Here is a 69,926-nt window from a genome sequence, read left to right on the forward strand (position 1 = left end):
AAAAAAATCTATAATATCAGTTTCATATAGCCGGACCGTGTCAAAGTGTCAAACCAGTTAGTGACTGGATCTGTCACTAATCACAAGAGATAGCGAGTGGAAGAGACAATTAAAGGAGATTGCCTTTTGAAGAGCGCCAATTAGTATTGAGAAATTAATTTGGGGCTTAATTTTTCTTTTAAGCTCGATTGGATTACGATGAAGCCACGTTGATGCATGTCAATTATGTTAATATTAAATCTGGATACACGTTTGTGCACCTAATTCAATAGCTTTGACTCTCATTAATTATACTACACCTTTCAGATATATTCCTTAATTTGGTTGAGGCTTTATCTAATTTGGTAGTTGAATTCAAGGTCGGTCGTCACTCTTGGTAGGAAAGGGATTGATGGTTCACCTAAGAAAAAAACGAGAGTGCGGGATAGAAAGATATCTAGGGTTTAAGAATTGACGCACTGTGACATTAGGTTTTAATATTTAGCCAAAATTTTGGATCCTGCTGGCTGCAGGTGCACAAGACCAGTGTACAAACTGTTTAACTAAGCTAAAAAAAAAAAATTTAAAGGAAGCAAATATTCAACGATTTTCTTCTTGTTCCACGCCTTTTCCAATATCTAAATAGACCCTACATGAAGCTGCATTGAAAATTCAGAGCAAATTAAAGTACTACAGGCTCCTTAAAAGAGTAGATTACTCTAAGTCGGAGAGTTGACGAACTTACATTTTATTATTCGCATCTTTTGGATATGTTGAATTTTATAGACACATTGTTGAACGATCTCTTTCAGTTTTTCTCTGTTTCTTCTTCCAGAAGGTAAAGACGCTTAGTCACCGACAGCACAGCTTAGGAATTGATCTTCCTCCGATGGTGCTGCTGCATGAGCGTGCGTACGTGTTTTGACTGTTTGAAGTCTTCATCATCGATCACCAGTCTCACCACGTTTTGGGATCTTATAATTTTCAGAGTCCGGCCGAGGGTTAGAGACACATTCATTCAAATCAAAACAAATATTGATCGAAAGAGAGGATTGGACGTTTTAACTGCCTAGTTACCTAACCCTATCCCATTGTTTTTTTTCCAATGGAAACCTAACCCTATCCCATTGCGGTTGAAGATTTTGTACGTCCTTTCTGTAGGCAAAACCATGTGGGTGGATAGGACTACCCTTGTGTAACTGTCTGTTGTTTCTTTTCTCTATGACATAGTCTCTTTATCAGTCGCGACTCTGCTGCTACTTTGTTACCCTTTTCCAGAAAAGATTCAAGCACAATAGAAGTTGGAAATCAAACTACACAAAAAGAAGGTCTATGCTCTTAAAGTCTTAAAGCTCATGGGAAAGAGGATTAAATGTAAATCTTTTTTGTTAAGTTCGAGTTCTTGAACTACTACCTACTTGATATAAAGGGAATTCTTGGGAAGACATTGGCAAAAGAACGAAACAGACTTAAAGCATGTTCTCTTACCTAGGGTTATTAAGAGCTTTTTGTCCACAATATGCATCGTCAATCACCCCGTGTCGGAAGAATTATTTGTAAATTATGTCATTTCTTTTTAAGAGTTGTTAACTGGTTGAGCTATTCAGTACTTGTTTTGTTTATTAACTAGAACGGTAGAAGACTTAGAGCAAGTTCACCCGTTGGGTCAATAGGTCAGGGTCACTGGGTTAAGACACTTTTCACTGCCACTGGATATGTGTTTCTACTTGTTATGTTACTTGAGCGGTTAATTACTGTTCATTGATTTTTTTTATTGTAAAATTGAAATATATTTGATGTAAATAGATCATTTGCATACTCTTTGTGAGTCCCGGAATTCATCGAGCTTAATTGAGATTGTTCGATAAATTATTTATTTATTTACGATCTCTGTAATTCTAAAAGATGCTCGAGAATATTTTCAGAAATTTTCACAAGTGAAATCCGCGATTTAAGAGTTGGATAATAAAGTACATGACACAATGAGTTCGTAAGAATTTTCGAGGAATTTTTCGGATACCCCAACTATTTATAATGATTTTTCAAAATGATGGGATTTTAGAAATTATTAAAGGAAAAAGGAGAAATTTTTGCTGTGCGATCTGGGCCATTGAAATACCCACCAACTTCATCGTAGCCGTCCAAATGCAATTATTGGAGATGCTATATATTGGATCAGATCGGGTCAAACTTTGGTAGGCCACGATAGAAGCTTCTGAACTTCTGACCCGTGAGCGCAACTCGGAAACCCAGAAAGAGAATCTGACCAGCGCTCCACCGTCTGGCCATTTCCGGCGGCGGACCACCTGCGTTTAATCCCTCTCCTTAATGCTGACGTCCTCCTAGCGGTGGATTATCCAATCGGTGACGGACGGCGGCAATACGAGGCTCGAGAAGTTTGAAGTTTTTCTGACAGTTTCGCGGCAATTTTCGGCGGTTCTGGCGGCCAATTTAACTGCATGAGGTAGGAAAGTTAATCCTCTCAACACGTTCTACATACTAATATTCTCAGTTTTTGAAATTGATCAAGTTTTGATGATTTGGTTTCTGGGTTGTCCTCGGCTCTTCGGCACCGGCGACATCTCTGGCACTCTTGGCTTAGTTTCCGTCGCGGCCTTGCTGACGTCAAACACGATATGGAGTTTTGCCGAGCTGGCAACCGGCTTGCTTGGGTCAGATTTTGGTCAAGACGTTGGCCTGCTTCTTGACCTGGGTAAGCAAATGTCAGATTCATGCTGGTCAAGAAACAACCGGTGGAAACCATTTTTCTGAAAATTGGGGTCACCACTTCAGCCAGCCTAGGTGGAGGCCGGTGAAGAGACCACTGGTGAACTTGCTCTTTTTTTTTTTTTTTTTTTACTCGTTTTTAAAAGGGAAAATCGTCCAAATAGTGTCTGAACTTTTCCAGACTATTAATTTTCATACCTATACTTTAAAAAACCTCATAATGGTACCTGAAGTTTTGGCCCCGACCCAATTTCCGTACCTAGCAACAGTAAAATCGTTAACAGGGTTAACTTTTGAAGGATATTTTTGTCATTTTACTGTTCATTTTCTCTGAAATGACCACCGACGCTCGTCTCCATCCTCTTCTTCTCCTCCACCGAAACCATCACCAAGACCAAACAACAAAATTCCAATTTTTTTTTAACATGAATTCAAAAGATGAATGTTCATCCTCACTTCCTCCTTGCTTATCAGTTCTTCTTTCTTACTTCTTCATTTCAATCATCCTTGAGAACCAGCAGTAACAACAAGGATTGAACCTCTCTATCTTGCCCCACTTCATCAAATTTCAAACCTCATCTTTCTGGGTTTCTTTCCACCTTTGCTTTTCTGGGTTTTCTTCCCCAATTTGATTCCAATCTCGTCCCACCTAGTTGACTTGAAACTGAAGAAAAATCAAACCCATTTCCTTCTTTCTGAAAACCCCATAATGCTTCTGTGCTAAAACCCCCATTTCTTGACCTTTCTTCCTCTCTTTCTTGGAAAAAAAAAAACAGACCCACGAGAGAGGGAGCCATTTTTGTTTGCTGGGTGTGTTTTATTTCAAAGAGGCTCGAGAACAACGACGACTCACGAAGCCTTGCCGGTCTCCGCCGGGGCTTTGTCGGTGAACAAGCGAAGATGGTCCAAGCTTATGCCTTTCATCGTGGCCCTTGTGGTCATTGCAGAGATGTCGTTCTTGGGTAGGATTGATTTGGCCAATAAAGCTGCTTTTGTCGATTCTTGGACAGAATTGTTCTCACCGACTTCGATGGTGGGTCGTGATGATTTTGACCGGATTCTCTCGCTCGGTTTGGCGCTCGGGTCGGTCGGATCTACCGCCACAACTCTTTCCGGTTTGCCGTCGTGGATGAACCTGCCTTCTCCTTCAGTGAGTGCACCGACACACCGACATCGTTGTGAAACAGAGACTGAGAAGAGAGTGGTGAACATAGATGGAGAGAGAGAGAGAGAGAGAGAGAGAGAGAGCGTCGGTGGTGAACATACACGGAGGAGAGAGAGAGCATCATGGTCAACAGAGATGGAGAAGAGAGAGAGAGAAAGGATTAAATAAAGACAGAAGTGAAAAACAAAAGATGATTTAACAAAGCAACTGATTCCATTGGAATGTACAGACAAAGTAAATTGGTGAGTGAGAGAGGAGAAAGTTTGAGTTCTTATAGAACCCAGATTTATGCAAGAACTGAGGACCCAATTTTATGAACCCAGATTTCAACATAAACCCAGATTTTATAGAAGGATTCCGGTGTTAATTGGTTGATTTGGGCTGGTGATCTTCGGCGGGTTATTCGTAGAGAGTAGAGACTGAATTCCGGCGTTAATTGGTATCGGGGTTCGATCCGGGTTGCAAGGTTGATTTTGGGTTGGTGGTCATTTCAGAGAAGATGAACAGTAAAATGACGAAAATATCATTCAAAAGTTAACTCTGTTAGCGATTTTACTATTGCTAGGTACGGAAATTGGGTCGGGGCCAAAACTTCAAGTACCATTATGAGGTTTTTTAAAGTATAGGTATGAAAATTAATAGTCTGGAAAAGTTCAGACACTGTTTGGACGATTTTCCCTTTTTAAAAAGAGGATCAAATGATTTCACTCCTACTCCCATGGTGACTCGAACCCATGACTTCGTCAGTAGGTAGTGGGTGCTCTAACCACTGAGCTAACACCACTTGCTCTTAATTCTTAACAGAACTCACATGAGGTGGTTTCTTCTCTCATTAGTATACATAAGTAGTTTAAGTGATCCCATGGCAAACAGCTTGTTTCATTAGAGTTTCCTTCTGGTAAATTTTGTCACATTGAAAACGTTCATGAGCGAAAGGAAAGTTTTCTGGATCAGTTTATGCCGGAAGAAAGATTCTTGCACCACCATATATGTATGTAGTGTATATATAAGAAAAAAAGTTACATAGCTAATAAATCTCTTTTCAAATATCTGTCGTACTTTAAGGGATGGTCCGTAATGCTCCAGTGCTTCCCTTCTTGGCGATAGTCAGGATGAACCGCTTATACTTCTTAGAATTGATTAACGACCAAAATTAGAAGAGCACCGATGCTCTAAAGTACTAAAAAACTTTTTGTAATCTACAACCAAACCGAGTAGTTGGGGAATCCTCAAATGGATTGTGATTTTGGAACCGAAATAAAGGATAAGATTCTTGTAACAAGATGGAGGAACACCTGACATGAGAGACGTCTGAGGCTGCGGTACGTAGAACTGTTCTAAAAGGCATGTAGGTGAGAATCGATGGTGAAGGACTGAAGGAGATTAGTAGTCATGTAACTCCCTCTGAAGGGCCATGTGATTGTCATATTTTGCTGCCTAGTCTCATTCAAAATATGCCGACAACGTACGTGGCAATGATTCACCATTGTCATGTTTTAATAATGCTAGTCCTCTCATTCGTAACATGTAATGATGCTCTATATATATATATATATAAATATAATTTTTTTTTTTTTTGAAACGTGCTCTATATTTTTTCTTTTGGTAACATAGTATAGTTAACCAAACTTTTGCACAATTAATGTGATGAAATGAATTTTATATAACAGTTTAGTATTTTAAAAAAAGAATTAATTAGTATGATATTAAGAGGATGAGTTTAAAAACACTATGGTGCATGCTTATTTTTTTTTTTTTGAAGTGGGGCTGGTGCGGCTGCTCTCAAGTCTTGATTAATGAAATTGCATAATATAAGGGGGGAGGGACATAGAGCCTGAATCCCAAATTACAATAAGCATAGAGAGAACATCCTAGAATAATACCGGGATTCTCCACAAAATCTATGTATTCTATGGTGCATGCTTATTATGAGAAGGAAATTTGTTTACCCTATGAATAGTACAAACATTAGGGTTTAAGCTGTGAAACTAAAAAAAAAAAAAACAAAAAAAAAAAACAAAAAAAGGAAAAAAAAAGTGAGGTTGTTTAACATGTTAGTGATCTACTATTCAAATAAAAAAACATGTTAGTGATCTCTAACCATTTCCCAACTGGATAAAATACTTAATTAATTATCTAAAAGTACGTTGTTGGAGATTAGATTGGTCTAGGATATAGAATTGCAACAACACGGGTTAGAATAAAATGCGAGTTTTGGACTTTTAACCCTAAAACCTACTTGATATACATCCACTTACTTGTAAGAAAAATCACCATCGAAGATTATTAATATTTGAATACGTAATTCATCCAATAAATTGTTTTAAGTAATAAACAAATCAAAGGGCATAGATTAGGTAAAACAGTAAAACAGAAGAAGCACCGAACCGATTGTGACTTTCCGAAAATAAAATGCAAATACTAGATTTGGTGCATCAGCGGGACCTGTCCTCCATTCTACATCTGAGATTTTCCAACATATTGAATCATTGAAGGAGTCAAATCACGACCTGGAAAACAGGGCAGGTGCATGTGCTGAGTGATGGGAAAGTTTACTGGGGTGGTTATGGAAGTTAATAAAGGACCAGAACCTGCCATGATAAAAGCAATACTCAAAGCATTCCCGCCAACTGAAAACCAATACCTCAACTTCGTTGTAATTATTGGCCACCAAAAAAAGAAGCAGATCCCAAGATTTGATAATTGATATGTTTTAAGTGCGACCACAAGTGTGAATGACTGTTAGATATAGTATAAGACTTGCACAGAAGAGAACTATGATATTGTTTCTTCGGTCCATTATCCTTAATAAAAGTAGTTCGAACTTAAAGTTGGAATACTTAGAACCGATTAATCAAGCTTGGGGAGGTCTAATCTATATTAACTATTAAGAGATCGTAGGTGATCTTTATCACGATGTTTCTTGGACCACATACTGCGCGCAAAGCAATTTTTTTTTACCAAACAGGCCCTCCTTGGGTTCCGTCAATCATTACGAAATTAAAGAAGACAGATTAATTAGGGTAGTTGATCATAACCATAAAGTTGGCAGTTAAGATTAGGTGATCTTTTCAATGTATATAGTTATGAGGTCAGATTCTGCAATAGAAGGGAGATGAAGAACCCTATCGCATCAGCAGAAACTTCTTCACATGTAGAGAGGGACAGAGAAACAGAAGAGTACGTCCGATTCAGCAACAGAATGAGGAAACCTTATCCAGAAAGAAAGAAACTTCATGAAGTTGACAGAGACCTATCCCTAGATCACAGTACGCACAGGAGGTCGTTGTTTTAGACCATTCCAAGAGAGCAAAGGTTGTTTATACATACGGAGAAGAAAGCGAGAATTCCTCCAATAGGGTTAGACCACGCAGCAACCGTTAAGCCAGGTGTTGGTTTTTGTTTGGGTTTGGTTAACTAATATTACTTTCTTCATTTTTATTCTGTTGCTTTTACAATGTGGTGGTTTCTGCGATGTGTCCTCCAACCCAGACTATTGGCCTGCTGAGTTCATGGATTATGACCTTATGGGTATTTTGACTAGAAATCTTTCCCAAGTTTGAGGTTGGTAACAACAAACATTATAGTCTGAGAGGACCAAACAACCCTCTAAACCTTTTTATGGATATTTTAAGCGTGAATTTGAAAATCTGGCAAAACCCTTTTTGTATCTTTCGAAAGTTATATTCCACTCCCACACATATACAGTATGTTTTTCCCCAATTTCCCACCACCTTCCTGCTTACGCATTGATTTGAGAGACTGAGTAAAAATCCAATGCCTGTAATTTTTTTTATGTTGTTGAGAAAATCCAATACCTACGTTGGGAATGGGAGATTGGGAGCTACAAGAGCCGTGCGACATTAGTTTTGGGCCATTTTTTTGTTTTCATTTCATGGGTGACAGGCCTACTATATTAGTTTTGTTGTTTTTTGCTGAATACCCCAGATGAAATGTGATCATCTTGAATGTTCTATTTGCTAGTAATAATCACATGGGTGTCAGACCCAAAAAAAAAAAAAATCATATGGGTGAGGCTCAGCCTCCCCCTTGATTCAGTTTTGAACTTCAATTTCAGCAAAAATATGTAACCAATACTTTGTGAGGGATATTCTCAAAAAAAAGAAAAAAAAAAAAAAACTTTGTGAGGGAGGTAGTGAAGGAAAATATGAAGCAATTTTCAGCGTTAGAGTTAAAAGGACTCACCAATACTCCAAATTTTGCCAAATCTGGGCGAAAGCACAAACAAGAACTTTAGTGGTCTAAATACTAAAAAGTTTATTACACGTACACGTAACTGATATAAAACATCAAATATCTATCACACTTAAATATTCAACTAAATTTTCTCAATCAAAATTTTGTTCAGTGATACTCACAACTCATCAATTTCAGACCAATGAAAAAGCTAAGCTCATTTCAGAAATGGCCCAATCCAGCTAAATCCTAATCGCACAAGTGACCGACCCTATCCAAAAGACCAAAACCATGCTTAAAATAAATTTAGGGCTCAGTCCAGAAAAGTAGAAAATAAACTTGGGCTTCTTGTGGCCAGAGTCCGGGATGTAAGGTTCTTAATTCTTCAACTTTGACTCAATTCTGTTCACTTTTCTGGGATCAAAAATTAGAATAGTTTTAACAAGCTTTGATATTGCATACAAAGAATTGAAGGTAAGCCAGTAGAACCAGGTTCAACCTCCGTGTAATCTGTTTTCTAGACTACATATTTTATGGAACAGACTACAAAAGCAAGGTTGCACTTGGGCACAACTATAGTTTTTGGAAGTGTTACCAAGGCTAGCCAATGGTTTGATGCCCCTCACTATTCATCTGGCAGGGCTCGGCTTCAATAATATTGCATTATTTCTCAGTTTTGAAGCTCAGCTGCAATAACAGTGCTTTCTATACATAATGTAATCTAGTAGAAGCTGATGAAGAAGAAAAGTGTTGTACTTTGTATACCAATAATGCCCATAACAGCCATGCCGTCAGCTGCCTCTTCCAGAGCTCTTGAACTCTCTAATGAGGGTGTTTTGAGTAACCGAGGGTAACTATTATATGTAAGATAAAAAAAAAAGTGAGAAATGGGGAACATGACATGCATGTTCATAAGAAGGTGACCGTTGTGCTGTGTATTGATTGTAATCAGTAATTAACACATATGACCAAACAAAATCACAGTTCGAGATAACTATAACCTTTCTGATTTATAGTAAGCAAAGTAACAAGTGAAAGTTGTGCATCCACATTGAATAAAACAACAATTGAAATGGTTCATACTATACAGTTTATAGCAATCAATCCCTGGAGTGAAATGCTGGTAATAGTAAAGGATACAAAAAATAAGACACAAATGAACAGGAAAACCAGTACCAATCAAGAAAACCATAATAGAACCAGGATAAGTTGATGCTTAAATAACATTAAAGGCTGAAGTGCATTCTAAATCCCTAAAGAATGCAATAAGAGGAAATGCCACCTAAAGAGTCGAAATCAAAGTGACTGATATATTGAAAATGTGTATTTACAATTATGCATATCAGATGCACTTGATCAAAATTCCAAACCCAATGCAGTATACATAAGAGACACCTTGAAACAATCTAAATATTAGTTTCTGATCATGAGTCTCAGATTAAAGAACATAGACTGTCCCTAAATAGGTACATTAATTACAGTGTTGATCTTTTAAGCTTTTAAAACAGATAAGCACCAAATTACTGACTCGTGCACTTACTAATAGAATTCAGTATCTCTATCAAAATTTACAGCCCAGATGAAATAATACAATGCATCTCTGGATGGATTATGAGTTATAGTAGAGTATCATCTTGCAGCTCGTGTGTCATATAAACCAATATATGATATAGAATGATCAATGTAATCCTAATATCAAAATTATATAAAAAAGCTTCAAGTAATTTGCTACCTTTGGCCTACAAACCATATAAAACAATCCTCAAAAAGGCCAGGATGGAAATGAGTGTGCCCCCAAAAAGACAAACTTGAACAACTTTCCTTCTTTTCCTTGGGGACAGCAACGTGAAGTGTAGAAGACTCGCCTCTAGAATTGATTCACCATCCAGTAAGTATACCTAATACATATCATTTCAACAAGGAAAGAAACACTTATGAGTATTGTAAAAAGCATGACTTTAATCATTGTTTATCTGCTGAAAATTGAGAATGCAAATGTTCTTGAAAAGACTCTAAATCACTACCAAGTTGCATAAACTTAGAGGGACCTAAATAGAGGATTAACTAAAGCATCACAGACCCTCTCACAGAAGAAGGAGAACTAATATTTAGTCGGCGATGCACTCATTAGGCCAAAGGTTCAAAATTGAAATCATCCCAACAAATAGTGCATGAGCTTGGCAAGCTCCGATCAATAGGGTGTGAAGATGAGTAAGTTACAAAGAAGAACATATTTTCACATCATATTATGTCAACACTATTGGGATAATAGCAGAACTTTAGTCACCAACTTACTAGCTAAGCTTTAGTTGGAATACAATGTACATCTAAAAAGATAAACAATATACACCTATCCTACATAGGATCAGGCTTAAATCAAGTTGAGCTAGGGTTGCTTAGTACAATCTAACCCTGGATGGATTTTGTCCTCATATGACCAAACTCAGTCGGTATATTCTGCTAGTAAACTAAATTCAGGATATCTTAGGTCGCATAGAAACACAAGGAGAATATAAAAATAAGATAAGGCCGGAATGGGAACACTTTGTCGCTCTTGAGGAAATCCTTTGGCTTGAAAATCTAGAATGCTTACTGATCACATAAGGCCGAAAAGTCTTAGATATTAACTCTTTATCAAGACACTTACCGGCAAACTGTTGAGAAGAGCTAGTGTTAGAGAGACCTGGAATGTGCATCTCAAAATCCTTTCAAGTACATTTGGAAGATATGTACCCAAAGGAAATGCCCAACGAGGTCGATATGCAGTTAACTGGACTGAGCGTGCCATGGAGATAACGTTACCAACAAAAACAAAAGTCCCGCCACAGTTAGATTCCATTGAATCAGAATTTCTTGAGTCCGCAAAAGATTTTCTTCTAACTCGCAAGCATTCCAGAGAATAGGGCCTTGAATAAGTGACCTCAACCCATATTAAGCCGGGAATTTGAATTGGACTTACGCAGGACTCGTCCTATAAAAATAAGAGAATTATATTTATTTGCACAGAAACACAAAAGTAATAGTATTCCTCAAACTGCCTCTGCCTCCATCATAAACATCCAGATACTAACCTGCGAACATATGCAGTTGCTGCCATTGGTTATGGTCGGCGGCCATCCATCACCACATTTATTAAGCTTGACTACATCCTTAGCATTCAAGCAGTAGGTTTTCTCAATATTGATGTTTATATAAGCACAGGGAACAGTTGTAAATGACGTAAGACCATCAGGACATGAAGACTGATTATCTACTATAAGCATCTGTTTGCTTTCTTCCATCGTAGGATTAGGAACGCAGTACCCCTTTCTGTTACTGACTGTCCCAACGCTTTGGACATCCATGTTGTGGTTTCCATCATTAAGTGACAATTCATTCAAGAAAGCCGCCATATCCATCCACTCTTGCGCATTACGGATGGGTACACCATCCACCGATACAATCACATCACCACGGGACAAGTAACCAGACAAAGGCGACGTAGAAGGTACACCCAACACCTACACCACACAATCATAACATAACAAAATAAAAAGGTCAAACTCGCATCCATTTCAGACCATATCGGTAACATAACAAATCAAATGCTCGCGGTGAGTGAACTACCATGGGGCTTTCACCGTGTATGTAAAACGGAAACAACAACACCGGCAGGAGTAGCAATGCCAACCCGCAAACCGCACAGCACTGCAGGTAAAATTCAAATCCAATCAACACTGGTTGCACCAACCACATTAACCTCACCACTAAACAACTCAAAACCACAGCAATCTCACCACTGCATTGTGCCAAATCCCAGCACAATACACTCGAAGCGCGGTAAAACAAGGCAATGCTTGCATTACATCATCATTAAAAGCCACCAGAGCCCCAGGAAAGATACACGCAACAAACACAGCCACATACTCCATACGTATCCCCTCACTGCCTAAATTTTCGCTTCAACATAATCAAAACCCAAATAAAAAAGCATCAACATTTACCACTAGAACAACCAGCTAAAGAAATACAAATCACCTGGCAGCAGCGAGGGCGTGCCCGAACTCGTGCACCGAAACCGAAACGAGGGTCGCGACCACTACATAGACGGCGTCGTTCAATGGGTTGGCGAAGCATGAGGAGATAGATGAGAGGAAGGTATCCAAGAAGAGGTGGTTAGGGAAGAGAGTGAGAGCACGGCCCAGTTCAAAGATGAGGAGGAGGGAGACGGCGAGGAGGGCGCTGAGGCCGAAGCCGACGCCGACGGAGAACCATGCTTTGAGAGGGAGGGAGTGGTTTCGGCCCAAATGGAAAAGAGGGTCGTTGAAGGCCCAGAATTTGTAGTCGCAGTAGCAGCAGGATATGGTGGAGGCGGAGGCGGAGGGAGTGTGGGAGTGAGTAGGGAGGAGATTGGGAGAGTGGGTTTGTGGGTTTCGTCTTGGCATCCCGAACCTTCTGAATCGTCTTCCTTCCATTGTAGTATGGTCTCTGCTATTTGCTGGTCAAATTTTCTGTTCTCTTGGCTTGGGTACTTGTAGTTTGGATTTCTGGACTGAATTTTTATAATTCAAGCACAAAGTTTTGCTGATATTGCAATTGTGGCACAAATTGATAGAACTTTTTGGGTTGAGGAGTGGCACGTATGTGGGCAAGCAGTCCTGGTATCCTGGCCTAGCTGCTTAGGTCGGCCATCGGCTCATGTCTTTAGGGAAGTGGATTGATGTGGGTCATTCAATATTTCAACTGTGAGTAACTTTCAGTGCAAGAATCGAAAGTGTTACTTCAATATGTTTAGATCAAAGAAGTGGTATATGAAGTCTAAATATTGCTTACAACAATATGCTTTGAATTATATCAAGTAATTTCCTCTAAAAAAAAAGTAGCACATTGTTTACAATATATGCTTTGAAGTTTGAAGATCTAAGATTTTTATTCTTATAATGACAATGAACTTCATTAGCTTTGGATAGTGGCGAACAAAGCCAGGAACTAATTGTGAAGTTTACGACTTCATACAACGATTACAAATGCCTTTCATTGTATTTAATAGCCAGTGATACGTATCTATATATCAATCCTTAAAATTGCAAAGGTAATACATGAAATCAAAGGAGTTAGCCATTTTACGATCATTTTTATGAAAGCCAACTTGTTGCAAATTCTGAGCTACGTGATGATATGTTTTTTCTGCTCTGTACATATAATTCTTAGGTTTTAGCCCTAGGTCCTACTCCTACATGAAACCATGAAGCAAAGTTAGATCAGGTCCCTAACTGATTGTTTATTATGTCATTGGATCCAAATTCAATGATGAAGAATGATAGTAATACTTTTATCTTTATTTTTGATTTTATTTCATCAAGTTTTACTTGAGCAATAAGCCAATAATTATGAACCAAATTCCATTTTTGTTCAAGAAAAGGAAACCTAGGGGTTTCTAACTGTTATTAAATTGGAACTCAAGGAGCAAACAGCAACAAACCAATAAAACAAGGCAGCAGGTATAAATACCAAAAGCCAAATGATGGTCTGGCCCTTCTTTTGTCTGAACTCTTGGAGTGACACGGCACCTCTTATTCTTCTCCACTGTAGATCCCAGCCATCTGCGACTTTCTCAGCTCTCTCTCTCCGACGCAGATAGCCACTGACACCAAAAACCCAGAAACCCAAAACAATACCAAACCCCCCACAGCCCATTTCAATTCTCAATGATACTTCTACAATCCCATTCAAGATTCCTCCTTGACACCTTGTTAAATCGCCTCCAAAAGTTCGTTCCTTTCCTCCCCAATTCAATCAAATTCTCCCTCTTTCTCACTCCCCCATTGTTTCTGACCACTTTCTTGTCTTCTGATTCTGCAGCATTGAAAAAGCGGTGGAGCTGGACTACCATTGGGCCGAGTTCGATGACGTCCGGTACCACATTCAGGTGACTGATTGGTTTTCTCCCAAAAACCCAATTAGGGATTTTGACTAGTTCCAATGGGTCATTGACCGTTGATGGTTTTGCAGGTGACGATGAAAAATCCACACATTGTGCTGCTTTCGGTTTCGCTGCCGACCCCACCTCCGGAAACTGTGTTCTTGAGTGGGCTTCCTGCTGGGGCTATAGAGGCTATAAAGGCTGCGTATGGATCAGTAGTGCAGATTCTTGACCCACCTAGAGATGGGTTTAATCTTACATTGAAGCTCAATCTCTCTAAACTTCCTACAGATGAAGGTTCAACGAGTTCCTTTTCTAAGGTCATTATATTGCCATGAATATGCTCTAACATTTTAGGACAGTGTCAAAGTCAGTGAATGCAATTCACATTTCTCGCTTGTTATGTATATGAGCATATTAGGTAGAATGATGAATCTTTCGGAGAGGTTTTCTTGAACTGTTTTTGGTAGTGTTCTTGAGTTTTTTGGATTGCTTGCTTCTCATATAAAACCCACCTAGTTCTTTGGTCGTTATTTGGATTGGTTTAGATGATCTTTTAGTGGATTATAGTCTTTTAGGCGTCCCCTTGTTATCCATGTTCCAGATTATGTATTTTTCGTTTGATTTTGTATTTTGGCTGAGTTTCTAAAATTTTGTCTTGTCATGTTGTTGTTTGATGTTGATGATGTGTAGAGTACAAACATGCTCTTTTGGTAAAGATTGCATCCGTAAGGGAAGTGGTGCTAGGAGCTCCATTGAGAGTAATTCTGAAGCAGCTTACTTCGAGGACTGTTGCTTCCGATATTGATCCACTTGTTGCTCTTGTGCACCGGCCAAAGGAATCCTTTTTCCTTATTCCTCAGGTAAAGTTAAATATTATGATGATTCCAGTCTGTTTTCTATATTTTCTAGTTTAGCTACTTAGGAGGACAATACTTGAAAAATTTGCTGGTAAAGTTTTATAATTATTGTGACAGGCAGAAAAGGTGACCGTGGTATTTCCTATGAGATTCAAGGACTCTATTGACATTGTTCTTGCAACTTCCTTCCTGCAGGTATACTGAGTATACTCTTAAATTAGTTGAACTACAGAAATGACTTGCAAATATAAATTTCTTACCTGGAAGAGATAAAAGTCAGTCATAACTAAGTATGTTGATGAGGCTAATAAGAGTTATCTCACTTATCTGATATCGTACATAGTGCAAGCTTGTCCAATCTTGAAATAGTACCCCTCAAGCTATGAGGTTTTGTATACTTCTGAGTTCTTATTGTTAACTCTGAAGGTTTGCTTTGTTATCATTTAGGAATTTGTGGATGCAAGACGTACGGCTGGACTTAATAATGCTCCTTATTGTATGTGGTCTCCGACCCCTCCTTTAGAACTAAAGGGAGCTCCTGATGAAGCTCTATCTGTCAATGCGGGATTTGTCACTTTTGGTAATGTCATGGAAATGGGCTGCTTGTTATTAATTTTCTTTCTCGCTGTAATAATCTGTACCGTGTACCAATGCAGTTGTTTTACCTCGTCATGTGGAAGGCAAGAAACTGGATCGGACAGTTTGGAGTTTATCAACTTTCCATGCATATGTTAGTTATCATGTTAAGGTGTGACTTTTTCATATGCACCTATTATTTCCGTCTTTTGTTCTCTTTTTCTACCTCCTGATTTGCTAGTTTGGTACTGTAGCTGACTTCCAATATTTAGGAGAAAATGGTGCAGAACCTTCTAAAGTTTAGCTAGTGTGATCTAGCCGAGTACGATCTAGTTAGATTTTCGACTGCTAGATGTAGAATATTATTGTCTGAATATTTTCCTTTCCTTTTAAAAAGCATGGAAGCCATATTTGATGGTATCAAGCCGAGTACGATCTAGTGATCTAGCCGAGTATGATCTAGTTAGCTTTTCGACTGCTAGATGTAGAATATTATTGTCTGAATATTTTCCTTTACTTTTAAAAAGCATGGAAGCCATATTTGACGGTATCAATTTAGAATATTCTGTTAAGCTGGGCATGGTAAGATATATGCATTGTTGAAAGTTGGGTTCTTATGTGGGAAGTAAAGATCTTTTTGATGGTTTTTCCTTGTGTGATTCACTCTTATTTACAGCTTATCATTGAAGCTTTAATTTATTTTTCACTTCATGTACAACAAATGTTGGCACAATTCTCCATGCTCCTTGATATTTGGCTGACACAATCATTTGGTTGCCTTTCTACTCCTTCTGAGTGAGACTGCTGCATGGCAGCATGCTTCTTTACTGATTCATAATGTGATTTTATTCTTCTTTTGATTTGCTTGATCTAAATCTCTTTTGTGCATATTCTTCCAGTGTTCAGAGGGATTCATGCATACAAGGATGCGACGTCGTGTAGAATCTTTGATTGAGGTAGTCTTTTCCTTTTTTTCAACTCTTTCTCCAGCTTGATCTTTTCTTAGTTTCTGAGTGGTTGTATTCAAATCCCCTTAATGCTTGAATGCGTGGTTATGCCCCCACCTATATATACAGCCTGAACTCAACTACATGCTGTTACATACTAAATTAGATGCTTGTTGAGCTGAGCTCCTTTGTCTGGCTTAATGCCAACATATAGCATATATGGTATAATGAGGTTTTTATGAAGCTACGCTGTATAAAGTTCATCTGGTGCTGTCTTGGGTTTCCCCATTAGTCTTATTTCGACATGTGGGATTGGAATGAATTCAGAGATTTCTTGTGCTGATTGTGGAGGAACCATGGGAGTGATAAGTATAGAATTACTAACAGCTGGTTGCATCACCTGTTTCCAACATTTCTTTGTTCAGTTGTTCAATCCTCCATCTTTAGGGTTTAGACTGTTATAGTTTATGACGAGGTGGCACACTTCCATTTATTGGGGGTTGATAGATGCAGCATCTTTGTTCAGGGGTCTGTTTGTTGAGTTTATTTGGGTTCTATTTCAGTTTTATAGCTTTTTACTTCACTATATATCTTCCAAAACCAATTTAGTGATGGCTTTCTCTGGACTGCATCATCTGATATATATTACAAAAGTTATATATTTTATTTTATTGTTTCCTTAGGCTCTTGATCGTGCTAAGCCTGGAATGGAGAATGCAAGGAATAATGCAGCACAGAATAGATCCTTTAAACGGCTGGTTTGTCATCAATCTCAAAGCTTTTTGCACTTCAATTGCATAGTGATGAAATTGGTGTACTCTTGCTGAAACATATTCTCTTTTCCTTAAATCTATTTAAATACTGGATTGCAGAGCCTCAAGGAAGCTAGGAACCATTCTTTTAATTAATAAAGGTGCGGTTGCCAGATAGTGAGAAGGACGTACACCTTGGATGCAATGAAATATTGTCATCAAAAGAACTGCTCGAGGATATGCAGGAATTGTGTCTGCTGCAAATGCAAGTGAGTGCAAGTGCTTGTATTTTATCCCTCTAGTAGAAAAAGAGAATACATTTAGTTATTAATGGGTTAGTAGTTGGTCCTATGTGAACCAGTAAATGTTATTTTGTTCAAGGCAATATTGAGTTGATAGGTTAAAATGACATGCTAAAATGGGTGGGGATGGGTTCTAGGGTTTAGCTGCTATATATGTGATTTTGTATTAGGTGATTTTGATAATCAGAACTCGTTGGTTGATGTGAGTTTGCCCCTATCTACTTCATCGCCACTGTTTATTTTTAAAATTTTCAATTTCTAGTAAATTAGAAATTCTCCCTAGCAGCACAACTGTTAGCCGATAGTGCTGTGGCAAAATAATGAAATACAAGATGGAGTTCAAGGTACTTGGCCGAAAGATCAATGTTCATGATTTCTTCATGTAGTGTGCCTCAAGCAACCCAAAAGGCTATGACAAAACCAAGATCCAAGCTGACATGGAACCAAAGCTCTTCATATTATTTCCATCTTCATTATGGCAAACCTGTTTATTGTTGCAAATTGTTGATATTAGAGGTGAGGACCCAGGAGTTAAGACATTAAGAGGTATTTGTGGTATTTCTTGGTATTGTGATTGCTAATTACAAGGTTGATGTATGACAAACATCCACATGGTAATCACTCAGCTATTAGAAAACAATATACAAAAGCTGGCGAAACAGGCAAAGCAGTGCTCCAATAGCAAAACTACTTCAAGCAATACAAATACGATGAGAGCGTGAATACTGGTTTTTCTTCATCTTGTCCGCCTTGGTTTTATAGGAGCAAGTCAGAAAGATCGAGAATGTAAGCAGGAACCAACTATAATTACTCCACCTTTTTTCTTTAATGAAGCGAAATAAGGGTCCACTCTTCACCCTTATTCGAAATTTTATTGTTAAAGGAGCGAAGTACAAAAGCAGGGAGGACTAGGCCAAGCCACTTCCTTGAAACACAAAAAAGCGTACAATCACCAAGTTCCATAGCACCAGCGAAACCCTAGTTTCGAGCCTAAGCGGTGGGGTCGGCGGCCATCGTGCAGAGTCGGCGGCTATCTGCGTGCAGCGTCGGTGATAAGCTTGACTGGCTTCACAGGACGGGTCTGGTGGTTTACTTGATCGATCTCTTGATCGGTGGTTGGCTGGTTTTGGTCGAAACTGGTTTGCTCCAAGGCGACGGTGGCTGGTTGGCTTGACGTTTAAGGGTCGGGTCAAAGGATCAGAGCGTCGAGGAACAGAGCGGGTTCGTTCGATCTTCCCAGCAAGGCTTGGTCGAGGTTCTGGGAGTCCGAGGCACCTGATCGACTTTGGTTTATTGGGATCGAGTTTACTGATTTCCGGTGGGGTTGTTGCCGGTTCGGAAGGAAGGCAGCGGACCCAGTTGTAGGTGATGCGATGCTGGAGGGGCCGGCCGCCGGAGAGCTTGGTGGCGACGCCGATGGATTGGCAGAAGCTGCTGTCTTGGCTGCTCGGGTTTGGGCTTGGGCCTTTGGGCCTGGGCTCAAACTTGGGTTGCTTGGATGTAACTAGGCCCACATTTTGGGCTTAGGTTTTTTAAAATGTCAGTCCTAATTCAGATCATGGTTCTTCGGAATTGGTAATTATCTTGAATTTGGACTGGTGGAAGCGGCTTATGGATGAGGAACTGACTCCTATTTGTTTGCTGGGAAGTGACTCTTTGTTGGTACCGCAATTGCGTGCCTGGCTAATGGGGATGCTAGACAATGATTTTGCCCTAGAAGACACAGAGTTGTTCTTTGTTTATGGGTCCGTTTCCAAAGCGGGCTCAAAATCGACTTGTAATGAGTTTACATTGCTTAGACGCTCCTAGTTACCCCGCCATTTTTCTGTCTTTAAGTGTATGTTAGACTCTGGCTTTTTGGTTGGTCATCTAATGCAATGAACCTTTGTTTCAAAAAAAAAAAAAAAGGAACAATGCACCAATAAAAAGGAACAAAATACAAGAGTACAATCAAACTATAGTAGACGCTAGTAAACTGAAGAAACAAGGTCGCTGCCATAGGTGTCTGCAAAAAAATCTCGAAGAGTCTCCCACCAACTCTGACCAATATGGTTTGCACGCTGCCAACCTGTCTGCTACTCTTTCATTCTCTATAAACGTGCGAAACTCCACCCCCTGATCGATAGAAGCAAAAGAGAGTTATTCAACACCGACTCAGACAAAAAAGCTCGTAGGTAAACCTCTACAAATTTTTCTTCATTCAGCTTCATATTACAGAGTCACAGCTCAAATTTATGAAAAAAACAGTAACTATGTTTTCATTTTTTCACAATGATAGAGAAGCTAACATTGAATCAGCAACGTCATCAACAGACATTGCACAACCTAGCAAGCAGAAAAGCGACTGAATAAGCATGTCATTGCAACTCTTGCACCACTTTTTGTCTAAAGAGAACTGGAGCAAGCAATTTTTTTGGATAGACTCCATGACCAACTTTTGATAGGTTAACACCTTTTGTGTATATACACCTGGAGCAACTAGAACAACTATTTTTTGGAAAATGTTCTAGCAGCAACTGTAACTAAGTTGACCTTAAACTAAGATAGCCTATTTTTTCGAACAATCTACTATAATGGAAAATGTTGCCAGCTGCTATCGATATTGGAAACTTTGATAAGCCTTCAGTTCAGAGACAAAGTTGGCTAAACTTAAGTACATTTCATGGTTGCGATTCACATCCGGTAGCAAAGTGCGGGCACCGTTGCTAGTTGTATATCAATGGCGATATATTCCACTTTGTTTAGCCATATTACGGAATTTCTAGTCCTCAGCCCATTTTACAAGTTTGGAAGTCAACCCATCAGATAGGAATATATTCTACTACGTACTACCTAGCTAGCTACCATCAACTAGACTAGTTTAGCTATCTAGCTATATATTCACACTGCATGAATCTTCCTATTTCATTCTCCTTTCTCAATCACATTATAGTAAGATTCCTATGAATTCGTTGGGTCATTAGTCTTCTAATAATTAAGTTCAAGTCGTTCGTTTGCGTGTAGAAGATATGCATAAGGATGCGGGTATTGAATAGTTCACCCTACAAATATTTGAATTATTGAAACACTATATTACCAAATTACAAAATGACTAATAAATACACTAATTTTCTAAAATCCAAATCGGTAAGGAAAACTAAATACATAGCCAATTAATTAAATACAAAGGCTAATTAATTTCTCATTACGTAAACATTAATCTTCATCTTCTCCACCCAAATTTGAATTTATTACTAATTTTTTAGTCTCTTGTTGCTTCCTCATCGTTAATCTATTATTCAGTTCACAAAATCATTAGTGTTAATTTCATCAAAATATTTACAATACCGTTTGTGAACACCGAAAGTAAAAATTTTAAACACGAAAAAGAAAAAAACTTAATCTTCAGCATTGCTCAAAGTTGTTGATTTACTAATCTTTTGACATCGATTGAAATAGACGAACACTGAAACTGAAAGAAAAAAAAATGGAAGTAAATCAGATTATGATTTTATTAGGAAACTTTAATAGATTTTAGTTTTTAGGGAAATGATGGAAAATGTCACATTAGAGTGTGAAATGATAAAAATGTCACCTAATTTTCCACTTGATACAAAGGTCCATTATGAATTGTTAATAATACTAATTTAGTCCTTATTAGTAATGAATTAATGTTAAAAAAGGTCAGTTTTAAATTTTTCTGATTCCCATTATGCCCTTAAAGTAAAAAAAATCCTAGAGCTCAAATCTTCTCTCTCTTGTTCTTGGCTATTTCGGAGAGAGACCAAGGGAAGGAGCAAAAAATTTCCTATTCCTGTTGGATTCCGGAATCGGAGGGCGGCGGCGGCTCGATTCCAATGAATGTGCTTTGTTGCAACCGTGATAGTCGGCGCATGTGCTTCTGATTCGTCGCTGATTGCTGATCCCGACTTGTGGTATTGGACTTTAAATTTTCTGCTTTTGGATTTTCGATCTGTTTTTGTAGATTGCATCGACTCTTGCGTGAAATCTTCATAGTTTTTTTTGTCATTTTGTTGGAGTAGGAGTGAATTGTAAGGTTATCTCAATGTCTAAGATCTCACACCAATCAGTGGCTACGCCTACTAGCTTGGCCTCGGTGTCCACTATTCCGGCTTGCAAGGTAATTCGTCTATTTTCTTTCACTATTTCGAGTTTAGATCTGCTGGCATACATCAAATGAAAATCTGGCTTACAAATTATGTTGTTTATGTTCTGCACAAGAAACACTTGTAATTTGGATCTAAATGAATAGTCGAAATCTCGGTCCAGGTTAATTAGTTTTCACCATCAGAGAGATTCTAAGGAGTACAATCAAATTTTGCGTTGCACAGCCACCAATTTGGTTGAGTTAATAATTGAATTCCTTTCTTTGTTTGGTCTATTAACGTGAAAACCTGTTCAACTAAAGAGAAAAAAGTTTGAAAACATGGAACACGGAGTGGACTCAGTTGTAAATTAGAGTGATCAATTCATGTTTGCTGGTTAAGAAGTGATCTTTATTAAAATTCATGTTCTTGGAGGGGAAATAGATTTGTGTAATGAAGTACTAGACTTGGTTATCTATTTCCTCACTCTCACGTGTATCTGGTTTCTGTGTTTTTAGTTATTTGGTAAGGTAGTGACATTGCAATAATTTGGTAAGGTAGTGATTGCATGTATGTTCTTGGATGAGAAAATTGACTATGTGAGATATAGTGATTGCAATAATTTGGTAAGGTAGTGTCTCGTTCTTTGCTTTTTCTAATGAGCCATCTTAAGTTATGTTTTGTTGTAGTTCTGAAATTTTACTTTGATAATTTCTCTGTGTATTTGAAAGAAACATATGCGCCTCTTAATGCCAGAATTTCAAGTGTGCTGTGTAATTAAGTGATGAAAACCGATGAATTAAGTAGATAGAGCTGTGACGTAAGAAACAAGTAGATAAGGTTAAGTATAGACTCATGTGGTGAACTTACAAGGCATGATATTTTCCAGGTCAATCAGTTGGTTCAGGTTGCACAGAAGTGCCAGAGTACGATTGTTGAAAGTGGATCTGATGGGGTTTCTCAGCAGGATCTACAAGCAAATAGTAATTTGTGAGTTTTTGAGGTGATCAACCAGTTTGGTATTCAATTTTAATGTCTCCTCATAAAGAAGTAGGGCTTCACCGATGTTGTTTGTTTCCTTCAAGGTTCTGCCAGCTGGGCGGTAGCTCGCAAAGAGTTTGGAGTTGCAGTCGCTGAATGACTTGGCTTTTCTAAAAGATATGTGAGGTGTTTGCAGGTATATTTTATTGCATTCATGGACATGATCGTTGAGTTAGATAATGTTCAGTTTTTATGTCATGTATATCTTTATACTTGAATTTTATTTAAGTTGCTAACTTTCTAACTTTTAACAGATATCAGAGGTTGTGAACAACATGAAAGATTTGATCGAATTCTGCCAGGAAAACAAAGTTGGCCCAATTGGTATTTTCCTGTTTTTCATTCCTCTTTCCATTTTGTAGTTCTCTGCTGCTGCTTTGCATGGAGTTGAGCATATTGTTAGTAATTTCTTGTTCAATTAGTTGTATATTTGTATTCCGGCACCATCTTAGACAGATTCTTGAACAAACCATTATATGGTTTTGCCCCTGATATCCGCTTGGTATTGCTTGTAGCTTTAATTTACTCATTCTATGAGTTAACTATCTTCTGGTGAAGTAGTTGTAGTGTTCAATTTGGAGCTAATAGGCATGCTTCTTGAGTATTATGTTTAATTAAGTTAATGGAGGTTTTGGACATGGTGGATCTAGAGTTGATTGGAATCAGCTTGTTGTCGTCTTCACATCTTTCTTGTAGGAAGTAATGTTGCTCTTGTTTCTTGTATTTGATATATAATGCGGTGAAGTTGGTATTTGGCTACTTATTTCTTGCTCTCATTGATTCACTTCCTCCCTCTTTGTTGTGCCAAACTTTTTGTGAGCTCCTGTGTTTTGCTTGTTGCTTGTTTCAGTTGTTGATTCTATTTCTTTATATTGATTTCTTTGATTGACTTTCTGCTGAAAATTGCAGAGGGCTTGCAGGTTCATCCTCGACATGCGAATGCAACCAAGCTTCAGATGCAAAGGATGCACGAAATGGAGCAGTTAGCAAGTGTTCAGGGCATGCCAACTGATAGGAACACATTGAATAAGCTAATGGTAATAACAACCATCACATGGCCAGGGGAGGAGCTTTGAGTGACTCTGCACAAGCAGCTTTAGCGCTGACCAATTACCAAAATCTGCTGATGAAGCAGAACTCAATGAATTGAAATGCAAATTCTCTTTTTTTATTTTTTGAAATGGGGCTGGTGCGGCTGCCCTCAAGCCTTGATTAATGAAATTTCAGAATACATGGGGGGGGGGGGGGGACGTAGAGCCTGAACCCCAGATTACAATAAGCATAAAGAGAACATCCGGAAATAATACCAGGATTCTCCATAAAAACTATGTATTCTAACAAGCACCAATTAGCAAAGAGTGCACGAATAGCTACTCTATTGCTTTGACATAGCGGTGACATACCGGAAAGATAACTCTATAACGAAGAAGCATCATTACAAATAACACAGCTTTCCCACTATGTTGCCGCACGGAAAAAAATCCGGCGACACTCAATTTCATCCTGCCACTAGGAGGTTGCGTCCATTTGATCAAACAAACAGATCGCCGCCTCGCTAGGCCAGACAAGGCACACAGAGTGTGCATTCCGGGACAACGCCCATTTCTCCCTACCAAAAAATAGTAGGGACTTATTTCCGGCATATAGCCGCATTTAAATAGTAACAATAGAAAATAATAAAACATAAAACAAAAGGAAGTTGAGCCCAGAGTCCAAGCCCAGGCCCAACCCCTGCTCAGCCCAGTCCAAAAATACAAGCTGCTGCTGTCACCTCGACACCGACCCGCAAGTTGGAACCAGTCTGTCCAAACACCGGCATCCAAACCGCCGGCTTGAGCAAAACCAGACCATCCCATCCTCTCTCCGTCCTTCCCAAAACGCCAGCGTACATCACTGCCATCCCCAACAACCCCTCTCCACAGGGCGGCTCCAAACGACACACACCAGATCGAAAAACTCCGATCCGATCTGGGCCGCTCAAAAACCGTCCTCGCACCACCAAGCAACGTCACCGCCGGCAGTCCGCCTCCCTCTCCTTGTGAGATCGATCCTCGTCTTACCCAAATGCCGCCGAACCGGCTCTGGACTTCCCCGGCGATACCTCCTCGCGTTTTGGATGACGAAGCCGCCACAGAGCCTCCACTCCGACTGAGATTATTCCATTGACCAATACTGCCGGACACTAGGTCCAATCAACCCCGTCCGATGACGCCGCCACGAGGGCGAGCCGCCGGAAGGATCACTCTCTCGCTGGTTGTGCTTTCGGCTCTCTAGGGTTTTCGATTAATCAAAATTGACTTTCATAAGTTTTTTTATTCTTAAATGAGGAGCGATTCTTAAACGAGCTCTCATCTCAAGATTATATGAGAATTTCACTTTTTTTTTTTTTTTTTATTCTTCTAGCTTCTTCGAGTTGCTTCGTAACTAGAGACTTGGTCACGCTAATGACTTCACTAGCCAGTGACTTGATCAGTGACCTGTGTATAATAATGACATGGTCAGTGACATGCAATGTGATTTGGCCAGTAACTTGGTCAGTGACATGTGTATAACAGTGACATGCAATATGACCTGGCCAGTGACTTGGCAAATAACATGTGACTGACAGTGACTTTAACAGTTACGTGATCAGTGACATGGTCATGACTGTGATATGTAACTGACCAAGTAACTGATCATGTAACTGACCAAGTAACTGATCATGTAACTGACCATGTCACTTACAATGTATGTAACTGACCAAGTAATTGAACATGTAACTGATCGTTGACATTGACATGGGCAGTGACTTTGCTAGTGACTTGAGGTTAACAGTGACTTGAACAACGATTGACAGTGACATGTTTATGACTATGACTTGGCCAATGACTTGAGGTTAACAATAATTTGGGTAGTGATCTCACTAACTAGGGACTTGGTTTGGCTTGGCTAAAGATTGACAGTGACTTAGCCACTGACTTGGCCAGAAATTGATACAGACACATGGACAGTAACATATACATTTATGTGGAGATAATGAATGTGTGTCTGTTTAGGTTGTATGCTTTATTAAAATGGAAGTGTTGCTAGTTCAAATACATACTTTATAGGATCATATAATGAAACTGGTCAGTGTGGTCACTGGCCATGTCGCTATACAAGTCATTGGCCAGAGAAGTCACTGGAAAAGGCTAACTCCTTGGCAACGTGTGTTAACCTCATGTCACAGATTATGTAACTGATCATGTAACTTACAATGTATGTAACTAAACATGTAACTTACAATGTATGTAACTGAACATGTAACTAACCATGATCAAAATTACTTTCACAGGTAAATTGGTTCAATTCTTGCTCCTCACCCAGATTCCTCTTGAGGAGATTTCTACTCACCTAGAATTACCTCGAGAGGATTATTCCTCACCCATATTGGTTTTGAGGTGATTTCTCCACACACCCATATTAGCCTTGAGAGGATTTCTTCTCACACATATTCGTCTTTAGGGAATTACTTTACTCCTCACCCAAATTTTCTTTAAGAGGATATCTCCTCACCTAGATTTCCCTTGAGGAGATTACTCCTCACCCATATTAGCTTTGAGAGGATTTATTCTCACACAAATTAGCCTTTAGGGAATTACTTTACTCTTCACCCAAATTTTCTTTAAGGGGATATCTCCTCACCCAGATTTCCCTTGAGGAGATTACTCCTCACCCATATTAGCCTTGAGAGGATTTCTTCTCACACAGATTAGCCTTTAGGGAATTATTTTACTCCTCACTCAAATTTTCCTTGAGGCCGGGGATATCTCATCATCTAGATTTTCTTAAGGAGATTACTCCTCACTCATATTGGTCTTGAGGGGATATCTCCTCATCCAGATTTCCCTTGAGGAGATTACTATGAATATATGCAATATGACTTGGCCAGTAACTTGATCAGTGACAAGTGTATAACAGTGACATGGTCAATGATGCAATGTGACTTGGCCAGTGACTTGTATTACAGTGAAATGCAATGTGACCTAACCAGTGACATGAATATAACAGTAACTTGACAAGTGATATGCAATTGCCAATGACATGTTCAGTGACTTGTCTACTGACTTGTGATCAACCTTGGACATGGTCAGTGACATTGACTTGTTGAATTCAAAAGATTCCAAAAATTAGAATGTGCTGTAAAAGATCTATAAAAGTAATGTTTTATTAAGGAAAACTAAACATAACAGTGACATCATAAAAATATACAAAAAGCTAATTTATTTAATAAACTGGAGTTTACAATTCACCAGTGACTTGCATCCTAAGTCCTAGGCAAATTTCTAAAACTCTAAATCTGCAGAGATCCAATTGTACCTATGTTCCGCAAATATCTTGATTATATGAGCTTTATATTGCAAAATATCCTTGCTGAGTTTCTTCTGAATCCCCTCCTCTTTTGAAAGTTTCTCCATATAGTTCACCTCTGTCTTGGAAAAATCAAGTGCCGGTTGTGATATTTCAAGCCATTCCTTTCGAACAATGGACACATACCTAGAAGTGTTGTAGAAGAAGAACAACATAGAGTTTGAGCAACAGAGTTTTACAGTAGTTCAAATGCAAGCAAGCATCCTAAATTTGCTAAAAGGAAATGCAGCTACAGTACCGTTGAGGATTGAAATTGTCAACTCCAAGGTCCTCATCCTGTAGAAGAATGCGACTATATTGATAAACTATATCAGGATGTAAGAAACGCTTTGCGAACCACCTAGGCATCAAGAAAGCTATCACTCAGAAACGCATCTAAAATAAGCCAACTTCTAATACAAATGAAATGATTGAAGGCATGAAGATAAGTCATGTGTACCATTTTGTTTGATTGACTGCAGACACATAAATGACAAGATCATTCCATTAAAATTGCTTCCCCTCATCAACGTTACCATCATAATGAAAAAGCATCACAACAAAACCACTTGACAAAAACTGCATTATGGTGTATAAGATCAAACACAAAGCCAATTCAATAGAATGTCAATGCAATATAATCTATTAAATATCACATTCCAACTATGAAAAAGGCATGAAACATCAAATATCATAATTATAAACATTTCAAATCAGCAACAGTAGTTCATTAGTTCAAGAACCTGGAAACTTTGAAACGTTCTTTATGAGTTTTCATGCCAAATCCAATGAGTCTAGAAGAAAAACGTACAAACAACTCATAAACACAAACCATATGATCCTATGCGCAAATGACACCTCATTTACAACTAGATTTCTGAAAGAACTACTCAAATCAATACAGGACCTAGTATACCATTCAATTACAAACTTAAAATAAGTGCAAGCAGAAGAAATTCAAATTAACATTTAGATCACATTAAAGGAGTCTTCACCTCATTAAGAATCTACTCTCTAAGCATGCTGCGCTTCACCCCAGTAAAGTCCCTTCAATTCCTTTTTAGCGCGCCGTGCCTCATGTCTTTCCTTCTTGATAGCCGCCTCACTCAGATATATATTCAAGTTATCATCAAAGAACCAATAGAAATTTACCAACACAACTACAAAACAGAAATTACAATTCCTGGAATTATCAAATGCCAAAATCAGTAGCTATGAGATATATGAATACAAGTTATATGCTCCAAGTTTGAATAATTACTTCATTTCTACAACTTCATCGAGTGCTAGCAGCTATAGATAATACCTACTAAAAGCATTTGGGAAAAATAGACCAAATCTAAAAGCACTAAACTAATATCATTATGCAATGTAAGAAATCCATGCTGTCGTTGCCATATAAAGCAAGGCCTATTTTGGGTCACAAGCTTCACCAAAAATAGAAAGCCAGAAAGCCTAGCCTCGATCTTCTATACAAAGCGTAGGGTATAGCTTCATAAGCTTTAGATGATAAAGTCATGAAGTGCCTCATAATTAAAGCTGGGCAGTAATTTATGATTATCTCTATAGAAAAAGCCAAACTTTACAGAGAGACATAATAATCAAATAAACAACATGCATGTTCAGAATGCAGCCAAGAAGTGAAAAAGAAGGGCTAGTATTTAGAATTAGAAGCAAACTGAATTGGATAGATTGATTGATTGGTGATGAAGGAGAGTAGTGACCTGGCGGGATTTTGCAGTAATCGAAGTCGGTCCACGACGTCTTGTTGAAGAGCTTGTGGGACGGCCAACTAGGGTTGGGGAACATGGCCGAGATAGAGGAACTGAGGAAGTGAGTAGAAAATGCATCAATATCATACCCAGTGATATTGAATATAGCAATGCGAAGCAGGTTCCTCGTCTAACATTCAGTCATTCACAGCAAATACTATAGTATTCAGACTCCAAATTCACATAACTATTGCTACTTTCCTCATCTCAATCATACAAACTAAACGCCTAGCAATCAATCATGATAATCCAGGGTGTCTTCAACCACAATTCAATTGAATTAGCAATCACTCAACTACGAATAACAACTAAGATTTCCATGACCAAGATCTACATGCGAGAGATCGTTACTTACCAGAAGAAGCCCTCTAACCAAAACGGTTTGCTTCTGAACCGGCATGATCTTCATGATTCTCTCAGGCCCAGCACCGCGGCGCCTACCGCCGCGACCACAGTCACCTCCGAACCTGTGGCAGAAGCCTCCACGCTCAACATCGGCGCCGCCTCCTCTTTCAACCATGAAGTCGAGGAAGACGCCAGCTTGGATGGAACATACGACGTCGTTTACCGAGCAGGATGGAGTTGTTGCCTCTCGGAACTTCCATCTAGCTCCGCCATTGTTTGCCACGGCCGCTGTCGTTGTCGTCGACGAAGGTCTCAAGGAAGAAGAAACCATGGATTTCGGAGCTTCACGAACGAACAAATAATCCAGATGCAGAGAATTTGAGAGAGAGAGAGAGATTTTGGTAGGGGTCGAGTGTTCGAATGGACAAGGGTTAGATGAGCTCCAGTAACGGGAGGGAGGGAGACTGAGAGCTGCCAGTGCCAGTTTTCGTAATTGTTGTTATTTTTAGTGTTAGATTGATAAGGAGTGACCTAAAGTATCATGAGGACATTTGTGTTATCTGAATTATCATAACACACTTTAAAATGACCTCTTTTATCATTGTCCCTTAGTTTTTTTATTAGTACAAATTAAATGAGATTTTTTTTTTTTGGAAATAGAATTTGGTTAAATAAGTAAATTTAATAATTGAAATTAAAATGCAGGGTGTAATGAGCAATTAGGGTGAACAAATAAAATGATAGGGCAGCAATAGCCTATGCATAAATAAATATATAAATAAACTTCTTGTGGATTATTTGTTTGTTTTTTCTTTTTTTTTTTTTTTTTTTTTTTGAAAAGGGTTTGGAACCCAGCCTAGCTGGGAGGCTCAGCCCCACGCCCGGTTCCATTTATTTTATTAAAAGTAGAATTTTGCATCGGGGGGGACATAAAACCTGAACCCCGAGCTACAGAAAAACAGTGACAATAATCCTCGTAGAGAACATCCTGAATAATAGCAGGAGTCTCATCTAACCAAACATCATCAATAACAACAACACTAGCAAGGTGTGCAAGTCTATCTGCAACACCATTTGCTTCCCGGTAGGTATGTAGAATTCTAACTGATTGAAAAGAAGAAAAGTATTCTTTACAATCATCTAAAATTCTACTTACCTCCGACAGATTCTCCTCCTCACTTTTAAGAGAAGTAATCAGAGTGGTCGAATCGCTCTCAATATCTATGTCCGCCCAACCTTGGTGAATACCAAGAAGAAGACCAGCTCTACACGCCTCTGCCTCCATACTAAGGGCTGAGTGTGCATGTAAAAAAGGTCTAGCCATGGCCGCGATCCCCCTACCCTCATGATCTCTGACAACTACACCAATACCTCCACAACCATCGTTCACACGGAAAGCTCCATTAATGTTGATTTTCAGTCTGCCGCTAGGTGGGTTCTGCCACTTAGTTAAAGGCCTTTTTCCTTGTTTTCCAGCTCTACAGTTAACCCTCTGATACTCCTCTAACTGTCTGCTACACCATTGAATCATCCACAAAGGCCGACAAGCACCATCATTCCAAACCAGGTTGTTTGTTTTTTCTTAATTTGGTGGAATTTGTGATGAGTTTCAGCGTGAGTTGAATCGAATACGACCTGAAATAGAATATTAGACAAGAGTTCATAAATAATATGACTTGCAGAAAATGAATGAATTGTTGTCGAATTATTTTTTCAATATGCATTATATGAATAACACGATTTGATGCGAAAAAGTGTTTGCACTCATTGTCCATATAATGGACATCAATGTCTGCTCTCTACACTATCATTACTGTATTTGGTCAATTGATTAGAGAGAAACTTGAACCAAGCATATTGCAAAATTTCCAACCTGAATTTAGACATTGTGTTTGATATGACATATATACAGGCCCTTGGAGAAATTTCCAAAGACTTTCCAAATGCTTAGCACCGAATTTGGGTGATATTTATCTGATCACAAAAACAAGTAATTTCCTAAAGAAAAGATCACAAAGTCTAGTTAAGACAAGGAAATCACAGTATAAATTTCAAAAATAATAGAAACGTGCATAACAAGATCAAACAGACTTAGTTAACGTATTTTTTTTTCTTCGCCAAAATGATGTAAATTGATATTAAGATCAAGAATGAATACATGAGATCGGATATCTAAGTACACAAAATCTAGGGCGAAAGTCAGAACATAAACAAATACCTATTGATTAGACCGACTACCTGCAACAATTGCAAATAAATGCTTATAAACCAGCAAAAAAGAAGTGAAAAAATGTCTTCATTTCTTCTCCAACCTAGACTAAAGGTGGACTTATTAAAACCTTTGTTGGGGTAAGATCTAGTTGGACAAAATCCGAATAGAGCAAACAGCATGAAAACCAAGATTACAATGCAAAATCAAGTCTGTAAGGACTAAGGACATACATCAAAGGAACAGTGATCAACTTGTCTTCAAATTGAAAGCTTATATGGAATAAAGCCTGAATTCTGCAACAACCTCACAATCTGAACCACAGACTACAACCACACGATCAATCTTTAGAACCACCGGAACAAGCATTGAAATTGATTAACTCCGAGTTTATTTGCAAGAGATGTGAAGACAATTGTGTAGGAGAACACGCAACTATTGTCCCAAGACTTTGTGGGCTGTACTCCATACCACTTGATCAAATTTGGTTCTACATCATCTTCTACTATTCCTAGTTCTTTTTCCAAGACTGCATATGTTGGGAAAACTATAAAAAATTTACTTTGGCATCAAAGACTTGGTACTAATGAAGTAGTCAAAAGTATGTTGAATAAGTGCCAGCTTTCTGGTGACACTACTGCTGATTCTAAACTTTGTGAAGCATGCTTGCTTGGTAAATTTCACAAGCTTCCTTTCCCAGTTTCTCAAACAAGAAGTGAAGTACCTTTTAATATATTACATTATGATGTTTGGGGCCCTGCTCCTCATTTGTCCTTAGATGGCTTTAAGTACTTTGTATTTTTCATCGATGATTGTACTAGGTATACTTGGATGTTTCCAATGAAAAATAAATCGGAAGTATTTCCTTACTTTCAGTCTCTTTGTGCCTTTGTCAAAACTCATTTTTCCACAAACATTAAAACCCTGCGTAGTGATGGGGGAGGTGAATACACTAGCTCAGTGTTTCAGACCTTCTTGAATGCTAATGGGATTCTTCATCAGTTCTCATGTCCCTATACACCAGAGCACAATGGTATATCAGAGAGAAAGAATAGACATATAAGGGAAACAGCTGTAACCCTTTTGCAAACTGCTTCTCTCCCTTCACCTTTTTGGTATCATGCATGTGCTCTTGCTACATACCTCATCAACAGAATGCCTACTACTGTCCTACAAATGCTTTCTCCATCTGAAAAATTGTACAATAAGGTTCCCTCAGTTGATTTGTTATGGGTATTTGGATGTGCTTGCTATCCTCTCATGACACCCCATAGGACTGACAAGCTTCAACCCAAAACCGCAAAATGTGTCTTCATTGGCTTTGCAGTTGGGTACAAAGGCTATATTTGCTACAACTGGGTCACAAGAAAGTGTATTATTTCGAGACAAGTCTTCTTCGATGAAACATCCTTTCCTTTCACTGGCTTTCAGTCTTCACATGGGTCAACGCTACAGTAACCTTGTGTACAGCCCTATTCTTCAACTGCTCAGTCCCACACGTAGCCTACTATCCCAGCACCTATATCTTCCACTACATGTCCTAATGCTAGTATTCCTGCACATGCTGCTACTACTTTCATGTCAACCTCTACTCCATGTCCTAATGTTACTATTCATGTATTCCTTCACATGCTCCTACCAATTTCATGTCAACATCTCCTACATGTCCTAATGCTACTATTCATTCACATGCTCCTACTAATTTCACATCAACCTCTACTATGAGCTCTCCCTCTCATGCATTTGACACACACACTGTCATCCACTTTGATGAAACTGAAGGCTCCATTGATATTAGTTCTCAACCCGGCTCTGATACCATAAAAGCTTCAAGATAAGCTTGAGAGAAAACCAGAGAGTACCAGAAAATAGAAACTGAGCTTGTATAAAATGGAACAATTAGTTACAACCAGATTCGGGTTTTGGTATTTATAGTAATTAGCTTGCTGACCTAATTATCACGCTAACTAACAACTCTACCTAACTAATCCATGAGACCAGCAGCCATGTGACACGTGTCAAGATAACACACAATAACAGATAGGTAAGGGCAACTCCAACAATGGAGTCAAAAGCCAAAATGACTAAGGGGCTTTTTTTCACCATCTCCAACCCAAATCAAAAGGGTGTCAAAATGGCTTTTGAGCCATACTTTGAGTCAAAATGACTAAGGAATGAAGGTAGAAAGCCAAAATGGCTTAGGGGAAGAAGGCTGGGCCCCACCATCCACTATTCAAAATGAGCGGCTCTGATTCACTCCTCATGAATTCGATTCAAAATGGAAGGCCAAGATTAATTGATACCAAAAATTAAAAAATAAATATATAATTACTTAATTTCTAATCTGACAGTCAGAAAAATGCGATTAATTAAATTCAACAACTAATAATAGAGTAATGTAGTTTTAAACGAGAAAAACTTAAAAAAATAAAATAAAAATTTCTAAAAAAAAATTAAACGACGATATATTATATAAGATTATTATGTATGATATATAAATTCATATTGTAGTTAAATAATTATCTAAAATAATTAAAATTATGAAATGGCTATGACTTTTGACTAAAGGGGTTGGAGATGCAAAATATGAATGAATAGTAATGACATTAGGGGTGTCAAATTTTCCAAATGACTTTGGCTTTTGACTAAAGGGTTGGAGATGCCCTAAATGGTATATATATGTTATAAGTTAATCATATAATATTATTACTGTAGTAGACTCAGCTCCTCTAATTTCAAGTACTTTCTTTCTTGTTTTTCTATAAATTAAGCACAAAGCGGACTAGCATGTATGCAACCAGTAATATCATCATCCTCAGAATCAGAAGTGATCGAGAGGTATTGTAGTAGTGATGAAGTACCTCATCGTCATCATGCTAGCAATGCTAGTAACTGTAGGCAATCTTTGGGGATTTGATGTGGGGGTTGATGGGGCTGGGGAGTGTGGAAGCAACCCGGAGGTTATGGTATACAAGCTTGCTTCATGTGGACCAGCAGCACAAGATGGGAGCATCGCGGTTTCTCCCAAGTGTTGCTCGTTGGTGAAACGCGTCGACAAACGTTGTCTTTGTGCCATTGTGCTCTCTAAAGAGCTTCAGAGTCGTGGCCTCAACCCAGCAATCGCAGTCACCATACCTAAACGTTGTAAGGATTCCAGACGTCCCAAGGGTTACAAGTGCGGAGGTAACTTAGTTTCCCAATATTCAGATTATATTACGAGTCTCTAGTACTTACGTTGTTCTTGTCTTCTTGATCGATCAGTTTGTCTTTATGATTCTCTCTCTCTATATGCATGCATGCTGCTCACAATTCAAATTTCATGGGGTTGCCTAATTGTTTTACTTATCATTCTGTTTATGCTTTTGCAGCTTATACGGTGCCTTGATCGATTACGAAGACCCAAGACGATGGTCCCATATATAGCTGTGGAATTCTCATGTTGCTTTCACATCATCTAATGTTTAAATATATTAGTCTTCATACGTCAATATTATTACTGGTCTTCATGCATGTACTGTTTTTCAAGATAAAAGCACTACTAAAGTGCTACTTCAATAGTTCAATCCATTATTATTACTGGTCTTCATGCATGTACTGTTTTTCAAGATAAAAGCACTACTAAAGTGCTACTTCAATAGTTCAATCCATTATTATTACTAGAGAAAAATTCAGTCACCGTCCCCAAACTATGCTGCCAAGGCCAATTTGATACCCGAACTCTCAAAAGTATCAATGTGATACCCAAAGACATATTTTGATATCAACGTGATACTTCCGTCAAAAATTCCTAACGGGGCCGTCTGTTTGCTGACGTGGCAAGCACGTGGGTCCAATGTGATATTTTTATCAGGGGTAAAATTGTCTTTCTCTACTAATTAATTAATTAAAAAAACAAAAAAACAAAAAAACAAAAAAACAAAAAAACAAAAAAACAAAAAAAAACAAAACAAATCTCTCTCTCTCTCCCCCTTTCGCAATCTGATCCTCTCTCCTTTCTCTCTCTCCACCATGGCCGCTTCCTCCTACCCAAAAACCCCAAATCTGGTCCTCACACATCATATCTCATACCCATCCGCCTCGAATCCACCAACTACTTTATCTGGTCCTCATCTCATGATCACCATCTTCACCGCCCACGGCCTCTACGGCAACGTCGACGTCACCATCAAAACCCCCGACAAATTCGCCCTCAACGCTGGAGTCGAACCCATCGCGCAGCTCACCTCAGACTTCAAGCTTTGGCGCCGGTACGACGTCGGATTTGCAGACGATTACAAAGGGAGGCGACTTGGTGAATGTGTATGTGGGGAGGATTGATGAGATAAGGACGAAGCTCTCGTCTGGTTTGATTGGGGAGGATTCTAATTTGGCGATAACCGAGAGGGCGACGACGAATTTGAGGGCGACGACGAGCCAATTGACTGTGAGCGTGGTTCTGTGGTGGAGGTGAAGTCTAAGGTAGGTGGTGGAGGCCAAATCGTTAATGGGTCCGACCCAATTGATTGTGGGCTTGGTAGTGTGGTGAACGTGAAGTCTGAAGTTTCAGAAAATTTGAGGAGTTCTATTGAAGAAGAGTTGGGGAAGGTTAGTTTGGTTGGAGGGAATGAAGAAAGTTTGGTTCTTGATAGTGGGAATGAAGTGAGTGAGGATTTGGAGACCAAAATCGAAGGTGTGGAGGGTGTGAAGAGCAAAATGGAGAGTGGGATTGAGAGCGAAAGTTCGGAGTCGGAGAGTGAGAGTGAGAGTGAGAGTTCATCAGCAGCATCATCTTCTTTGAGTAGTAGCTCTAGTGATGAGGAGGAGGAGGATGAGAGAGAGAGTGATGATATGGATGAGGAGAAGGATGGAGAAGGGAATGTGAAGGCGGAGGCGGAGAAGGGAATGTGAAGGCGGAGGCGGAGAAGGAGGGCAATGAGGAGGCTTGTGAACTTGAAGAAGGTGAGATAAGTGGTGCAGAGCAGATAGGTAATGGAAGTGGTGATGAGGAGATTGACCGTGAAAGTTTTCAGGTGGGATTCCAATTTTGGGAGTGGAGATGGGAGATTGAAATTTTGGATTAGAAGTTGAATTGTTTGTTCTTGTTTTCTCAATTTGAATTGGATTACAAGTTGTCAAATTGTTGCATTTGTATGTAATGTGAGATTCTTGATGTTGGGGGCGGTAACTGTGGTCGGGGCTGAGCTCACGTTCGAGACCGAAATCGGAATTCATTTTGGGGTGAGTGGTTGGTGGCTGGTGGCTGGTGGCGGAGCTTGCTTCGGAGGTTGCGGTAGTTTAGTTAGAACAGAAGAAGAAGAAGAAGAAGAAGAAATGAAAAGAAAAATAAAAATAAAAATGAATTAACAAAAACAAAAGGGTAAGTTGGTCATTTAACTTCTTTTTTTGTCTCCACGTGCTTGCCACGCCATCAAATAACGGAGCCGTTAGGAATTTTTGACGGAAGTATCACGTTGATATCAAAATATGTCTTTGGGTATCACATTGATACTTTTGAGAGTTCGGATATCAAATTGGCCTTGGCAGCATAGTTTGGGGACGGTGATTGAACTTTCTCTTATTACTACTGTGTTTCAAGATAAAAGCACTACTAAAGTGCTACTTCAATAGTTCAATCCATTATTATTACTGGTCTTCATGCACGTACTGTACGCAATTAAATTAGTTGTTTCAAGATAAAAGCACTACTAAAATTTCCTGGGAATACCCAAGTCAACTCTATTGCAACTGGACCATTAATATTACCCAATAAAAAAATAATTAAACTGAAAAATATATATCAATACCCAAATTGACATAAATGGATACAACGATACGCAAGAAGTTTCTAGCTAAGACAAACAATATGAAATGCGGATTGTAAATAGAACAGTACAAATGAGATTCAACTAACTGACTCCCTAGAACTATCATACAGACGATCACAGAAGAGATGTAGTGGAGTTGATCACATGGGAACAAGAGGCAAGAAAAGATAACAACTCATTTCAGCTTGAAGCACCAACAATGATGAGAAACACCCCGTCTTTGGTAGATTTAGACGTCCCCTTATTTATATCAATGGTTTTGCTGATCGAGCTGCGGCTTTCGTTTCTCAGAATTGGAGCTAAAAACCATACATGATTTCTTTCAGAATTCCGTAAATACTAGTTTTAAGCCTTCAAGACCCAAGAATTTCTTTAACCTTCTGTATATATTAAGAAATTCCACACCCAAGAAAGGTATTTCTTCGCGTTTCTTCTATGAAGGATACTGGGATAAGGACTGGATTATGATGATCGTGATGATTTCATTTTCTTCTAATAAAATTGCAACGAAAAATGGCTGACTGGATTGGACCAAGTTCTTCGAGAAAAGGGCTTAAATTGTTGTCTACATTATTTCTCCACGTTCTGACAACTTTGCCCTTTCAATTTTGTGCCACGTATGCTTTTTAGCATAAGAACGGAGGAAAGTACAAAAATGGCCCAAGATACAATAGTTTATTATAAAAGTCCATGCTAGACTAGTAGACTTTTCAATAGTTAATGTACTATTTGAAAATTTTAATTTTTTTTTTAGTTTTTTTTTTCATACTAGTCAGATTCAAGCCTGTGATCGACATCCACAATAATAATTTTTATCAATAATCAGCATGTCATAGCTCACCGGTCTTTACTCTTTAAAAAAAAAAAAAAAAAGTTGGATGGGATGTTGGGATAAAAAATTGTAGGATAGAGAGGAGCTTCTTCCTTGCTCACTAGTGAATTTTAATAACTTTTTTTTTCCCCTCTTTTTAGTTGTTTCTTGTTGAAAACATACAAGTGTTTATTTAATGTTGTACATTTTTTCTTTTGAAGGAGTTTGAAACCTAGCCTACTTGGAAGGCGCAACCCCATGCCCAAAATCATTTATTAAATCAGAACTACGTAACCGGAAATGGGACATAAAACCTGAACCCGTGCTACAATAAAACAGTTACAATAATCCTCGTAAAGGACATACTGAATAATAGCAGGAGTCTCATCTAACCGAACATCATCTAAAACAAACAAACTAGCAAGGTGAGCAAGTCTATCAGCTACACCATTTGCTTCACGGTAAATATGCCGAATTGTAAAAGATTGAAAGGCATATACATAATCCTTTACAATCATCTAAAACCCGGCTTACCTCCGAGAAATTCTATTCCTTACTCTGAAGTGCAATAATCAACAGGGCAAAGTCACTTTCAATATCTACTTACAACCAATCTTGGTGAATACCAAGCAGAATACCAGCTCTACACACCTCAGCTTTCAAAGGGCGTAGAGTTTATCTAAAGGGTGAGTAGAGTTTCTTTTTTAAAAGAAGCGAAAATTTCATTAATGTTGTAATATTACAAAAAAAAACCGTCATACTTGGCTCGACAAAAGTGAATTCTCCGTATAGAATATTGCAGTTGCATAAGCTTAACACCTAAGGCTCCCATAAACATTATAGACAATACAGAACATCAAATAAAAATTAATCTCCATACTCAAATTTAAACCGTTTAGTAACCAAAATGATAATCCAAAGGGCGAGTACGTAGAGGTTCTGAATGATCATCTTGCTTATTTATGAAAAACAAAAATGAAAACGCCCATAGAGGAGGAGAAAGGAGCGGGGTAACATCCTTACTCCTCCAAAAGGCACAACTCTTTTTTTTTCTTTTTTATTTGTCAGAACATACAACTCAAGTCCACTAGACCACATACTCACAAAAAAAAAAAAAAAAAAAAATTCCACTAGGCCAAAATAGAAACAAAGTACATCAAATGTTACACATTACAAGATAGAAAAAGGAAAATCATAACATAGCTAAGTTTAACACTAATTTACTTATTTTTTTTCTTTCAATTAAATTTTCCTCTTGAAATTGGCTATTTTCAATGCAACTGCCACCGCTACCTTGTCTTGTATCCTATCAAAAAATTGAAAGTAGGCATACCTCCATGACTTCTTTATGAGTAATGTGCCACAAACACCCCAAAAGCCTACAACAAAGCCGAGCACTGCGCTGATGTAGAAACCAAGCTTTTTATCATCTTCATGTCTTTTCCCACGAGGAAAAGTGGGTTGTGGAGGTGTGTTATCTCCTGGGCACTTGTTTAAAAGGGGAAACCCACAAAGTGATGGATTGCCTCCATAAATATTGGTCGAATCATCAAGTGCTTGAAGTTGGTTGCCCAAAGGAATTCTTCCGCTCAATTCGTTGTAAGACAAATTCAAGTGAGACAAAAAGGTTAAAGATGAAATACTCTGAGGAATTCGTCCCGAAAGGTGGTTGCCTGAGAGATCAAGGAATTCGAGCGACCGCAAGTTTCCAATTTTTGAGGGAATATTTCCACTTAGATGATTCATCGACAAGTTCAAGATAACCAATGCGAAGAGACTGCAGATTTTTTCAGGGATTTCACCTTCCAAACTATTTGAGGAAAGATCTATGCTTTTTACCCACCTCAGAGTCTTGTTAAATTGGAATTCTCTTCCTCTGGTCACCATTATTTGTTGTTCATACGCATGATATAAGGCATAAGCATTGAACTTGACATCTACTAGAGCAGTCATATTATTCAAACACGTTGGTATAGTACCTGAGAGGTGGTTATGACCAAGATCTAGGAGGTGAAGTTGGTCAAGATTGCACAATTGCTGGGGAATATGTCCACTTAGAGAATTGGATGGCAGCCGTAAGATAAACACCTTGGATACATTTGTTCCTATCCATGAAGGTAGGTTTCCAGTAAATCTATTACCACCAAGATCAATACTCCTCAGGTTGGTGCTATTTCCCAAGGCCATCGGGATTTCACCATCTAATTTGTTGTTCTTCATCGACAACATAAAAAGTGAACTTGGGATACCCATTGAACTGGGAATATTTCCTGAGAGATGATTGTTTCCAACATCTACAATGTCTATGTCACCCCACGTACTCCATGCTTGAGGAAATTCTCCAGAAATGTTGTTGCTTCTTAGAGAAAAGACTAACAACTTCTGCATGTTGCAAACAGAGGATGGAATCGTGCCATTCAAATAATTTTCATAGAGATGCAGTTCTCGCAATTTTGGAAAATGTTGGTCAAGAGTTAACGGAATTGGCCCGTAAAATGAATTGCTAGCAAGATTTAGTTTGGAAGCCTCCTTACACAACCAAAGCGGGAGTGAGCCGTGGAATTGATTATGGCTCAAATCTAGAGTCACTAAATTTGGAACTATCAATTGGACTGGAAGCTTTCCACGAATTTTGTTGAAAGATAAATCCAAAAATTGGAGTTGGGAAGATATTTTCACGAACCATTCGTCTGGTATGGAATCCGAGATGCCTGTATTGCTTAGAGCGACATATACTAGTTCAGTTTGAGATAGAAGCCATAGTGAAAAGGCAGGACCTACTTGACAGTTCGTCAGGGCAATGGTGTCAAGCTTGAAAGGAGGTACCCACTCATGAGCCACATTGAAAATGATGGGTAGCGGGTAGGGGATACTGATATTGCCCAGCGCAATGTATTTTAACTTTGCGAGATCTATGAAATGGGCTTCAGTTAAAAAGCCTACCAATGAGTTGCCCGACAGGTCTAGATGAACTAGCTCAGAGAGTCGTCCCAAACTTTCTGGGATGGATCCATTCAAATTATTGTCGAATAGGTTAAGGTACTGCAAATGGGGGAGCATACCTAAGGAGGCAGGCAATTCGCCTACCAGCTTATTACTAGACAAGTCTAGTGACTCCAACTTATTATTTGCACAACCTGATAAACCATCCAAAAACTCTGGAATACCCTGATCAAATGCGTTTCCCGCAAGAATTAAGGTCTTTAGGTTGCAGAGATTTCCAAAGAATTTGGGAATTCGACCGTGAAGGTCATTAAGAGATAAATCAAGTTCTTCCAATGATTCCAGGTTAACGAAATCATTAGGAAAGGGACCTCTGAAAGAATTCTTGGCCAAGTGAAGTTCTCTGAGGCTAGTTAGATTAAAGACCCACTTTGGAAATGGAAACTTAAAATCATTGAATGACATATCAAGGATCAAAAGTGATGTGAGGTTCATGGTGCGAAGTGAAGGTGGAAGGCTTTCAATGTTGCATCTAGACAAGTGTAACTCTAGCATGGAAGGAAGCATGTTAACAGCATGTAGCCAACTGGCTCCTGCATTGCTAAGGTTCACTTCAGTCAGACTGAGGTATTTTAGAGAGGAGAGATGAGAAAGCCAATTCAAATTTATGGAAGAAATTTCCAATAAGTAGTTACCACTGAGGTCAAGATAGTTCAAGTTTGATAGGTTACCAAGATGAGGTGGAATCTGTCCCTCAAAAGATGAAGATGAGACATTGAGATACTTCAGACTTTCAAGTTGACCAAAGAAATTAGGAATTTGAAGCCCTTGAAAGCCATTCGAGCTCAAGTCTAAGTAACTCATATATTTCAAGCTAAGCAAAGAAGGATTTATCTTACCCCCCAAAAAGGACTCTTCATAAGCCTCAAACTCCTGGTCTTCAGCATCAATGGATGGAGCTGGACTTGTATTGCGGAGGTCCATCTTTTCAACATGACCAGTGCGGTTGTTGCATGAAATCCCTTTCCATTGACAACAATTTTGACCTTCCCAAGATGATAGCCTACCCGAAGAATCGATAAGATCTGCCTTAAAGATGAGAAGCGCGCTTCTCTCTGTGTCGATGCATTTCACAATTGGAAGGCCATCTCCCAAGCAGAGTTTACTAGTGTTTAGGCATGAAGAGGCTAAAAACAAAAGGAGGAAACAGAAAGCAATATTGAAATGATAGACAGGGTTGGGAAAGTTTGCAGAACTATCCATAATTAAGGTTTGCTTTGTTGTGGATGGCTATTATTGAACACATTTGGTGGAATTTATAGAAGGCTACGAGCAAGTAAAATTCAATATTAAAATATAATTCAATTTGTTCATCACATGTCCACATTCATAGTCCCCGCCTGCTCGGCCCATTTCACAAGTTTGCTAGTCTTTTCAAGTCTATAGCAAAATTGGTTTATTAATAGTTATACATTAGACTAAATTGATGTTTTGGCTTCATGTGGATTTTCACATTTTGCACATCCTATATGGTGGAAAAACTGTGTTATTTGTAATGATGTTTTTTCGTAATAGAGTTATATTTCTGGTATGTCACCAGTATGTCAAAGCAAATGGAGTAGTCATTCGTGCAATCTTTGTTAATTGATGTTTGTTAGAATATATAGATTTTGTGGAGACTTCTGGTATTATTTCACGACGTTTTCTCTATACTTATTGTAATCTGGGGTTCAGACTCTACGTTCCCTCCTTGTATTCTATAGTTTCATTAATCAAGACTTGAGAGTAGTCGCACCATCTCCGATCCCTATTTAAAAAAAAAATGACTGAAAAATATGTGTGAGAAATGGAGGATGGAGGTTGTATAAGTAATAGTGTAATACCACCAAATTCTAATGAAGATGATAATTATTACCACCTAAACAAATACAAAATTGAGCTTCATTATATACAACAGTACAGTTTGATTGCATGATGTTTCATTGTCGTGGATCAGATGAAGTTGTATGGTTGTATAATTGTAGTTATGCGTGCTTGATCAAAGTTGTCCAAGTCAAGTGTGACTTAGTCGATGTATGGAATCTATTGCGAAATTTCTTTGATGTTAATATCCATTTCCATCTCAAAATCACCATCCTAGTAGGAAGTACCCTAGTCAAACCAAAATCATCGTTAAATGTAGCTAACAACCCATTTAATAAGAATCAAATCCTATCCAAAGATGCGAATCGATCTAATTTCCTATAAACGAAAATAAGACTTTCTCGCCTGGTAATATGTAAGTAGGAACACGCCGGGTGATAACTCTCAACACTATCTGAACCTGGCACATAGTTAGGAACTTAGGATGTTACTTGACAAGAAGCTCGAGTATATAAGAACAATATATAAACTGTTTTAAGTTGGCCACTGACTTGATGACTAGAATTTGACTCCAATATATACCTCAGTTTCAACGCAACAAACCCATTTACTGGGAATGAAGAACATGACAATCAACCAGATTGGTCACTATAGTTGTGCGTACGCAGCTCGCTCCCGATATCGATCACCTGAATCAACTAGATTTTCAGTATATCTTATGTTCTTAACTAAATCATGCAAAGTAAATGTAATTTCTTGTTGGAATTGAAGTATATATATGAAAAGTAATATAAAATTTCTGACAATTAATAAGGTCAATGATTCGGTGCATATATTAGCGCCTCACGCGTAATACAACACGGTCATCAAGTTTAGGGTAAATAAATTAAGCTCAAAGTATCGTACCCAAGGTAATAGGGAACCCCACTTGGTTATGGACAACTAAGCACAAATACAAATTATCCTAGCAACAAGTATCTGAAATTGTGATTTTTGATTGTGAGGACTTAAACTAAATATGAGAACCAAAAATAGAAAATTGCTAAAAATAAAAATGCAATGCTAAAGTAATTTGCGAAAAATTCAAGACAAGAGAGTGTTGGGTGCTAGGGAGGTTCCTTCACCCAAATCCTATGTGCCAGAAGCTAATATAATGTAGATGCAAAATTCTTGATTAGGCTGTAGTCATATCCAAGATTGTGCATTCATTTGGTCCATTTACCAAATGAACAGTAGTTCATCAAATATAAACATTACTGTTCATCAAATATAAACATTGCAAACCATCAAATGAGTAATCTAAACACTTTAGGCTCCATGTAGAAGCTGATTGTGTGCCCATCTTTGAATGCATCCTCACCCCAGAAGATTTATAGTTGTTGCCTATATATGTTCGAAATAGTAAGAGATTTAAATCTATTAGTCAGCAGAGGAATCTTTTGCCCTTTTGTTCCAAGGCCTCGCCTAGCAATTGGTAGGCGCACAATCTTCTTCTTTAAAGGTTTTGGTGTAATATCTACTTGAGCACGCAATGGAACAACATCTGGTGGGATAACAAGAGGTGGGGGTCGCAATGCATGCTCTGGCCCGTTTCCATCAGCCCTGTTTTCTCCATTTGTGTCGTTTTCTACATTTGCGCTATTCTCTCCATTTGATCCATTTGTCCCATTTCCATCGGGCTCAAATGAATCCAAAGCCTAAAAATGCACCAAAAGATATTAAAAGGTAAATATTAGTAGAAGGTAATTTCATTACTAAAAAAAGAGCATGAATGATTAAAATTTCATTTATAGTACAAAGGATAATTTGGAAAACAAACTGAACTCCCTAAGTATAGCACCAGAACAGCTAAAAATGCACCGTGTTTATATGTGAATAAGGTAGCATGCAATAACCAGACAACTGAATGGAGGGATAAAACAAAAACTCGGCAATAGCTTTACAGAAGAAATCAAAAGAACAACGGACCAAATAATCTACAAATAAAACATAACTACTTCCTAAAAGCGGAGATACAAAACTGCAGAGCAGGACACTGCCACTAAACACTTACTTGAAAGACAATAACAAATTACAATCATCATAAGAAGCACATTGGAAAGTCAAAGATGCACACTGAAGACACATAAGAAAAGTAGTCAAAGCTTCAATAAGCCACATGCAAGGATGCTATTAATAAAAGAAATTACATACATGCAACAGGAGTACTTAGCTGAGAACAAGAAATAAACTGAGGCATGAAAACTAAATCTTTTCCTTTGCAAATGCATAAGACCAAACCAAGGGACTGAAACTAAAAAGTAAAAACTGACCTTATAAAAAGTCACAAACAATTTTTTGCAAGTTATAAACATAAACAGAAAGTGTTGCAAATAAAGAAAAGGTAAAAACAGGAAAAAAAAAGAAAAAGAAAAAGAAAGAGTTACAAGTTTCAAGGATAACGTTCATTAGAGCACAAAATAAGAAAAATTGAAAAAGTTAAAAGACTTGACCATGGACTTGGAACAATCGCTACGTTTAAAAGTCTAAAAATGTAATCTTTCCATAAAAGTCTAAAAATGGAATTGAAAATTTAAGCACAAGAACAGAACCCCAAAAAATACAAAACAAGCACACGCATTTCCATGAAAACCTATAAATGCTAAGAATATGGCAAAAAAAAAAAACTATCTTAAAAGCACAAGAAAACCGCTTCCTAAAAACCCAGCCGTGTCGCTTCCACAAACCCTGCAAAACAAACAGAGATCGATCATAAGCGCAAGACATACCCCAAAACCAATCCAAAGCGGAACTGCACTGCATCTATGAAGACCAAGAAAACCTCTTTCAAATCTAAAACAGTTATACGAAAAATAATCAAAAGGGTTTGATTTCCAAGTCGAAAAAACACGAACTGAAACCAGAAAAATTGCTGGAAATACCCAAAATCCTACAAACATACTCATAAGCATTCTAAGAGTAACAATAAGCTGCAAGCTTGAGACAGTTTCAGAAAACTTGCAGTTTTGGATGCCTTAACGATCACCAATTTGGCTGAAAATTTGCAGAAGTGATCTATACATTAGGACCTAAAAACTGAACGGTTAAGATGTGAAAATATGATCTAAAAGTTGGTCTAATGCCTATCCCTATAAAAGACCAAAAAAAGGGATCCCTTAGTGGAAGCCTTCTATATATATATATGTGTGTGTGTGTGTGAAATGAAGTCACATTTGCCTTAATAAATGTGAAATGAAGTCGGTCTGCATCCTCCCCACCATGGTTCAAATCCCATTCCTGCTTCACTGCTTTTTTCCTAGTCTTTTCAATCACTCAAGTGACTCGCTTTAGTTTTAATTTTATTTATTTATTTTGTTTAATTATTTTTTTCAAATACTTATGTTAATTTTTCTTAGACCCCGTGGCCCAGCCCACCTTTTTTTGACCTTTTCCTTTTTTCATACTTCTTTTTTCCTAGTCTTTTGAATCACTTAAGTGACTCGCTTCACCTTTTAATTTTAATTATTTATTTTCTTTAATTATTGCTTCACCTTTTAATTTTATTTAATTATTTTTTTCAATTACTTTTGTTAATTTTTCTTCGACCCCGTGGCCCAGTCCACCTTTTTTTTTTCCTTTTCCTTTTTTCATACTACTTTTTTCCTTTTTCCTTTTTCCTTTTTTCATACTGCTTTTTTCCTTTTCCTTTTTTCATACTGCTACATTGTAATTCTTCAAAACAATTAGTCAAGTCAATGCGACTTAAGGTTTATCCTTTTCCTTTTTTCATATTGCTTTTTTCCTTTTTCCTTTTTCCTTTTTTCATACTGCTTTTTTCCTTTTCGTTTTTTTCATACTGCTTTTTACTTATATTCAAAATACATGATTTTGTACTGTTACTTGGTGCGAAAAAGAAAAAAAATTATATATATATGGGAGACCACATTGTAATTCTTCAAAACAATTAGTCAAGTCAATGCGACTTAAGTTTTTTCCTTTTCCTTTTTTCATACTGCTTTTTTCCTTTTTCCTTTTCTCATACTCCTTTTTTCCTTTTCCTTTTTTCATACTGCTTTTTACTTTTTGAATATGATTTTATACTGTTACTTGGTGCGAAAAAGAAAAAAAAAATAAAAAAAAAAAATATATATATATATATATGGGAGGCCACATTGTAATTCTTCAAAACAATTAGTCAAGTCAATGCGACTTAAGTACCATGCTAGAATGACATAACCAAGTATTGTATCGAAACAATTGGTCAAGTCAATACTACTGAAGTATTATGTTGAATATGTTGCAAAATATTTTTTGATGTTGAAATATCGATTGAATCTCTAGCGTTTGATACTGCCATCATGTCCAAGTCCAAACACTCCACCGGAAATTTCTATCGGCTTCACGAGTATCACCCTGGTGAATTGATATTTAATTTCTTCACCTTTTAATTTTAATTATTTATTTTCTTTAATTATTGCTTCACCTTTTAATTTTATTTATGTTGTAGAGAAACTGAATTTGGGAGGAATTTGCTGTGTATACTCATTGATAATAGGAGCCTCTTTATATAGAGGATTACAATGCATAGAATCTCAATCATACAAGGAAAGTAATTCTACATTGATTAGGATTCTAGATCCTTCTAATTAAATACTATTACCACTAGGTCAAGTAACCTAGAGTTTGGGCAAAACACAAATTAGGTTTTCCTTGAACACTCCCCCTTGTGTTGCCCAAACGCGGTGCTTCTCTCGTTGCCTCGTTAAAAACCTTGCCGAGTAACAAAAACCCAGTGGGACAAAAATAACCTCGGTCGAAGGGGAAAAAGAGCACAACACACCCTTCACGTTTCGAGACCATACATGTAGACATCTCCCCCTGATGTCTGCATCTCCCCCTGATGACAACGGTCATGGGAGTTCGGATAACTTCCGTAAATGATGCTACCAACATGTTTCTCGAAAGTGGAATTTAGGCAATGACTTAGTGAGCAAGTCTGCCACACTGTCCTCAGATCGAACCTAGTTCATTTTGATCTTGAGGAGAGTCTGTTGTTGCTGATTAAGCTTGGTGTTGTCGCTTTGATGTAGCATTGCTTCATTTGTTCAAAACAAGCTGCATTATCCTAAATGCTTGTAGGCTCATCTATGGTAGACTTCAAACCACAATTGTTCAAACATGCGTAATTATGGATCCAATCCATATACATTCACGAATCTCTTCGTGAAGAGCAACAGTCTCTGCATGGTCCGAAGATATAGCGACTAGGGTCTATTATGTAGACCTCCAAGATATCGCAGTCTTTACCCATGGTGAACACTTAACCAATTTGGGAATGACCTTTGTGTGGGTCAGAGAGATACCCAACATCAGCAAAACCTTCCAAAATGCTAACTTCGTTTTGGGATGGGGAGAGGGGACGATGCCGGTGTTGGCAGTGTTCCTGGTATGTGATGGGTCCGAATCCATCATCTCTCTGTAGGGATAAAGCATGCCCATATCAATCGTACATCTCAAGTCCGAAAGATACCTTTTACACCAATCCAATGGCATCGCGTTGGCGCACAGCTATACCTTAGCTAACAAGTTCACAACATATGAGATGTCTGGTCTTGTGCATTGGGATAAGTACAATAATGCGCCAATTGTACTAAGTAAGGCACTTCTGCCTCTAGCACATCTTCGTCATCATCCTTTCGACGAAGATGATCCTTTTCAGGATCAAGACTACGGACGATCATGGGGGTGCTTGAAGGTTTGACCTTGTCAAAATGCCTAAGCATCTATCAACACGATGCTCAAGTTCCAAACCGAGACATAATCGTGTTCTCCCAAAATCCTTCATCTCAAACTCGGATTTCTAGTGTTCAGCGGTTTCCCTTAACTCTTTAAGGGCTTCTAATGAAGATCATGTCCAACATGAACCGCGATAGAATCTGAAACTTGTTATGGAAACGCGTGGGCATATCCCTTCCCAATCAAGTAGTCACTTTAGTGAGCGTTTCAACCTCTTCGTAAACGCGCTCCGTGGTCTAGAGCCACTTGACTTGGGTAAATGAATTTCACCATGAACCTTCATGTATATTCCGTATCTAGATCCCAATAGAGATACGTAGTGACCACATTTGTAAGCTGCATGTTCAGTTATTCGGAAACTACCAAACTGACAAGGTAGTGGAGTGCAATGACATCCAGTACGAGAGAATATGTCTCATCGTAGTCGATTCCAGGGCGTTTTATGAGAAGCCTTGCGCCATAAGGCGAGATTGCCATCTCTTTTTCTCATCACGCTTTCTAACGAAGACCCATTAGTCAACAGGTTTTATGTCAGGAGGTGTTGGCATCACTAGCTCAGAAAACCTTCCTCTTCGTTAGAGAATCCATCTTAACCTGGATCGCATCTTTCCATTTAGGCCAAATCTCTCTACGTTGGCATTCATTCATCAACGGAGCGTGGTTCAATATCATCAGACTCAACAAACTCATGCGCAACGAAATGCGCAACAACATCATCAATTATGATGGAGTTTCTATCCCACATCTCATGTACACTAGTGTAAGTTTCATAGAGCTCTATATTCTCAGGAATAGGTTCTGACGTTGAGGCGTCCCCCAACAATAACCATAACCCGGAAGATTCTCATGAGACGGATTATGAGTGTCGATGATCAAAGGATTGGAATGTGCCAAAGTATCCTTCGAATCCACGGGCCTCCCATGCATCCTAGTTGGGGCCATGGCCTGTAACGCCAGAGTGCCACTCTCTATGGCGTTGGCGCCATGCCTATCTCTGTGTAGGGTGGTGCTACGTCCTCTCGTTGGGACGTCCATCATTGCAGGCATGTTTGCAGCATATTTGTGTGATCTCGTCACTTTAGTAGGGATCGAGATGAGACATAGTGGGGACAGGCCACGACAATTCATGTCGTTCCTGCTGAACATCTGTGTTCTTATCTCCCCCTAACGACGGGAAGACTGTCTCATCAAAGTGACATCCGCAAATCTAGCGGTAAGGAGATCGCCATGCAAGGGCATTAAGTGGCGGACGATTGTTGGAGTCTCAAATCCAACTGAGTTGCGCATTCGTCTGTAAGGACCCATTATAAAGCGCTGTGGCGGCGCAACTGGCACATAAATGGCACACTCAAATATGCGTAAGTACGATAATTGTACCCAGTCACGAGCTGTAACGCAGAGGTAGATTGAGTGGCGGTGGATCGTAGACGAATTAGCATTGTTGCATGCGATATTGCATCACCCCAAGCGGATAAGGAGATTTGGGCGCATGTCCAATGTCCTGACTACCATCGTAGTCGTTTCCGCGAGACCATTTGGGTTTGTACATGAGAATATGATATCCAACATCAGTCCCATGGCAATATCCATCGAAAGTCTTCGATGTAAACTCTCTAGCATCGTCAAGTCCAAGTGACGGAATAGGATGATCCGGGGAGTGAGCCCGTTGTCATATGATATTTGCTAGGAGTGTAGCATAAGTAGCATTACAGGTGGACAATGGCACAACACGGGACCAGCGTGTTGGCATATCAACCAACATCATGAGATATTTAAACGTCCGCAAGTTGGTGGAATCAGTCCACAGAATCCCTACGGATTCTATGTAAGAACATAATGAGTATTTTCATATCCTTTGCATAGGCCGGTCTCAGCCCTAATTTTCCTAAGGAAATGGCTTTGTAAAATGAGCGAGAGGCCTTAGAAGCAACCAATGAGGGTTTTGGTTGGGCCTGAGCGTTAGAAACACATTTTGAAGCGAAGTTTGTGACTACATCACCCATCATGGTGTCAAGACCATGGGAAGTGGCATCCATGGCGTTATAACCATGGGGATTGACATCCATGGCGTCATGGCCATGGGTAGTGCCATATATGGCGTTGTCACAAGGGACTTGGGCGGCCATATGGCGCCCCAAGACAGCTGCAGCGCCAGATGCTGCAATTGTTGCGGTCTTGCTAAGTCCAGGAACCAATTTTTGATTCTTGCTTCATTTCGCTCGAGGGTGTCCATGTGAAGTCTTTATTAGACGGATCACCATATCATGACCAGGGTGACTTATCCTGTCGAGACAAAGCCAATATGTGTCTAAATCCAAGAGATATTCTCTCATAACTTTATTGGATTTAATAGCTCGAAGAGGGACATAGAGTCCACTAGAGAGACACATAAACTTCTCTAAGATGCGCATTCGTTCGCAATCATTAGAGGCATTGCAAAGGAACTCATTTCTGTTCTCTACACGCGTTTTCGCATGGAATCCGTTGGCTATCCATAGGTGCGAGATGCCCTAGGAGCGTAGAGAGTTTCTGTGACATTAATCAAGGTGCCATTTGGCAAGGGGAACTTGGGCTATTCCATGTCCTTGAATTAATACTGATGGCCCAGCCATCGTAGTCACAAAATAACATGCTCATGAATCAAAATGGAGTCATAATGAAGAGAACTCGAAATTTTATTCATAAGCCAACAGAGTACATCATTGTCTCTTAACCATTAGGAGAATCTAATCCAAATGCTAGCTAATGCAAAACAATGGTAGTCGTCTAACTTCTTTCGGTAATTCCAACGCAAATGTGACCAGGTGAGTAGAGAGATGTCGGTGGAGCAAAGCTCGCTTAAGTACCACTTATCTCAAAACCTTCCTAGACATCACATGTACATTGAGTACGCCTACTTTGAAGAAAGACTAAACCATAGGCATCTACTACAAAAATAATACGGCAATTACCTACATCTCTTGGAAAATAAAGACTTAAACAGAATTGGCGATCTATTGATCCCAGCCAGATTCGTAGTCTTCAACCCTTCACTCTAGATCATCTTCTTGATCTTCTTGTTCTACATAGTGAGCTTCTCGTGCTTCACAATATGTTTTGTAGGCGGTGACAGTTTTTTCACGAGCTCTACAAATGTGTGCCCAATGATCAGACACTCCACATTGAGAACATACATCTCTTTGCTCAAACTCCATTGATTGAGGCGCTTTGAAAGCGTCATTTAGATGGCTCTTAGTGTTGGTGGCGCCACCAACAAGGCCAGAGGCGTTGCCTCCCTCTCTCTTTCCACGTTTACCTCTTCGGTTTCGTGTTCGCCTATTTTGGCGGTTACCTTCCCAAGTAGAGCGATTATATGGACCAGAACGTCCAGAAGTATCCCTAATATTAGGGTTTCGCTCTTGGCGCCCTCTCTTTAGGGCGCGACTATAATTGGATTCCGGAATATGCTCTGTTCCCACGGATCTCGAATTATAGTTCTTCACAAGGATGTTGTCATGCTTTTCAGCGACATTCATAGCTCCAATGAGCTCATGAAACCTTGTGATTCGTCTTGCATTCACATCGATTCGATAGTTCTTAGCAACCATAAATGCAGAGACGGGGAAAGTAGAGAGAGTCTTCTCAATCAACATCGCATTTGTGATCTCTTTACCACAGAATTCCATTAAGGATTTAATGTGAAGTGCTTCCGAGTTCACAGAAGCGGAGGCTATGCCATCTCACTTCTAGGTCAGGAAGCAGGGAGTCACGGACGTTGCCAAATCTTTCTTCGAGTGAGGCCCACAGCTTTCTGGGGTCTTCTTCATTCATACACTCGTACTGGAGCGAATCATCCATATGACGAGTCATTAGGATGATGGCTTTCGCCTTATTTGCCTCTAAGGCTGCTCTATTTGCTTCCAAAGCTTGAGCTTGCTCAACAGTTAGCACGTCCTGGCTAGGCTCGAGAATCGTATCCAGGATTCCATCGGCCTTGAGATGCTGGCGGATATCACGAACCCACCTGTGATATTCAGAGCCAGTTGTTCCCAATGGAGTAAAGTCCAATTTGTTCAGGTTACTCATCCTGAAAGAGAACAAGAAATTAGGGTTAGTTTCGGAGCGTGAAAGGCTACCACGAAAACATATAAAATTCCTGAGCGTAGTCGCTTCCAAGAAATTAGGAATTTCCGAGCGTAGTCGCTTCCAAGAAATTAGGGATTTTCTGAGCATAGTCGCTTCCAAGAAATTAGGAATTTCCGAGCGTAGTCGCTTCCAAGAAATTAGGGATTTTCTGAGCATAGTCGCTTCCAAGAAAATCCGATTCCAAGAGGGGTTTTGGATTAGATCGAAACAATGGATGTATGTGGTCGATCGTTTTTGTTCTCAACAAACTCTAAGTTTGGAGGACTCTACAAGCTCCAAGCTTGGAGTGAGCACGAACCCCCACAGTTCGGCTTTTGGTCTCCCCTATGAAGAAGAAAGGGGGGTAGAAGAAGGGAGGTTGAAAGTCCCCGAGAAAAGAAGAGAAATTGAATTTAAAAACTCTATAAAAAACGGGAACGTTTAGTAAAAAATACCTCGAAATAAGTCGTCGGAAATTTGGCCGGAAAAAGTCGCCGGAAATGATCGCCGGAAGTGGCCGGAAGTCGACCGGAAAAGTCGCCGGAAAATGGTTGACCGGCGTTGACTGGTCGTTGACCAGAGGGTTGACCTGGGGTGCTGACGTGGCGGTCGATTGCTGACGTGGGCTGCTGACTGGACGCTTGCGTGGGCGCTGACGTGGCAGGCTGACGTCAGTGGGCTTCGTTACTGGGCCGAGCTTGCTCCTTCTGCTACTGGGCCGGACAGCTCCTTTGCTTCTGGGCCGAGACTGGTCCTCTTCTGGGCTGGGCTGCGCTGGGTTGACTGAAGGACTAGATGATCTGGAAGGGCAGCCGGCGGTTCAAGACGGAACAGATTCTGGTTACCGGTTTGAGGGCGTTTTGACCGGTTCCGGGGAACAAATTTCCGGTTCCAGTAATCAGGGGTCAGATTGCAGCTTCTGGTAGAGTATAGCTGCAGGAGGATGGGAGAAAGGCCTTGAACCGGGCAGAGAGACTTCCGTTACTTCCGGTGGCCGGTTCGGCGGTATTCCGGCCGGTTCTGGGGATGGGGCCGCCGGTTCTGGACTCCTGGAGTTGAGATCTTCAAGTTGGGCGGCTGAGGTTTCTTGGATTTGAAGGCTACGAATTTAGGATTTCAGGGTTAGGGCTCGTGCTGATAACGTGTTGTAAAGAAACTGAATTTGGGAGGAATTTGCTGTGTATACTCATTGATAATAGGAGCCTCTTTATATAGAGGATTACAATGCATAGAATCTCAATCATACAAGGAAAGTAATTCTACATTGATTAGGATTCTAGATCCTTCTAATTAAATCCTATTACCACTAGGTCAAGTAACCTAGAGTTTGGGCTAAACACAAATTAGGTTTTCCTTGAACAATTTATTTATTTTCTTTAATTATTTTTTTCAATTACTTTTGTTAATTTTTCTTCGACCCCGTGGCCCAGTCCACCTTTTTTTTTTCCTTTTCATTTTTTCATACTGCTTTTTTCCTTTTCCTTTTTTCATACTGCTTTTTACTTATATTCAAAATACATGATTTTGTACTGTTACTTGGTGTGAAAAAGAAAAAAAATTATATATATATGGGAGGCTACATTGTAATTCTTCAAAACAATTAGTCAAGTCAATGCGACTTAAGGTTTTTCCTTTTCCTTTTTTCATACTGCTTTTTTCCTTTTTCCTTCATACTGCTTTTTTCCTTTTCGTTTTTTTCATACTGCTTTTTACTTATATTCAAAATACATGATTTTGTACTGTTACTTGGTGCAAAAAAGAAAAAAAATTATATATATATGGGAGACCACATTGTAATTCTTCAAAACAATTAGTCAAGTCAATGCGACTTAAGTTTTTTCCTTTTCCTTTTTTCATACTGCTTTTTTCCTTTTCCTTTTTTCATACTGCTTTTTACTTATATTCAAAATACATGATTTTGTACTGTTACTTGGTGCGAAAAAGAAAAAAAAATTATATATATGTGTGTATATATATATATATATATGTGTGTGTGTGTGTGTGTGTGTGTGTGTGTGTATATATATATGGGAGGCCACATTGTAATTCTTCAAAACAATTAGTCAAGTCAATGCGACTTAAGGTTTTTCCTTTTCCTTTTTTCATATTGCTTTTTCCTTTTTCCTTTTTCCTTTTTTCATACTGCTTTTTTCCTTTTTCCTTCATACTGCTTTTTTCCTTTTCGTTTTTTTCATATTGCTTTTTACTTATATTCAAAATACATGATTTTGTACTGTTACTTGGTGCGAAAAAGAAAAAAAATTATATATATATGGGAGACCACATTGTAATTCTTCAAAACAATTAGTCAAGTCAATGCGACTTAAGTTTTTTCCTTTTCTTTTTTTCATACTACTTTTTTCCTTTTTCCTTTTTTCATACTGCTTTTTTCCTTTTTCCTTTTTTCATACTCCTTTTTTCCTTTTCCTTTTTTCATACTGCTTTTTACTTATATTCAAAATACATGATTTTGTACTGTTACTTGGTGCGAAAAAGAAAAAAAATTATATATATATATGTGTATATATATATATGGGAGGCCACATTGTAATTCTTCAAAACAATTAGTCAAGTCAATGCGACTTAAGGTTTTTCCTTTTCCTTTTTTCATATTGCTTTTTTCCTTTTTCCTTTTTCCTTTTTTCATACTGCTTTTTTCCTTTTTCCTTCATACTACTTTTTTCCTTTTCGTTTTTTTCATACTGCTTTTTACTTATATTCAAAATACATGATTTTGTACTGTTACTTGGTGCGAAAAAGAAAAAAAATTATATATATATGGGAGACCACATTGTAATTCTTCAAAACAATTAGTCAAGTCAATGCGACTTAAGTTTTTTCCTTTTCCTTTTTTCATACTGCTTTTTTCCTTTTCCTTTTTTCATACTGCTTTTTACTTATATTCAAAATACATGATTTTGTACTGTTACTTGGTGCAAAAAAGAAAAAAAAATTATATATATATATATATGTGTGTATATATATATATATGGGAGGCCACATTGTAATTCTTCAAAACAATTAGTCAAGTCAATGCGACTTAAGGTTTTTCCTTTTCCTTTTTTCATACTGCTTTTTTCCTTTTTCCTTCATACTGCTTTTTTCCTTTTCGTTTTTTTCATACTGCTTTTTACTTATATTCAAAATACATGATTTTGTACTGTTACTTGGTGCGAAAAAGAAAAAAAATTATATATATATGGGAGACCACATTGTAATTCTTCAAAACAATTAGTCAAGTCAATGCGACTTAAGTTTTTTCCTTTTCCTTTTTTCATACTGCTTTTATCCTTTTCCTTTTTTCATACTGCTTTTTACTTATATTCAAAATACATGATTTTGTACTGTTACTTGGTGCGAAAAAGAAAAAAAAATTATATATATATATATATATATGTGTGTGTATATATATATATATATATATATATATATATATATATATATATATATATATATATATATATATGGGAGGCCACATTGTAATTCTTCAAAACAATTAGTCAAGTCAATGCGACTTTATACCATGCTAGAATGACATAACCAAGTATTGTATCGAAACAATTGGTCAAGTCAATACTACTTAAGTATTATGTTGAATATGTTGCAAAATATTTTTTGATGTTGAAATATCGATTGAATCTCTAGCGTTTGATACTGCCATCATGTCCAAGTCCAAACACTCCACCGGAAATTTCTATCGACTTCACGAGTATCACCCTGGTGAATTGATATTTAATTTCTGTATGAGGACAATGAAATTATTACTACTAATTTCATGAAATAGAGATTAATAAATAAAAGAAGAAGGTAAGGTCAAGTTTGATCGCAGTTCCTTGAGTTTTTTAATAGTGTGCAAGCACATCATATATGACATGATGGCTTAAAATAAAATCATCATATTGTATATTAATGGCGATATATTACTTTGTTTAGCCATATTGCGGAATTTCTAGTCTTCAGCCCATTTTGCAAGTTTGGATTTTGGAAGTCCACCAATCAGATAGCAATATATTCTACTACTAGCTAGCTAGCTACCATCATCTAGACTAGTTTAGGTATCTTCACAATCATGAATCCTCCTATTTCATTCTCCTTTCTCATTCGCATTAGTAACAAGGTTTTAAATTTCGGTTTCGGTACTTCAAATTTAAGCAAATTTCGGAGAAAGTTTCGATTTCGGTGGAAATTTCGGTTAAAATAAAGAAATCACATTAATTGCATTTATAAAATGATATTTTTGAATGAAACTTCGGCATGTATGAATGTTGGGTCGGGCTTCAAACTTCGGTATCAAAATTGTAGTTTTTGCATAGTCGGGTACTAAAGTTTAAAATTGGCCATAGTTCGGGTACTGTTTATATAATTTTCTCTTCTTTATACGATAAATTATATGATATTATTACTGTAGTAGACTCAGCTCCTCTACTTTCTTTCTTGTTTTTCTATAAATTAAGCACAAAGTGGACTAGCATGTATGCAACCAGTAATATCATTATCCTCAATATCAGAAGTGATCGAGAGGTATTGTAGTGATGAAGTACCTCATCGTCATCATGCTAGCAATGCTAGTAACTGTAGGCAATCTTTGGGGGTTTGATGTGGGGGTTGATGGGGCTGGGGAGTGTGGAAGCAACCCGGAGGTTGTGGTATACAACCTTGCTTCATGTGAACCAGCAGCACAAGATGGGAGCGTCGCGGTTTCTCCCAAGTGTTGCTCGTTGGTGAAACGCGTCGACAAGCGTTGTCTTTGTGCCATTGTGCTCTCTAAAGAACTTCAGAGTCGTGGCCTCAACCCAGCAATCGCAGTCACCATACCTAAACGTTGTAATGATCCCAGACGTCCCAAGGGTTACAAGTGCGGAGGTAACTTAGTTTCCCAATATTCAGATTATATTACGAGTCTCCGGTACTTACGTTGTTCTTGTCCTCTTGATCCATCAGTTTGTCTTTATGATGCTCTCTCTCTATATATGCAAGCATGCTGCTCACAATTCAAATTTCATGGGGTTGCCCAATTGTTTTACTTACCACTCTGTTTATGCTTTTGCAGCTTATACGGTGCCTTGATCGATTACGATGACCCAAGATGATGTTCCCATACATAGCTGTGGAATTCTCATGTTGCTTTCACATCATCTAATGTTTAAATATTTTAGTATTGAACCCTTTCAACTTACAGGTTTAAAGAATAAATAAAGTGCTACTTCAATATTACAATCCATTTTATTATTACTGGTCTTTAAAAAATAAATAAAGTGCTACTTTAATATTACAATCCATTTTATTATTACTGGTCTCTACTAAAATTTCGTGGGAAAACCAAAGTCAACTCTATTGCAATTGGACCATTAATATTACGTACCCAATAAAACAATAAACTGAAAAATATATATCATTACCCAAATTGACATAAATGGATACAACGATACGCAAGAAGTTTCTAGCTAAGACAAACAATATGAAATGCGGATTGTAAATAGAACAGTACAAATGAGATTCAACTAACTGACTCCCTAGAACTATCATACAGACTACACTACAGACACAAAAGAAAATATTCGGCAACATGAGATGTAGTGGAGTTGATCACATGGGAACAAGAAGCAAGAAAAGATAACAACTCATTTCAGCTTGAATCACCAACAGTGATTAGAAACACCCTGTCTTTGGTCGATTTTGACGTCCCCTTATTTATATCAATGGTTTTGCTGATCGAGCTAAACACCAACGTCGATTTTGCTTTCGTTTCTCAGAATTGGAGCTAAAAACCATACATGATTTCTTTCAGAATTCCGTAAATACTAGTTTTAAGCCTTCAATACCCAAGAATTTCTTTAACCTTCTGTATATATTAAGAAATTCCACACCCAAGAAATGTGTTTCTCCGCATTTCTTCTATGAAGGATACTGGGATAAGGATTCGATTATGATGATAGTGATGATTTTATTTTCTTCTAATAAAATTGAAATGAAAAATGGATGACTGGATTGGACCAAGTTTTTGGAGAAAAGGGCCCAACACTACTACAAAAAAAGCATTTTAGGACGTTCGAAAAACGTCATTAAAAAATTTAGATGACACGCAAAACAAATCTATCAAGGAGTTATTGTAAGTCACTTATAAGGATGTTCAAAAAACGTCCTCTAATGTTTATAAAGACTCCAGAAAAACGTCCTCTAATCTAAAAAAAAACGTCATCTAATGTCTTTAAGGACACTTAAAAAGCGTACTCTAATGTGTTTAAGGACATTAGAAGAGTGTCCTCTAATGTATATTAGGATGCTAAAAAAACGTCCTTATATCTATTATAGAACACAAAAAAAAAAATGTCCTTGAAACAAAAAGAAGACATTTACATACAAATAATGTTTACAATCCCAAAACAAATGTCATTGTATCTATTACTCATTATAAAATACTTGACTACAAGCACATTCTAGTAACTAATTTCTAGCTATACATTCTAATCTTATCGAATCCTAGATGACAATAGACAAACATACAAATGTACAGATCTTTATCTAAAGAAAACAAATAGTACAACATTCATTAGGTAATGTAGAGGGGAACCCTCCACCTACAGTAGGACTTCCATGATCAGATAGCACTGGAAGTCTAGAACCACCTAAATGTAGTTTATCTATAAAACTGAAAAAGTTGCCAAAAAGATCAATTACAAAACTCAAATCATTGTACAAAAACAGTTGTAGTAGTGTTGAAACAAAAAAAAAAAAAATAAAAGAAGCAACCAGAAAAAAAGTATTAAAAAAGACAGAAAGTCTATGAAAGCCAAAGGCCCACGTCATATTTGCTCACAAGCTTATCAAATACTAGAGTTTGAGTGCAACCCGTACGGGGGAACTTCCATGATAAAGACTACAGCCATCTTTTGGTGTTTCAATGCATATCAAATACAGGAGTCTCTCTAAAACTCAATCATACCATCAGTGCATTATATAAAAATCCAAGAGAGCTGTGCCGGAAAAAAAGAAAGAAAAACAGAAGCAGCAGGAGAAGGAAAGCAAAGGAGACAGAGAAGAAGCCGCAGCTGTTCCACAGGAATCAAGGTGGAGAATCCGTCTGCATCTCTTTATGGTTTTACCACTTTCAAAGCTCCGGTGGCGGTGCCTTTCGGTGCCAATACTGTTTCAGAGCTTCATTCGGCGTGCCTTAGGGTGCCGAAACTACTTTCGAAGCTCCGGTGGCGGTGCCTCACGGTGTCAATACTGTTTCAGAACTTCGACTCGACGTGCCTTAGGGTGCCGAAACTTCTTTCAAAACTCCGGTGGCGGTGCCTTACGGTGCCAATACTGTTTCAGAACTTTGACACGACGTGCCTTAGGGTGCCGTTATCATCCTCATGTTTCGGCAGTTTAATACACCGAAACCAGCAGAGGGTCGTGGTTCAATATAAAAATAATAACAGAAACTCTGTTAATTCCACTTGAACACAACATATTAATTACCCTCTACATCCTTTGAAAACACCATAGCCAAAAAAAGGCCAGTCCCAACTTCCATGCCAAAACACCTATTCTAAACAAACCAGTGGGTAACATAAAAAAAAGACTCACCCTTGAGTTTAAATCCTGGAGTTCTGAAACTTGGCTAAACTATAGTCGTCGATCTCGTCTCCGGCCACCTGCATAGCCAGGGAGAAAAGTTGTCAAAATGAATCCAATTCTGCAGCAGACTATAAACTTAATGCCCACAAACAAGTTGACATCAGAACTAACACTTCAAGAAGAAGCTCACCAAAGAAAAAAACTTCGAGAGGCAGGTCTTGACATCCTTCCTTTGGTATTAAGCTTTGGACAGGTTCTTTTGTGAGCATAACTTGTATTTGATCTTAACTGAACAGTTTGACGTGCAGGTGTAAACAAATAAAGTTGGAAGGATGTCAAGACCTGCGTTCAAAAGAGCATAACTTGTATTTGATCTTAACTTCAAAATCACTGCAAAATATCAAAGGAAGGATGTCAAGACCTGCGTTCTCGGATTACGAAGCCAGAAGCAAAAAAATAAAGTTGGAATTTTCTTACCCAATTTCTCTTCACGGAATAGGAGGATGAAGCTGATTGCAAGCTTTAGATGTTGGGGAACTCTTTTGTGTCGAAAACCCAGTTGCAATTCCATCTCCAAGTTGGCTTACACCCTCAAGTCCATCTCGAAATCCAATTTGCAGAAGTTTGTGTCCTACTGTGTTTCGAATAGGGTGGACCGAAGGTAGTGGAGAGTGAAGCCGAGCAGTAGTGAGAAAAGAAAAATAAAAGAATGATAAAATAAAAAAATATAGCAGCTGGGCCTCTGGAAAGCTTTGGGTTTCTGAGAAGTTTATGGGTGTCCATAGCAAATTTTGATGCCCAAAATAAAAGTTTGACGCATGTCTCCGAATTCTACACAAGAAAAATTGAGACTCGGAGTCCGCTCGGTACATTGAAGGTGCCGATATTAAATTTGGGGCTGAGAAAACTTCATGGATCGAGGAACATGACTCGCGAGGATACAAAAGAAGCTCATGTCCAAGTTTGGGCCTATGTCCAAGTTTGGGCCCATTTGAAGAATTCGACAAAGCATGACGCTGCGGGTTTCCATTTCAAAATACCCAAGCTTTGGTTTCGTTAAAGATACGTCGGAACCTAAAAAATATCCTTTTGGTACAAAACCAAGAAAAATCCCAAATTCCCAAAATTTATGAACCACAATGGTTTGATCCCTTCACAGGGTATGTAGGCAATCTAGCGACCCACTAGATGCAACCACAAATTCAAATCGAATCCTTGACTCCACCAGTCAAATTCAGCCAATCCGAAAAACCAAACAAACACATATCCCATCAATTGATTTCTTCATAAATGGAATCAAATGGTGTTTCCCCGTAACAAGGATTATAATTAAGAGACACATTCTGTCTTGAATGAGTCGAACCCGAAATAATTAAAACTCTATTCTATTAATGAATACGAGTGAAATTACGTTGGGTGACATTTTCCATTTTGTGCAATTTTTAACTCAACAAGGAGCAGTTACCTAACGGAGCATCATGAGCATGGAACATGTATATAGACTGATGACAGAAGAGGAAACACCTGAAGAAACTCAAGCTGCTGCTTAGCATGTCTTTTTAGTTTTTAATACTCATGAAGCTAAAATTGATGCATAGAAGTACCTACATTACAATAGTTTCAGAAAATCAACAATATGACTAAAGCAGAAAATTCAGTCTTCAATCACAAGACCTATGCCAGAAAATCAACAATATTGCTGATTTGCTGTAGATAGCTGTCCAATCTTGTCAAGATTGCATAATATCAATTAACAGAGAAGAAATATATGCTTTACCACTCAATTCGACTAAGAAGATCGAGAACTTATATTACTGCATTTTCTTTATGGGATAGACAAAATCAAATTCCCACATGTATATAAATGAATTTGAATCACAGAGAGTTGGAGACAGTAAGCAAATTATTAGTGAAAGAGCTTACAAGATTAGTTGTTTGGAAACACAAGCAAAAGTTAGAACGTAATAAGTAGAGGGCATGGCACCAAAAACCTTCTAGCCTTTTCATAGAAAGTTCTCAATTGCATAAATACCATACCACAGTATTATTGATTCCATTTTCTAAGCTATAAACTTATTTGAAACTCAGCCCACATATCACCTATACCATAATAACTAAGACAGATTTTCTTAAGGCAAATCATGAATTTTGGCAAAGCCAAAATAAAGCAAAACAAAATTCCTTCTGGACCTATGTGATTTGCCCTTGTAGAGCAGTCATATTTCAAAATGTAATCTCTATGATACGAAACTTAGGACATAAGCAAAAGTAATTACCGTGTATAATCCCGGTAGTTAATGTACTTTATTAGCCTTTTGATCTTTCTTTTGCTAGTCCTCAACCTGATATCAAAAGTTTTACATTAGTGCAAGTGAGCAATATAACACTTCTATTGTTAAATTACAAAATGTACTACATAGCAGCATGAAACAATAAAGGAAGGGTTAACATGAAACATTATATGCTTTTCACATCAAATTTTAGTAGCATGATGGAACCAGATTGCAACTAATTAATAAAAAGACCAATGTACAATCAATAATAATTGTATTGACTCACTTGGATCGAGATTCAATCAAGCATATAATCAGATTTTATTACAGAGTTGTTTGATTAACTCTTTGGAAGTTTTAATTGGATCTGTAAGGATACATACATACGTACCAGAGGAACTGCAGGCTATAGCCTCAAAGTCTCAGTTAGAGTAGCGTGAAGATGATGCATTTGTTCGAGAGCTGCAACAGTTATATCTGCCACAAATTCATCAATGTTAGCTTCATGATTTATACCAACGACATCCCTCACTTCTTGTGCAACTTTGTCCTTATTAGAGGGTTCTTGCTGAGCATGCAGAAGTACCATGAAAGTGTGTTTGGACTTGTATCTTTCTGAGCCTGTACAAAACCAATTATCAGCCCTTTTTTTTTAGTTCTCAATGAAAATTAAATAAGCAGAAGAGTAGACTCAGTCTAAAACAGAACTAGAAAAGAAAAGAAAAATTAACCAACAGTGAAACTTAAGTACCTTTCCAATCCCAACAGAATTTGCTTCCATGTAAAATTTCTGACAAATGTTTGAAAATGTCAAACCTATGATTCAATAAAGTCATTTCTTATACAAAGATAAATGACAACTCAACCAAATCGATTCTTAAACTCACAGATAGTAGGTTACTTGACAGTTGCACAATAAAACTAGTTAAAAATTACTATAACAAAATACTCGAAAATAATACAAATGTACATCGAGGAATAGAGAGAACAATACCTGGTTCTTGCAGAAATATGAATTCTGGATGAGTTGGTGAGGAACAAGTAATGGTTGTTTTGAAATACGAAAACACTTCATATGATAGTGTCACGCCCCAAATTTTTCGTAGACAACATAACAAATTTATAACTTAATGATGACAAAAGCAGAAAAAATATTTTCTTAACAATAAACTTCCAAGCTTCGAAGTTTTGAAAGAACAATCCTTTGAGAATTTTGATATTGCCAACAAGAATAGAAAGATAAACTATTCCACAAATATTCCCAAAAATAAATGTTTTAACAAAAACATCTAGCGAACTACCTAATTAAGCTCCTCAACCTAGCTAATATTGCTGCCAATTCCTCTAAGCATCAGACACATCAAGATCATCACCTGGAAACAACAACAAACTAATAATGAGATTAACTCAGTAAGTAAACTAGAATGTGCCCAGCAAATAATATACATACATTATATATATATATATATATATATATATATATATATATATAAATAAGTCATTAGCAAACTAAAGGAACAATGAAAGACTCCCTAAAGCATTTAGCAGTCGGTCTTCCATAACTTACAAACTTCAAAAGACATTAAATCATACTATGAACTTGGTAGGACTTGTTAACTTATCAAACACAAATGAGCCATAACTCGCCCGTCAATGACACCACAAAAGTGGAACAGTACAAGTGAGGAACTTACATTAACTCGAACAAATACTCACACCCAAAGGCTAGAGCCAGACTCCTATCGTGATCATCGATAGGCCCTCCCACATGTACCAATCGGTCTCCATATGAATATAGAGACACAAGACAGAAGCTCCATATGCCTACCAAGAGCATGACAAACACAAAGCTTTCTAGATAACAAACATTCATATAGGCATTAACCTGTTTTCTAATTCTCATAACATAGAGCACAAACCATTTATTCATGTCATTAAACATATATCTGTATATGTACACACTGTGTATGTATATACATCTGCTTAGTTTCACTACCAACTAGGAGTTTACACAATTGTACACATGCATAAACATCAAACGTATAAACCACAACAAAACAATAGCACATATATGTTTATTGTGATCCCAGGAAGAGTCTAGAATTACTTACCTCAATTGAAAAAGTTATACCAGCAACCGGCAGGGCATCCTAAGTTGATATTTCTCAGCTTAAAGCAAACAAACACTCAAAATGAGGCACGAACTAGAACCTTACAATCTGCGTTAAAAGCACCTTAGCAGGACCTATGTCCAAATGAAAAATCTCACTTGCTACACTCATAAACTAAACCCCTTGAAAATTTACAAGATAAAACTAGACAACCTCAAGTATCTACTGTAAAAATATCAAGTCAAAAGAAGAGCAAAAACTTGACCAAATAATTTTCCAAAAACGACCACTGTTGCTGCCCAGACTTAAAACTGTCACTGTCAATGGATATTCCAAAAACTCCATAGGTTTCAATACCATCTTAAAATTATTGAAATTTAACAAAACCATTTAAGACTCAACAGCTAGAACAATTTAAAAATTTGAGAGCAAAACCATAATTCCATGAACCCAAAGGTTTCCCTTGAAACCGCAACCGAAACAAATCTCTCAATTTAAACAGGCATGGTTCAGATGATTTTCGAATTTTATAAAAATAACTATAAGATATAAATTCTTGAAAATTTGTAAAAATAAACTAAACACAGAGATAAACGTCCCAGAAAAATATGAAGACTGAAATAAATCATTTGGCCTTTCAACTGATGACTGCAAGACGTTTTTTAATTCTGTTGGCAGAAAATCCTGTACCTCTATCCCAAATTGGGAAAATCATGTAGACTTCAAAACGGACTGGAATTTTATGAAATTTTAACCAAAGAACGATTGGAACGTCTATTTTACATATAAAAGTTTCAAGCCAAAATACAAAGTTTTTGTACAGGAACACGAACGCAAAAGTCGTACAGCCCAGTATAAACAGAAAACGCAGATACCCACTTCAGAATCATCAATATCAATCCCAAAACAAACATCCTACAAAGAAACTCAAAGAAATAATTTGAAAAAAAAGAGAGAGAAGTTGGTACCTTTCAGAGCAGAGAACTCTAAGAGTATACTGGAACCAGAGACAGCCTGAGCACTTAAGAATAGCAAAAGAAGACTATGCAAGGAAGAAAAGCTATAGGTCGAAGTCAGTGATGCTCGATGGGTGATTGAGCATCAGAGCACGTTGATAAAGCTCGGTTTCTTTTTTTCATCTTTCTTCCACACTGATACCTGTGTGTGAGTAAAATAAACGGGGTGAATTCTAAAGTGAATTTGGCGAGATTCCATGGTGGGAAATTGAAACTCAGAGATGGAAATTTTGGAGAACCCGGGAAAGTGAAAATTTAGGGTTCTCTCTTTCAATTTTGCTGCGAAGTGCCGTGATTTGGGAGACTGATATATACACTTCTATATTATTCTTCTCTATATTTGGGTTTCAGCGAATCGAACCTGGGACCTTACCAAACTCAGAGGCGCCTTAGTTTAGCTGATTGGGTGGCCATGCTCTCCCCCGTGTTTTGGATAAAATCTAGCACGTCTGAAGTGTGATACAAGGACGCATTTTAAAAATTAGGGCCGGGCGTTTAAGCCCGAAAACCCGCAAACCCGGACGGCCTGTCAAAGCCCGACCCGTTCGGGCCGGGCCCTATTTTTTTTTTAAGCAAAACGGTTCGGGCCGGGCCTTCAATTTCAAAGTTACGGTTCGGGCCGGGCCTTCACTTTCAAAGTTTGAAAAACCCTTCAGGCCCGTTTTAGTTAAAAATAGACAGATGTCCATATATTATTGGTCCAAATATAGGGCTCAAAATCTTAACATAGGATCGAATGCACTGAATCATATTCCTCACTAAATACCTAAACGACTAATCAGTCTCAGACTCTCAGTAGCCTCCATTCTTCCCAAACCCGATCTGAAGACTTAGAGAGGCCGCCTCCTTCAGTCCTTCTTCCCGATCTGAACCGAGAGAGGCCGCAGCCTCCATTTCTTCCCAAACCCGATCTGAACCTAAAGAGCCGCCTCCTTCAGTCCTTCTTCCCGATCTGAACCGAGAGAGGCCGCAGCCTCCATTTATTCCCAAACCCGATCTGAACCTAAAGAGCCTCGTCCTTCAGTCCTTCTTCCCGATCTGAACCGAGAGAGGCTGCAGCCTCCATTTCTTCCCAAACCCGATCTGAACCTAAAGAGCCGCCTCCTGCAGTCCTTCTTCCCGATCTGAACCGAGAGAGGCCGCCATATCCACCAACGCCTGCACCGCCATCTCCCTCACTTCACCTGCACCGCGATCTCCATCACTTCACGCCGAGACTGCTCTCTCTCTCTTCACATCACGCTGTGAGTTTCTTTCTCTTTGTTCAGTTTCTTTCTCTTTCTCTTTGTATCTCTCTCCCCCTTTCAATCTCTCTGTGTTCTTACTGTGTTTTCGCTTGTCAAGTTTTAAATTTGTTATTGATTTGCAGGCGGTTCGCTGGGTTTGTGTTTGGTGCCAAGGGGACTGTGATTCAATCGTTTGCAAGGTATTTCTGAGAATTGGGTTTGTGGTTTTGTTCTTGATTGTTTTGAATCGTTTTGTGTTTTTTGTTTTTGGGTTTTTTCTTCTTTTGTTAAATGTTTTTGAGGATAGTTGTTTTTGGATATTTTGAATAAACTGGAGGATGGTAAGGTTTTGTTATTTGGTGAATTCATCTGTGTAAGTGAGGGTTTTGTTTAGGAGGGTACAGCTACATTTAATTTGTGGTTTTGGTGAATAGACAGTCTAGAAGGTCGAAAAAAGGAGAGGAAGAGAATCAAGATCAAGATCATACCATTAGTTCAAAATCGGTGATCAAAATCAACTACGGTGAACAGCGGGTAAGAGTTTAGTTTTCTAGAATCAAGATCAACATCATACTTCTTGACTTTCTGTTCACATATCCAAAGTTATTGCATTTGATTTTGACCATATTGTTATATTTCTGAAAATGATTGATCTGAAATTCCTTTTTTTTTTTTTTGTTCGCAATCTCTAATTCTTCTCCCTGTTTTGGTTGTAGAATGGCCACCGATGGGAATGCTATTGTACCATCGCCGAAAGCTCCAGCTTTGCTTGCTTGATGCATTTGCCTTGCTGTCTGTAGTGCTAGTTGAGTAAAGTTGCAGCTTGAATGGTTTGTTATCTAAATCAATTTATGATGCCTGTTGTAGGGACAAGTGTGGAAGCCAATTAATGGATGGCTACATTGTTGGTGAACTGCTGGATTGAAGACTGGAAGAATGGCTACTAAGTTGCTGTATTTGAATTAGGACTTTCTAATTTCTATTTCATTGCATATTTGTACTTGAATTTGGACTTCATATTTAAATTTGGACACTTTGTATTTCAATTGTAGCTTTAATTGTTCTTGATGAGTACTTGAATTTGGATGTTATGTATTCTAGATATTCGAATTTGCAGCTTGAACTTTGGATTTTGATAGTGTTTTAATTCAAATCTTCACCAGGTTGATCTGAATGATATATAGCAAAGTAGATATAGAAATGGTAAAATACAGGTTTTTGGGCCCGAAAGCCAGCAAGCCCGGCCCGAAATGAAACGGGCCGGTCCCTGTTTGTGTCAAAGCGGGCCGGGTCCGGGCCCAATGAAAAACGGGCCGGTCCCGGGCCCAGTGAAATTATTTTTAGACCCGGCCCGTGCCCAGCCCTATTAAAAATGATGTCATTGTATCCAAAACCCATGTGTCCCTAATTTAGGTTTTTGTTTGCATTATTGCTCCACGTTTTGACTTCTGACAACTTTGCCCTTTCAATTTTGTGCCACGTATGCTTTTTTAGCTTAAGAATGGAGGAAAGTACAAAAATGGTCTAAGATACAATAGTTCATTATAAAAATCCATGCTAGACTAGTAGACTTTTCAATAGTTGATGTACTATTTAAAAATTTTAATTTTTTTTTAGTTTTTTTTTTTCATACTAGTCAGATTCAAGCCTCTGATATCCACAATAATTATTTTTATTAATAACTAGCCTCTTAACACACGCTTGCGCGTGTGTCAATTGGCTTTTTTTAATGTTTTTTTGTTAAAAAAAATTGGTTTTATATAATTTATTTCTTCATCAAAATGCAATAAAAAATAAGGAATAATACAGTTTCTGGACTTGTGGTAAATAACAATTGGTGATTCATTGCTCACACGTCTAGTAAAAGTCCTCCCACGTTGAGATTAACAGTTTCTTCTCTCTCTTCTTTTCTTTTTCTCTTTTCCTGTTTTTCTTTTTCCTATTTTTAATTTACTGTTTTGTCCATTATCTATTAAAGTTTATAGTCTTAGAGTTTTAATTAATCAAGGGCAATTGTAGGATTATTGAAAATTTAACCTTAAGCCTTATTGGCTTAATTAATACTGATTAGCATGTCATATCTCACCGGTCTTTACTCTTTTTTTAAAAAAATACATTTTTTTTTTTTTAAAGTTGGATGGGATATATGTTGGGATAAAAAATTGTAGGATAGAGGAGCTTCTTCCCTGCTCCTAGTGAATTTTAAAAACTTTTTTTTTTTCCTCTCTTTAGTTGTTTCTTGCTGAAAACATACAAGTGTTTATTTAATGTTGTACATATTTTTTTTTTTGAAGGAGTTTGAAACCTAGCCTACTTGGAAGGCACATCCCTGTTGGAGAGGAAAGACCACACATTGGAAAAGTGACAAATAAAATATAACTTATAAGTGGGTGGATTACACCCAATTGTACCGAAGCCTTTTGTGATTAAAACCCAACACCTATCGGGTGATTAAGTTAGGACAGTATCGGTACAATGGTGGGCCACAGGCCACGCTTGTCGCTGTTTAACATGGTATCAGAGCAGGTCCCTCTCCAATTGCGTCTCCAATTATCATCGGCCCAAATTTGGGTTCCCTATATTGAAGTCGGAAAATTTCGATCAGATTGTTACCAAGTGTCGAATGTGGGCCTTGGATTGTATTGACCTAGTCTCTGATATGAGGCTTGTGTCCCAATTTCCAAAGTGGGAATTGGATTAATTAATTTCACGTGCAGACCTAAATCTAGGTTGCATGTGAGGGGGCGTGTTGGCGAGGAAAGATCCCACATTGGAAAAGTAACAAATAAAATATAACTTATAAGTGGGTGGATCACACCTAATTGTACCAATGCTTTTTGTGATTAAAACCCAACACCTATCGGGTGGTTAAGTTGGGACAGTATCGGTACAATGGTGGGCCACGGGCCACGCTTGTCGCTGTTTAACAAGCCCCATGCCCAAAGTCATTTATTAAATCAGAAGTACGTAACCGAAAGGGGGACATAAAATCTGAATCCGTGCATGCTACAATAAAACATTGAACATCATCTAAAACAAACAAACTAGCAAGGTGAACAAGTTTATCAAATACACCATTTGCTTTACAGTAAATATGCCGAATTGTAAAAGATTGAAAGGCATATACATAATCCTTTACAATCATCTAAAATCCGGCTTACCTCTGAGATATTCTACTCCTTACTCTGAATGCAATAATTAACAGGG

General features: G+C 38.2%; 7 protein-coding genes and 3 long non-coding RNA genes across 28 annotated transcripts; 5 read left to right on the forward strand and 5 right to left on the reverse strand.

Moving 5' to 3' along the window:
- Window positions 1-8,366: 8,366 nt before the first annotated feature.
- LOC133728770 (membrane-bound transcription factor site-2 protease homolog) lies at window positions 8,367-12,755 on the reverse strand. 3 transcript variants are annotated; one of them, XM_062156208.1, is made up of 7 exons: window positions 12,086-12,225; window positions 11,845-11,996; window positions 11,675-11,755; window positions 11,140-11,568; window positions 10,716-11,039; window positions 9,801-9,966; window positions 8,367-8,922 (listed from the first exon to the last, which is right to left on the reverse strand). In XM_062156208.1, the coding sequence occupies exons 2-6, from the start codon at window positions 11,977-11,979 to the stop codon at window positions 9,808-9,810; spliced, it is 1,128 nt and encodes a 375-aa protein (XP_062012192.1). In that variant the 5' UTR covers window positions 11,980-11,996; window positions 12,086-12,225; the 3' UTR covers window positions 8,367-8,922; window positions 9,801-9,807. The 3 variants fall into 3 exon arrangements, with proteins under 3 accessions (XP_062012192.1, XP_062012190.1, XP_062012191.1); XM_062156206.1 differs by having other exon boundaries at window positions 8,368-8,922; window positions 11,845-11,992; window positions 12,086-12,755; XM_062156207.1 differs by lacking the exon at window positions 8,367-8,922 and having other exon boundaries at window positions 9,471-9,966; window positions 11,845-11,992; window positions 12,086-12,755.
- Window positions 12,756-13,594: 839 nt separating this feature from the next.
- On the forward strand, window positions 13,595-17,602 carry LOC133728771 (actin-related protein 2/3 complex subunit 2A). The gene is made up of 10 exons (XM_062156209.1): window positions 13,595-13,817; window positions 13,910-13,976; window positions 14,060-14,267; window positions 14,664-14,833; window positions 14,948-15,025; window positions 15,278-15,410; window positions 15,487-15,578; window positions 16,306-16,362; window positions 17,037-17,111; window positions 17,226-17,602. Exons 1-10 carry the CDS (start codon window positions 13,756-13,758, stop codon window positions 17,259-17,261), a joined length of 978 nt encoding a protein of 325 aa, XP_062012193.1. The 5' UTR covers window positions 13,595-13,755; the 3' UTR covers window positions 17,262-17,602.
- A 3,470-nt stretch (window positions 17,603-21,072) lies between these two features.
- Window positions 21,073-23,670, forward strand: LOC133734087 (uncharacterized). 3 transcript variants are annotated; one of them, XR_009858047.1, is made up of 6 exons: window positions 21,076-21,321; window positions 21,430-21,527; window positions 22,382-22,495; window positions 22,578-22,669; window positions 22,788-22,857; window positions 23,443-23,669. It is a non-coding gene; the product is annotated as an uncharacterized LOC133734087 (long non-coding RNA). The 3 variants fall into 3 exon arrangements; XR_009858048.1 differs by having other exon boundaries at window positions 21,077-21,321; window positions 22,382-22,482; window positions 23,443-23,668; XR_009858046.1 differs by having other exon boundaries at window positions 21,073-21,321; window positions 22,382-22,669; window positions 23,443-23,670.
- A 3,032-nt stretch (window positions 23,671-26,702) lies between these two features.
- Window positions 26,703-28,083, reverse strand: LOC133729970 (uncharacterized). The gene is made up of 4 exons (XR_009856566.1): window positions 27,897-28,083; window positions 27,362-27,480; window positions 27,161-27,262; window positions 26,703-27,048 (listed from the first exon to the last, which is right to left on the reverse strand). It is a non-coding gene; the product is annotated as an uncharacterized LOC133729970 (long non-coding RNA).
- A 65-nt stretch (window positions 28,084-28,148) lies between these two features.
- On the reverse strand, window positions 28,149-29,458 carry LOC133729859 (uncharacterized). Its single transcript, XM_062157465.1, has 2 exons — window positions 29,029-29,458; window positions 28,149-28,726 (listed from the first exon to the last, which is right to left on the reverse strand). The coding sequence occupies exons 1-2, from the start codon at window positions 29,347-29,349 to the stop codon at window positions 28,694-28,696; spliced, it is 354 nt and encodes a 117-aa protein (XP_062013449.1). The 5' UTR covers window positions 29,350-29,458; the 3' UTR covers window positions 28,149-28,693.
- Window positions 29,459-33,984: 4,526 nt separating this feature from the next.
- LOC133732914 (putative lipid-transfer protein DIR1) lies at window positions 33,985-34,883 on the forward strand. The gene is made up of 2 exons (XM_062160527.1): window positions 33,985-34,410; window positions 34,596-34,883. The coding sequence occupies exons 1-2, from the start codon at window positions 34,080-34,082 to the stop codon at window positions 34,610-34,612; spliced, it is 348 nt and encodes a 115-aa protein (XP_062016511.1). The 5' UTR covers window positions 33,985-34,079; the 3' UTR covers window positions 34,613-34,883.
- Window positions 34,884-35,235: 352 nt separating this feature from the next.
- On the forward strand, window positions 35,236-36,114 carry LOC133731133 (uncharacterized). Its single transcript, XM_062158581.1, has 2 exons — window positions 35,236-35,526; window positions 35,611-36,114. The coding sequence occupies exons 1-2, from the start codon at window positions 35,236-35,238 to the stop codon at window positions 36,112-36,114; spliced, it is 795 nt and encodes a 264-aa protein (XP_062014565.1).
- A 2,839-nt stretch (window positions 36,115-38,953) lies between these two features.
- LOC133728774 (receptor-like protein EIX2) lies at window positions 38,954-42,108 on the reverse strand. Its single transcript, XM_062156211.1, has one exon. The coding sequence runs from the start codon at window positions 42,046-42,048 to the stop codon at window positions 39,085-39,087; it is 2,964 nt and encodes a 987-aa protein (XP_062012195.1). The 5' UTR covers window positions 42,049-42,108; the 3' UTR covers window positions 38,954-39,084.
- A 14,873-nt stretch (window positions 42,109-56,981) lies between these two features.
- On the forward strand, window positions 56,982-57,814 carry LOC133732912 (putative lipid-transfer protein DIR1). The gene is made up of 2 exons (XM_062160525.1): window positions 56,982-57,390; window positions 57,578-57,814. Exons 1-2 carry the CDS (start codon window positions 57,060-57,062, stop codon window positions 57,592-57,594), a joined length of 348 nt encoding a protein of 115 aa, XP_062016509.1. The 5' UTR covers window positions 56,982-57,059; the 3' UTR covers window positions 57,595-57,814.
- Window positions 57,815-59,168: 1,354 nt separating this feature from the next.
- On the reverse strand, window positions 59,169-65,791 carry LOC133728777 (uncharacterized). Of its 15 annotated transcripts, none has more exons than XR_009855996.1 (9): window positions 65,446-65,791; window positions 64,478-64,535; window positions 64,061-64,190; window positions 63,118-63,739; window positions 62,758-62,987; window positions 62,370-62,435; window positions 60,571-61,697; window positions 60,284-60,483; window positions 59,170-60,170 (listed from the first exon to the last, which is right to left on the reverse strand). It is a non-coding gene; the product is annotated as an uncharacterized LOC133728777 (long non-coding RNA). The 15 variants fall into 15 exon arrangements; XR_009855997.1 differs by having other exon boundaries at window positions 64,478-64,585; XR_009855993.1 differs by having other exon boundaries at window positions 59,169-60,170; window positions 64,061-64,535.
- Between the last annotated feature and the right edge of the window lie 4,135 nt (window positions 65,792-69,926).

The sequence above is a fragment of the Rosa rugosa genome, chromosome 2 (genome assembly GCF_958449725.1).
Source record: "Rosa rugosa chromosome 2, drRosRugo1.1, whole genome shotgun sequence".
NCBI classification, from domain to species: domain Eukaryota; kingdom Viridiplantae; phylum Streptophyta; class Magnoliopsida; order Rosales; family Rosaceae; genus Rosa; species Rosa rugosa.

Excerpts from the sequence above, each read along its gene's own strand:
- LOC133728770 (XM_062156206.1), bottom strand. The coding sequence starts at position 12,522 with ATGGAAGGAAGACGATTCAGAAGGTTCGGGATGCCAAGACGAAACCCA. Across the intron at positions 11,993-12,085 it reads CACGCCCTCGCTGCTGCCAG|TGAGGGGATACGTATGGAGT; the intron begins GTGATTTGTATT and ends AAATTTAGGCAG. Across the intron at positions 11,040-11,139 it reads GCAACTGCATATGTTCGCAG|GACGAGTCCTGCGTAAGTCC; the intron begins GTTAGTATCTGG and ends TTATTTTTATAG.
- LOC133728771 (XM_062156209.1), top strand. The coding sequence starts at position 13,756 with ATGATACTTCTACAATCCCATTCAAGATTCCTCCTTGACACCTTGTTA. Across the intron at positions 15,411-15,486 it reads TGCGGGATTTGTCACTTTTG|TTGTTTTACCTCGTCATGTG; the intron begins GTAATGTCATGG and ends GTACCAATGCAG. Across the intron at positions 15,579-16,305 it reads ATGTTAGTTATCATGTTAAG|TGTTCAGAGGGATTCATGCA; the intron begins GTGTGACTTTTT and ends ATATTCTTCCAG.
- LOC133729859 (XM_062157465.1), bottom strand. The coding sequence starts at position 29,349 with ATGGTTTCTTCTTCCTTGAGACCTTCGTCGACGACAACGACAGCGGCC. Across the intron at positions 28,727-29,028 it reads TGGTTAGAGGGCTTCTTCTG|TTCCTCTATCTCGGCCATGT; the intron begins GTAAGTAACGAT and ends TCACTTCCTCAG.
- LOC133732914 (XM_062160527.1), top strand. The coding sequence starts at position 34,080 with ATGAAGTACCTCATCGTCATCATGCTAGCAATGCTAGTAACTGTAGGC.
- LOC133731133 (XM_062158581.1), top strand. The coding sequence starts at position 35,236 with ATGGCCGCTTCCTCCTACCCAAAAACCCCAAATCTGGTCCTCACACAT. Across the intron at positions 35,527-35,610 it reads GGAGGCGACTTGGTGAATGT|GGCGACGACGAATTTGAGGG; the intron begins GTATGTGGGGAG and ends GATAACCGAGAG.
- LOC133728774 (XM_062156211.1), bottom strand. The coding sequence starts at position 42,048 with ATGGATAGTTCTGCAAACTTTCCCAACCCTGTCTATCATTTCAATATT.
- LOC133732912 (XM_062160525.1), top strand. The coding sequence starts at position 57,060 with ATGAAGTACCTCATCGTCATCATGCTAGCAATGCTAGTAACTGTAGGC.